This window comes from Balaenoptera ricei, chromosome 11, assembly GCF_028023285.1.
Source record: "Balaenoptera ricei isolate mBalRic1 chromosome 11, mBalRic1.hap2, whole genome shotgun sequence".
Lineage (NCBI taxonomy): Eukaryota > Metazoa > Chordata > Mammalia > Artiodactyla > Balaenopteridae > Balaenoptera > Balaenoptera ricei.
This window is the reverse complement of record NC_082649.1, coordinates 96,010,336-96,082,424: the sequence shown is the minus strand read 5'-3', so window position 1 is coordinate 96,082,424 and position 72,089 is coordinate 96,010,336.

Here is a 72,089-nt window from a genome sequence, read left to right as displayed (position 1 = left end):
CTTAGGCGAAGGAAGGAAACAAAACAGGAATTAGGAATCTCTCCACTTAAAAAAAATCCCAGCCAACTTCTTTACACATGTGTGTTGATTTGATTTGTTAAGCACAAAAATCCTAATTTAATAGACACTGAACAACTGTGTATATAAAGGAAACCCACACGCTCAAAAAGTACTGACTGGCTAAAAAAAAATACTTAATTATAAAATCAGAAGGAGAAGTGTTTTTAAAATGGAGACTCCAGCTGGCTGGCCAAGGACCAAATCCAGCTACCAACTTGTTTTGTTTCTGATGTGTACACCTTGCAGTGGGCGTATGAGGTCTGGAATTCCTTCTCCTGATATGGCCCTCTGTGTTTGTATTATGAATACAAACTCCTTGTGGCAAAGTAAACCATAATTTACAAGGGGTTCATTCATTCATTCCACAAGTATTTGATGTGCACCTACCAAAACTCAGACATCATTTTGAGAGTGAGGATATAGCAGGACACAAGTAAAAAGTCCCCAGCGGAAAGGGATTTACTTAAAGAAACAAATAACCTCAGGATAATTTCAGAAAGTGGGTTCATGCCTTGAGGATAATAAAATAGCATGAGAGAGAGAACAGGGGCATCAGAGAGAAATAGCCTCTCTAAGGGAAGGGACAGTTAGGCAGAGATGTGAGTGAGAAGGAGAAGCCATCCATTAAATACCTGGTGGAAGAACATATGCAAAGGTCCGGTGGCCAGAACTAGGTAGGTATTTGTGAGAACGGGAAGAATGCCAGTCTGGCTTCCTATGAGCAAGTGGGAGTGTGAAGGGAGGTGACAGAGAAAACAACAGGGGCAGATCCTCTAGGGTCCGCAGGCCATGGTAAGGAATTCTGATTCTGTTCCTGGTAATAAGAGTTATGAAGTGCAACAGGAAGCCAGTTGGAAGATGCTAAGCAGGACGGGGGTGGGGGGGTGGGGAGCACGACTGATTTCCTGTCACAAGATCCCCGTGGCTGCTGCATGAGGAACAGACTGTAGGAGCAAAAGGGGCTGCAAGGAAGGCCAGTCTGGAGACTCTTGCAATGGTACAAATGGCAAACGTCTGTGCCAAAAACTAGGGGGAGCAACAGAGCTGGAAGAAGTGAAACCTCAGGTAACTCACTAGATCTCTCTAAGCTTCACTTCCTCCAGGGTAAGTGGAAATGGCACAATACCCTACTGGTTGGATGGTGTGAGAAAGACATGAAATAATGTATCACAAATATTCACCACATTTCTCCACACGTGGTAAGGGCTCTATGAATACTGGTGATAAGTACGATCCTCCATTTAATTGGCATGTATTTATGAAGCACCTACTCTGTGCCATGCATGGTTCCAGGAGCTCAGACACAGCGGTGAATAAATTCCTTGCTCTCATGGTTGTTTGTCTTTTTTTACATTCTGGTAAAAGATGACTGACAATAAACAAATAAACATGCCAGGTGGTAATAAGAGTTATGAAGAAAAATCAAGCAGAGTAAAGGGATGGAGAGGGATGGGATGCTACTTTATACAGGGTGACCAGGGAAGCACTCTCTGATTACAGGGAAGTGTCCCTAAACATACGTTTTGTCCCAGGCCCATTTTGAAGTCAGGAAAGGGGAAATAAATAACTCAATCCCTGCACCTTAGTTTGGGCTCTTATTTTTTTGTAGAGGTTCACGTTAGTACAGCTTGTTAACAGTCAAAAGATAATTTCCATTTGGCAACACTCCAATGAATAAAACATTGCCAGGAAGAGAAAGCAGAACGTGATCCGCTGGAGGCTACACAAAGAGCATCAGAAATCATAGCCTCTGACCCTGGGCTGCCACCGCAATGAGAAGCAAAGAGCGCCCCTATTCCCAGGCACTTAGGAAAAGAAAGACGTTTCCATAAGTGAGTAACACACCCCTGATCTACTATTCCACTTCAGAAGCAACTGTGCTTTTTGACAATCAGCCAAAAATAAATTAAGAGGAAAAGGGACTCCCCTGGAACATCTCAAATTAAAAACCTCTTCATATTGAGGTCTTTCATGCCTCTGGCATCAGAAGGCTGGGAAGGTGGTGCTAATCTCAATTTGTTTTCACTGTTTACTCAGATTTATAAGAGTCTTCTGAGGCACCTGGGACATTGGCTTTCAAATCAATGCAGCAGGCATTTATTGATCTCCCACTACATAGCAGAATACCACAATAGAATATAACGCATATCCCAGTAAGCTGACAGTCAAGTAGGGAAGACAGTTAAATAAATAAAACATGACAATCAAGCAGGATCAAAGAAATAATGGAAGAATGTTTAAGGTAGAGGAAGGAAAGAAGAAAGAGGGTCATCGAGGAACGCTTCCCAGAAATGGCAAATGAACTGGGCTTTGCAAAACGCTAAGTGTGCAAAGTGGGTGAGAAAACCATGCCAGAGAGAGGCAACAGCATGAATGGAAACATAATTTTGAAACAGCATGCCACCTTCAAAGCAACTGTCAACAGAACTGAGGATCTCAGGACTGTAAAGTAAAAGCGGGCTCAAGCCAAGAGACCAAGTTCCAAAGTTAGGTAAGGGTCCGATCTTGAATCTGGTTGCACTGCTTTTCTTAAATGTATCAATGTGAAGAGAGTACTCATGGGCTGTCCATTTAAAAACAGTCATTTTTAAAATTCCATGAGTTAATTTTGTTCCTCACAGTCATTCACGCATTCATCTCCAACTTTAATAACATTACTTGTGGCCTGAGATCTACCCTGTTCCCTCAGGAGTCACACGTTAATGTTGGAAATTGAATTTATGGCTGCTGAAGGGTGACAGATTAATAGCACTATAAATTAATCTATTCACCCATATACAAAGAATAGGAAACCTACAAAGAGGCAGTTCAATGTAACACCGTTTATTATTAAGCCTTAAAACGTAAGCTCAGAGAAATGAGATGAAAGTTTATAAGCCGAGACCAAAGAGCAGGGGGCCTGAGGTGGCTGTGACCACAGGGAATACCATGGAGTATTTGTTTTCTAGAACCCTCTCAGGAAGACACTTCCCACCAGAAATTTCCTACTTCTAAAAAAATTACATTACATTATTATTGGATCAAATAGCGTTAAATTGTTTCATTGATATATAAAGGAAGCCATAATAAAATATGATTTATTCTAGTCTATTGTCAATAAATAATTAGATAATTGTGGTGATAGTAAATAAATACATAATAAGGAAGATGCAAGTCATTGAGAATTTCTCTTTCTTGCAAAGAAAAGTAAAGTGTAGCAGCGGGGGCGGGGGTATTTGAAAATTCCTTATTGGCTATAGCTTGATCAGTGTCATTGAATACATAGCATGTACGTCACCACTTCCATCCCACTCAGATGACAGATGTTGCTAATTCATTGGCATTTTTTCTTCCACAATCCTCAGCCCAGGTGCCCCAGGCTACCACTCTGCAGCTGGCAACCTCAGACAACCTACCTTTCTGACAAAACCAGGTTCTTCCCATTCACATCCATCTTCTATTCTCTCACCAGAGCTGTCTTCCTAAAAGTCAAAGCTAACTTAGAAGGACTAACCTAGAAGGATAAATCCCAATTTCTTGGTGTAGTCTAAATGGCCTTTCACAATTTGGACTCATATCCCCTCTGTTTCTGGCCTCACCCAAATTCCCTTCTGTTTTCCATACCCTAATTCAAGCTACCTACATCACTCCCCTGACACTCAAAGTTTTTATCTGGTAAAGGACTACTCATCCTGCCAAGTGCAAGCCAAGTGTCACCTCCCAGGTGAGCCCTTCCTGTAGGAGACATTTGCCACCAGCAATTCCTTCTGGTTCAGTATGCACCCTTTCCCCACTCACAGCATATACAGTTCAAGGCAGGCTATGGGAGAAGTCACATGACTTAAGCCTGGCCAATGAGAATGGCATCACCCTAGACACAGGGACTGATTCAAATATGGACATGTGACAGCAGCTGGGCCAGAGTACCATCTCCCCAGGACTCCTCCACGCTACTAGAATAGAGGCATGAATAAAGAATCTGATAAAAAGTCATCCTTCAGCTGTAGATGACCATTTTTGCCATCTTATGGGGAGAGCTTCCAGAAGAATAAAACTTTCACCAGGGAAGAAGTAGTCAGGACAAGGAGAATAAGAGGTATCTTCTTTGTGACAATATTTGAGATCCTGGATTTGTTTTTTCAGTTTGGTTTTGTTTTTTGCTTAAGGTTATGTTGAATTTTCATTTGTTAGAGAAAAGGATTTAAGTAATAATATTCCCCTAGTTCCTCCCAGAAAGAGTTAATGACTACATCCTCTGTGGGCCCATAGATCTCTGTTTAAAACTCCCGTAATTGGAATTATCATGTCCTATTATAATTTTTTTTTTTTTTTTTACACTCTGTGACAACTGCTAAGATGTGAGCAGCGGCTGCATCTTATTCATTTCTGGGACACCAGAGCCTGTCACAGAGTCAGTGTGGATGTGTGTTGAATGAATGAGCCAAAAACTAAAACCCCATCATGTATTTCCAGTCTCCTTTCCCTCTAGAATAACTGCAACATGCAAGACCCAAAGGGCTCCACATTTCCCTACCTCTTCAATCTCCTCCCCTAATTTCCAGTGAAAACAAAGGTAGTGATAGCTCCACGCTACTATGCAAGTCTCTCAAATCATGAACCATACATTCGGTGGAGTTAAAGACCACATCAGACCCTCTTCCATGGGGCTACATGTCAAAAAACATAATATTAAAATGCTATTTACTGTATGTAGGACCTGCAGGAAATTTAATGTTTTTAAATGTCAACTGTGGAAAATAAAATTCAATCCAATCTTTTTGACTGGTAGGGCCAAGAATATATTCAAAGTCTGGAAAGATAAATACCAAAATGTTTAAAGACTTATCTCAAAGTGATAGGGCATCAGGTGATGTATTTATTTTACTGTCTTCTTTATTTCTTGCTGTATTGCCTTTTTTATTTTATTTTAGAAGAACTATAAACTTACACTATAATAATGAAATTAAAAGTTCCCTTCATGTTAAAAATACATTAAAATGTCTCCTTTGGTCCAGTATAGGAGAGAATGGAGAAGCCCCATATCTTCAAATAAGGCAGAGAGACAGCTGTCACTTCAGCCTCATGCACCAACCCTTCCTCCTCAGACCCTGACATTTGGGGCAGAATCACAAATATTTCCTCCTATTTCTCAGCTCACTTGGTCCTGCAGATGCAACCCTTGATCTCTCCTTGAAGAAGACAGCACGCCCCCAACTCCAGTGACCTCAGCAACAGCACCACTAACCATATCTGCCATCCTAGGACTTTCACACTCAGTCGTTTAGAAAGAGTAAATATACAAGATACAGCCATATGGCAATCAAAATGAATTATATTTGCTATTAAAATTTCATGCGGTCGCTCAGGGACTGTGTGTCTTGAGGTTTCAGCCAAGAATAAATAGAATAAAAGTCAATCTCTCTTTCCCTCAGTGAACATTCCATTGCAGGTATCACCAGCTTCGGCAAGTAACTAAGAGACTAAATATCAAGTGCCAAACCCTGAAGAGCGTGTGTGAAAACACGCCAGGTCCCGTGCATCACTCTCATTGCAAGAATATATTGCAGGTAGGGTAGGAACAGTTATCAAAGAGGTTGACCATGACCTTGTCGCTCTAGGAGCACTCCTTAACTGTCCCCGATCCAATCGCTATCTGGGCTTCCACAGCTGCCCATTTCATGCCCACCCGAAATGAAGTTTTCCAAAATCTCTTTGCCCTAAGTTCAGCTGACATTTATCAAGCACCACTATTGTGCCAGGCACAAAATGATGTGCTTATGAAATGTTCAACAACTAGTTCTGGTTGAGGTGGAGCCCTGGTTTGTAGCATTTGCTAGTTTCCATAGTAAATTCCTCCACCATGACCAATTTCAAGCAATCAGTGTGACGTCACTAAACATGGAGTTCAGAGATGCTCAGTACCCGTCACTATATACTAGGTCCCTGCTACAGACAACAGAGATGTCAGTAACTTGAAGAGCATGGGTGACAGCACAAGGCAGAAAAATGACTAGGAAGTGGCGAGTTTGCAGTATTTATTTTCTTTGTCTTTTGGTGTAATGTATTTAATTACAGTTTTATGTAATTTAATGTTTAGTAATGGCTGTATTTTACAACCCACTCAAAATCTTCCTTAAAATTTAACCTTTGGCACTCACGCATCAGTAGAAGCCAGCTCCTGAGTGGCACTGGTGCCAGGCCTTGTGATTAGGTCTGGGAATACATGAATAAAATATAGTCTCTGTCCACGAGAAAACACTCAGTCCCATAATAGGCAGAGACATAAAGAAATCACAGCACAGTGAAAATTGCTAAGGGGTAGTCTCTACAAAACACCCAGAGCCCAAACAAGCCTGAAGGGAGAGTCAGGGGGGAAATTCAGAAAATGTTTTGCAAAAGATGCAGCATTTAGCTGAGTCCCAAAGCATTCTTAGAAGTGGAGAGAAAAGAATGCAGGCAGCAAGATAGAGACACTGGCATTCTGGTCCCAGGAGGCGGCACATGCAAGAGTTTAAACACATGAAAAAAGCCTGGTATTCTCTGTGGCTTTCAAGGCATTCAGAACACAGAGCTTGTGTGAAGGAGCAGTAAGAAATGAATGCTCAAGTTCTTCTCCCTTTACGTCAAAAACTCTCCTCCACATGAGAGTGGTCTTTAGGAACTCAAATCACATTGTTTTTAATAGCAGATTATTATACCAACGTCCACCAAGCATTTTAGTATTATGTGTCATTTAACATTCCATGGGAGACAGGGTGAGCTTCTTAAAATAAAAGATTGCACAAATGAGGGGCTTCCCTGGTGGTGCAGTGGTTAACAGTCCACCTGCCAACGCAGGGGGGCATGGGTTTGATCCCTGGTCTGGGAGGATCCCATGGGCCACGGAGCAACTGAGCTACTGTATAGCACAGGGAACTCTACTCAATACTCTGTAATGGCCTATATGGGAAAAGAATCTAAAAAAGAGTGGATATATGTATAACAGATTCACTTTGCTGTATACCTGAAACTACCACAATATTTTAAATCAACTATTCTCCAATAAAAATTAAAAAAAAAAAAAAAGGAAAAGGAAACAAACAAAAAAATGGAAGACAATGGCCCTTGACGGTCAACCCTCTTTGAAAATGGCCTCCACTGAAGAAAATGGCTTCATCCATGGTCACACCCCCTACCCAGGGAAGCTCACAGCCAATAGATGGTCAATAAGGGGCTGTAAAGTTCCTGGCCCCTTGTCTCGACTCAGGACAACTTTAAAGGGAGACCCCTGTAGGAGTGGGTAGGAATTTCTTGAGAATGAATCCTTCTACCCAGTCCTGCTTTCTTCTCCTCTCTTCCACAGGAGTTGATCCCAATAAATATCCTGCATGTTTCTCTCTTTCTCAGAGTCTTTTTCCCGGGAAATCCAACTTGCAACAAAAACTAACCAATGAAGTCTCAATTCCTTCCCTCATTAATGAAATTTTTTAAGTTCTGACCATGTGCCAGGCTCTCTGCAGGACACCAAAGTTTCACAAGTGAACAAAATAAATTACAACTAAGTACACAACCCTGGTTTCAGCAAGTCTAGTGGAAAAGATAAATATACATCAAATACTTATGCTGATGAATGTACAGAATGTACAATTACAAAAATAACTGCTCAGAAGGAAAAGAATACTCTCCAAGAGAGCAGGTCATCAAGGAGCAAACTGTGCTGGGTACTCAGGTGAGGGAAAGCAGTGCCAAGAATCATGAAGGGTCTGATATTTTTCCCCACGTCTAAGTTAAGAAGTTAGCCTGCCATAGTTTCGTGGATGCTGGTCCAAGGTCATGGACAAAGGACAATTTATTATTTGCGGCAAGAGCAAGAGCCAAAGGGTCAGCATATTTGCACCGTTTCCTGAAGCCCCACTGCCAACAGGGTGATGTGAAGAGGGTCAGGTGACAGCTGCCTAAGCGGTGGGTTGCACTTCAGGACAAGAGTGCTGAGCTTAGGGAACCCAGATCTCTTATAGTGGGCAATACACATACCTGCCCTTTGTTCAAGAGGGGGAATCTAGGGACTTCCCTGGCGGCACAGTGGTTAAGAATCCGCCTGTCAATGCAGAGGACACGGGTTCGATCCCTGGTCCGGGAAGATCCCACATGCCGCAGAGCAACTAAGCCCGTGCACCACAACTACTGAGCCTGCGTACCTAGAGCCCGTGCTCCGTGACAAGAGAAGCCACAGCAATGAGTAGCCCACGCACCACAATGAAGAGTAGCCCCTGCTTGACGCAACTAGAGAAAGCCCATGTGCAGCAATGAAGACCCAATGCAGCCAAAAATAAATAAATAAAAATTTTAAAATACTATAAAAAGAAATTAAAAATAAGAGGGGGAATCTCTCTCTTCCAAAGCTGTTCACTGTACAAATATCCTTGAAATGTTCATCTGGAACACTTAAGTGCAAGGCATAGACCTGTAGAAACATGCGGACACAAGAGAGAGCCATAGAGAATTGTCCTCCAGCAAGCAGGACATATAAATCTGCCTTTGTTAGACACCGTCACTCTAAGCTCTGTATTTCCCTAACTAAGGCTTATCAGAGGCACATTTATGAAGGATATTTGCCTTCTCTAAAATAGGATCTTGGGGGTTCTGGAGGTACTGTGTATTTCCTTTCGGTAGTGCATTGTTTTGTAGGCTCTTGGGACTTAGGATGTAGAGTATAAGGATCCCCTTTTTTTCTGTCTTAAAGGAGTTGTGTAACTTAGATTTTGTATGGGCAAATGCTGCATGTTAGGTGACGTATTTGCTTGTACTGGTATACTTGGACGTCCAGCAGTTGAAAGCATTCAGTTAAAACAGAAATGTTTACAACTTAATTTCTGGTGCTCTAGCTGTAGATGCCAAGGACCAGAAAACAGACTTAGCTATTCACCAAGGAATATAAATCCATGTGGGATATGATAGGAGGAGACTGAAAAAGGTACTCTTCGTGGGGACCCATTGCGGCACTGACATCATTTTCCAGAAATATTTATCCTTTGAATTGGGCATTTGAGAGAATATTCCCATTATGTGAGTGGACATGGTGAGGTCATAAAAGCTTCACAAATCTCTGAGACAGATAGATTCTCTGCTTTCTGTGTATCACTGTGGGGCCCCATAGCTACACATGGAATTAGGATAATATGAAATTTGTATTTAGAGCAAACATTTTGAAGTTATTCTAGCATATTTCTATTCCCTATGATGAAACGCATTCCTGGGTAATCTTTATAAAGATAATTTTTCCATTTTTCCCTCAATATACTCTATAGAATAATGTACTATGAAATATAGTACAAAATGCTTTAGAACAGTGTTTCTCAAAGGTGTCCCCCCTCCCTCCCCCCACCACCAGGAGTAGCTGTGTCATCTGGGACCTTGTTAGATGCAAACTTCCAGGTCCGACCTTCCACCTACTCAAGCAGAAACTCTGGGCTGGGGCCCAGTGATCTTCGTTTTAACAAACCTACGAGGGGAGTCTAAATACGTTCAATACAGAACCACCGCTACAGAATTAACTGAGGATGTTTCAGGGATGAACAGAACTGTTGAATCCAGGGTAAAGAAATACATCCTGTCAACATTCAGCCTTTTCACTTTAACTTTAATCTGAACCTTTCTTCCAAGAGCCATAAACGAAAATGGTTGACAAATTTTATTTTCTTTTGCAATTTAACAGCCTCAGCAATAAACCCAACTGCCTGAGTTATCTTTCTTATCAAAACAGAGCAGATTCTGGTCGGGGGTGATATACAGTGGCAACCTCAAGAGTCAAAGAAAATCAATATGCAAATCAATACATTTAACTCCAAGTCTCGTCTGTCAAGTCTTTCATATAAAATGGCTTCATTAGGAACTCAGTGAAATGCGAGAAGAGGCCTAACTCAATATCCCATGCCAAAGCTTTATCAATAATATACAATTTTCCAGACGACGACACAAGGAATCAATAGCAAAAGCTGTCCTGCCTTAGAAAACCGAAAGCTGAGCTATATTTAGAGACAATTTGGTAACTCAACCTACCGTGTGTCCACATGTAGGAGCTCACAAATGGATGAAAATGTTACTTCTATTTATACAGAACCCTTGTCATCAAAAGCCTGACTGATCTTTAAAAGCTGGCATAACTCTTACGATTATGCCATCCAGAGGAAACCACTGCAGTGGTTCTCAACACAGGCTACACATTAGAACCATCTTGAGAAGTGTTAAAAGGCCCCAGGATCAGGTCACACACCCAAGGCTAGTAGTTCTTAAATTTTAGCATGCATCAGAATCCACTGGAAGTCTTGTTAAAACACAGAAAACTATACCTTGAAAGCCACTGCCCCCAGACCAGTTAAATCACAATATTTGGAGCTGGAAACCCAACAACAGTATTTTCTAAATTTCTGAAGAGAATTCCAATGTGTACCCAGGGTAAAAAGCACCAGTCCACAGGCCAACTCAACCTGCCCATGTGTCCAAGGACAATTCTCCAGCATGGAATGTGTGTGAGAGGGGAGAGGAAGGAGAAATAAACAGAAACACCTAGGAAAAGGATTCATAAGCATGTGATGAAGGAGAGTTTCCCCAAAATGTCCAAAGTTCATTAACTTAAATAACAATGCATGTTTCAAAACATTTCTAACCACTGGAAACTGGAGAACTGGGGAAGGAGACTAACGCTGGTGGGGTGCGCGAAACATTATCTTACCCTGTGAGATACACCAGTCAGAAGAGGAGATCATCTCAGCAGATCTCACTGCCTACTGAGTGAGGCCATAGTTGTCACCTTATAGAGGTCACCACATGGGTATTGAGCCAGGAGAGCTGAGCAGAGTAAAGGTTATGAGTGTCTGAGTAACACTTACCTGTCTTAGGAAAGGGAACGGAAAGACTGCTGTAGCCTGAAGTCAAGGGACATTAAGTGAAGAAGATTCTAAGAAAGCAAAGAGAAGACAAAAATCAGATCTCCTGGGAAGTTTGAGAGCAAACTATTCGATTAATCAGATGAAGGTCTTTAGCTGTAAACACTTTTGCAGCTAAAGAAAGTGACCTTAATACATAGTTCATCTGGCCCAAGGGTCTGAAAGCACTTGTCAGAGATACAGTGACAAAACAATATAATGATGATGATAATAATAATAATATCTAAAACGTATTGAGCCTTTTTATGGGCCAGGCACAGTTCTAAACACTTTACATACATTAACTGACTGAATCTTCACAGTCTATAGAAGGGACAGTCTGAGGCCCAGGGAGACGAAGTAACTTGCCCAAGGTCACAGACCTCTTCAAGTTGGAGCCGTGATTTGCACCCAGCAGCCGGGCCCCACACTGTGTGCTCCGGAGCGCACCAGCCTCTCTTCCTTGCCCTGGAGCACCTGCAGAACCTACCCACACATCCCTAACATCAGCAGCAGTATCTCTCATTACTGACCATCAAGTTCGAGGGAAGTTCTTTAATTCTATCTGTCACGTTAAATACAAACTTTGAATACGTGAAGCCCCTAGTGTTCTCAGAAATCTCGTTTTTCTTTTCTAACCCCACGATGACAAACACTAAAGATGGCATGAAGGTACTACTGCTCCTTTCCTGTTCCTTAGCTCTACTGGAAAGAAACAACAAAAATAGAAAAAAAAAAAAAAAAAAGCATGCAAAAATCTCAAGTAATCATGCCCCTCCGCTACAGCATCTTTTTGTTTTCCTGAAAACAAAAGGCATTTGTGGCACATAAATTATTACAATCATTGAAATGATAAAAGAACTAAAATGCCTCCCTCCTGTGGGTGCCTATGAAAAAGGACTGCAAATCCTAAAGGGATTATGTAGTAGAAAACAATGGACAGGTGAACAAATAAACTTAGCTACAAAATAGAATAAAGTGGCCCAAATGAACAAGACCTCCTGCCCAGGAGTCTGAAAGGGGCCTCAGGGATAAATGGCGGTAGATTTCAACCAGAGGTCCCTGCCATACCATCTGCTAATGTTCACTCCAATAGCAGCTTATTGCAACACTCCTCTTAACCTATTAAATTATGAATATAAATTATACATTTATTTATCTGTTTATTGTCAGTCTCCCTCCTAGAATATAAACTCGATGAGATCAAGAACTCTGTCTTATTCCTCCCATACCCACCTTTTTTTTTAAATAACAGAACCTGGAACATAGTAGGTGCTTAATAAATATTTCTTAAATGCGTGGATCAAACTGCAAAAAAAAAAAGTAACACTAACATGCACTGCTGAGGAAGGAGCAGTAATACTAACCACTCACACTGCAGGTGTGTGGGTACGTTGGCATGAAGTTGGACACTGGGTGTGATGCGCTTTACAGATATTCCTTCCTACCCTTTACTCAACAACATACTTGTATGACTGTACCTGATAGAAAATATGAGATGCTATTAAATATTCATTTACAAAGAGGTACCCTGCATTTCTTACAAGGGTAAAAAACTTAAAACGACCTAAATGTCCAAAAAGAACATAGGAATAAAATAAATTATGGTACATGCACACAATGGAGCTTTTAATGACAGGGAAAATGTTCACAATATAACATAAATCAAAAGGAACAGAAAATAAAACTTCACATACACTACAATGCCAGATACGCAATCACATACCTAAGTCTAGAGAAAAGAGACTAGAAGGATATATACCATAATGTTCATGGTAGTTTTCTCTGGCTGTGAGATTGTTAATAAATTCTTTTTGTCTTCACGCATATTGACATTTTTCAAGCTTTCTAAAATTAATTTTAAAATATTAATTAAAAAAAAGAAAAAAGTAGACAATTTTATCTTAGTTCACAGGCAGCAAATAAATGATCACAACTAAGACAAAAGGCTAATTCATAAAATTTTCCCTTTACTTCTCCCCGACAAAAATATTCCTGTTTCAAGTTTATTCATTTTGAGCTCACAGAAATAAACACTTGACCCAATGGCTGAACACATCCAATTTTAGCACACCAATGGATATGATAAGCAGTGGTTTCCAAAGTTGTACTTTTCTGCAGCAGATTTCCTTTCAAATTAATCATTTAATGGAACAGAAGTATATAAAAGGGAAACATAACGGATCTATTCAAAGCTGGGGGTGGCTCCCCAAGTGTAGAGGCCACCAGAATTCCCTGTCCCTACGAGTACATCCTTGGGGACCTCTGAGCTCTCGGAAGATGACTCAGCAGCCACCATAATGGAAGCTCTGAAAATAAAAATCTTTCCACATAGATTCTCCAAAGCTCAAACTAGGGTCCTCTCCCACCCCCAGTGAATTATGCGTCAGCTCTTTCTGAGCGACAGGGTTTGTGCTTGTACATAAGAGCTACACAGTATCCTGCTGGGTCTGTGATCATAAGCCTCTTCAAACCTGTCCACTCTGACATTAAAGTTTCATGGCACCGAGGGAACATAAAGATACTCTAATTCCATACATCATTCTTTGGCGTTGGTTTAATATTTTGATTTAACACCTTGACTGTTGTGACCACAGCACACATGAGGGAAGGCAGCCCAGGCTGGTTGAATTTGCATTACACAGATGGCTGGGTTTAAGTTACTTGTTCTAAGACCCAACTCCAGGGCTTGCTCCCGTCCACACCAGGGCGGTGGTGTCTAAACCGTGTTCACTAGAATCCACTGTTTCCAGCAGGTGCCTGGAAACAAGTGCAGTGGAACTGGAGTGGGTTGGGGGGAATAATAAAAAGATCTACTCTGTCCCTCCTCCGTTTCAGTGACAGCAGCACTCTTATCTGTCTGGCACATTGGCATTTCACATACTATTTGATTTGAAAAAAAGGGCGCCACTGATAAAATTTGGAATTTGAAAATCACTACCTTAAAAAATGTCTATCCCTATGCACTACTGTCCACCAGAACTTGCCCCTTGGAGAGAAATAGAGGTAATCCTACAAGCTAGTAATGACCTCTGCTAACATTTGGGTGTATAATAGTCAAGATTATTTCCTTTGTATCTTTTCTAAAATATATAAATAGACCTTGAGGGCATTACATTAAGTGAAATACGCCACACAGAGAAAGAAAAACACCGTATGATCTCACTTATGCGTAGAATCTTCTAACAACAAACTCATAGAAGCAGAGAGTAGACTGGTGGATGCCAGGGACTAGGGGGTGGGGGAAATTGGGAGATGCTGGTCAAAAGGTACAAACTTTCAGTTATAAAATGAATACGTTCCTGGCATCTAATGTACAGCACGGTGACTATAGTTAACAATACAATACTGAATACTTGAAAGTTGCTAGGAGAGTAGAGCTTTCATGTTCTCACCATGACAACAACAAAATGGTAATCATGTGAGGTGAAGGATGTGTTAACTGACCTTAATATATACACATATCAAAATCACATTTTACACCTTAAACATGTACAATGTTTTCTGTCAATTCTATCTTAATAAAATGAAAAAATAGACACATCTATAATTTTTATAAGAATTTTTATAAAACCATATATATATATATATCCTTTATGTTTTGGTTTTCACTTATCTTAGGTATATTTTTATGCTATTAAATATAAATCCAGATCATTCTCAATGTACAGAATATCATTGTATGAGTCTATCGTAAATCTGCCTTCTCTTAAAATAATTTTCTAAACCTCTGAGCAGGCAGGCAAGGTATTTTGCTGGGTCAGGAAGAGAAAGCCCTTCCCAATACCTGGAATCATGGTTTACAGTTAGTTAACAGGTCTGTCTCCACAACAAGCTACCTCTGACAGCTGAGGAGTTACCAGTTCAATACAAAGCCTTATGCAGTCATCATGGACAGCCATTTCTGATCCACAGTCACTGACATAGCAACTTGAAAACCCCAGTCAAATGGTGAAATCTTCCATTGTCTCCTTAGGCACAGCTTGTTTGGACTATTCCTGTCAAATCCTGTGCTTCGTAAGACTGGATGGGCTGTTGGATGGGAACGGCCCTCAGCGCACATCAGTAGCGTGACGCCTCAACACGTACTCCTTGAGAATCCTCAAATCTCCGCCAAATCCTCCTCTCTGTCAAACTTTTCAATGTTGCTGCATCTACCTGGAGGGGCATCTCGATACAACGCAGGTGTTGAGAGGAGAACAGACCCTGACAAGGACTGCCTCACCAGTGGCATGTTTTCTGAGTCATGGTTTTTGAAGTTGCATTCAAAATGACAAGGAGCCAAGCCTAGACAAATAGCCCCCAGAAAGCCCTTGATCAGTACCTTTTTAAAGCACAATGTTCCCGGGAAGATTTCTCTGAGCATAAGACTCAAGCATCGGACTTTCCTGGTGGCACAGTGGTTAAGAATCCACCTGCCAATGCAGGGGACACGGGTTCGAGAAGATCCCACATGCCATAGAGCAACTAAGCCTGTGTGCCGCAACTACTAAGCTTGCGCTCTAGAGCCCACGAGCCACAACTACTGAGCCCATGTGCCACAACTACTGAAGCCCACGTGCCTAGAACCCATGCTCTACAACAAGAGAAGCCACCGCAATGAGAAACCTGCACACCACAACGAAGAGTAGCCCCTGCTCGCAGCAACTAGAGAAAGCCCACGCTCAGCAACGAAGACCCAAATGCAGCCAAAAATAAATTTAAAAAAAAAAGGCTCAGTCACCTTTGAAGGGATTGATTTAACAAATAGTGACTTTTGGGTGTTCTAAGTGAAAAGTTATCACAACACAAGGGCTGGAAGGGCTATGCCTCCACTACTCCCAGCCACCTCTAGTCACTGCAAATTCATTCATCCGTTCATCATACAAATCATGGCCCTCTCTTGCTTACAACCTTCCAATGACACCCCAGTAACATGCTTACCAAAGAGCAGGTACAAGAACTGTAGCACAGTAAAAGTATGGTTCATGAAACAGAGGAAGACTAGTGTTCCTGATGCAGAGAAAAGGAAAGGGTCAGAAATGAGAATGGAGAACTAGGCACCAGCCAGATCATATAGGTTACAGAAGAAGGTAAGGACACTAGTTTTATTTCAAGTGAGTCGGAAAACAACTGGGTGGTTTAATCCGGTGAGGGACATGACTGGACGTATCCTTAACGTCTGACTTTAACTTCTCCGTAGAGAATGGTTTGTAAGAAGGTGCCTTGTTTCTCACCTTTGGCTCACCTGATAGACCATAGAACTAAAAGAACACAGGTTGACTCCTGGCGGCCCAGGGGGCTTTGTCCCTCTCTTTGCCCTGGGGTAGCTGTCCTTTAAATATGCCCCATTCATTACCAAAGGGAATGAGTTCCAAAGTGGGATGACATCAGCACAAAATCAATGCCCTTTTTAGAGCAGCCAAGAATGTAACAAACCCGAAGAATGGAATGATCACGGACTTCACCACTCATGCATCCAAAAAGTAATTATAAAGCACCTGCTATGAAACAGGTATTATTACTCAGATGATAAGTAACACTAACTTGTGCATGTTGATATAGTTTATAGATCTTATTAAAGAAATAGCGTATGTTAAAGCCAATATAATGGCAATGGTGGTTTCTACTGATTTTCTAGCTCAATGGGTGCTATCAAAGAAACTGTGTATACTCTCACCAAGTCAGCAACACAGTTTTCTCTTCATGCCACCAACAGTTTGGTAAGCTTCAGTGAGGGGATTATTCTAGGATGAGTCAGATGGGAAACTGGGAAAAGTCTGGGCAGAAAAGAGGGTCACTTCCTATTAGATAAATGCAGCCTCATCACTGGTGATCAGGGATTCTCAAGAAGGACCGTTCTATGTACCCACACTTCCATGCAGCTTCCGGGTATTAACTGTGGAACATCACAACCCTTGGTCCCACTCCCTTGTTACTTCCCCTTCCCATATATCACATCACGCTCAGGAAGAGAAAACTTTGCCCAAAGAACTCACCAAAATGTTTCTGTCTCATTCTTATGCCAGCACCTTGTCAGAAGTCTGATGGTCATATCTCATGTACACATCTGCTCCTGTTTCTACAGAGGGTAATTCATTTCTGCTTGTGCGAGCACAGATTGCAAGGAGGTTCTCTGGTTCGAAATTAAGGAATCGAGTGAGAATGGGGTTATCAAAGAAACGCCCTTAGTATTTATCCTACCATAGTAAAATCCAAATCAAGGACAGCAATAAGGGAAGAAGGGCCTCTGTTGGTCTCAATCACTGGCATTTTTGTAACACAGAAGATCCAGTTGATAGAGATAAGAAAGGATTCTTCCACCGCTTTCCTTGGATGTAATTTAATCCCTATTCTTGACACCTTAAGCTCCTTGATCTAAGGCACCAGGCTCTACAGTGCCCTGTGCTGAATAAAAGTTTGCAGAATCCACTTTTCAGGTATCCACAGTCACCACTTACAAAATAACATTGCTCTGAGTTTGAAGGCAGGTGTCCAGCCATCTGATCAGAGGGCCAGGGTGCATGGCAGGGCCAAATGAATATAAATCACCCTGTTTGCTACTTCTCACTCACCATCTGTTATGACAAATGTGTTTTGCAGGCACAATACAGAATGACAGACAAGGCCCCTGCTCTCCAGGAGCTTACATTCCAGTGGGGAAAATACACAAAATTGAAACGAAGAGGCCAATGACCAAACATGAAATGAATAAACATAGAAACCTATGATTGAACATGAGGCATTTCATAAACTGCTATGAAGACAATAAAACAGTAAGAGGACATCCCCAACATGGCTGGGGAGGGGGCTGTAGATGCTACCTCAGGAAGAAGGGTGTCTTAGTTTCCTAGGGCTGCTGTAGCAAAGTACCAAAAACTTGGTGGTCTAAAACGACGCAGATTGGGCTTCCCTGGTGGCTCAGTGGTTAAGAATCCGCCTGCCAATTCAGGGAACATGGGTTCGAGCCCGGGTCCGGGAAGATCCCACATGCCGCGGAGCAACTAAGCCTGTGTGCCGCAACTACTGAGCCTGCGCTCTAGAGCCCGCGAGCCACAACTACTGAGTCTGCATGCCACAACTACTGAGCCCGTGCGCCTAGAGCCCATGCTCCACAAGAGAAGCCACCGCAATGAGAAGCCTGTGCACCACAACCAAGAGTAGCCCCCGCTTGCCCCAACTAGGGAAAGCTGGCACGCAGCAATCAACACCCAACGCAGCCAAAAATAAATAAAATAAATTTATAAAAAAAAAAAATAATGCAGATTTATTCTCACAGTTTTGGAGGCCAGAGGAGAGAAATCAAGGTGATGGTAGGGCCATGATCCTTCTATAGCCTCTAGGGGAGGATCTTTCCTTGCTTCTTCCAACTTTTGGCAGCCAAAGGTGTTCCTTGGCTTGAGGTTTCTATGGCAATATAACTCCAATATTTGCCTCCATCTTCACAAGGCCATCTTCCCTCTGTGTGTCTCTGTGCCCAAATTTCCCTTGTCTTATGAGGACACGAGTCACTGGATTAATACCAGCTCTAATGAGCTCATCCTAACTTGATTACATCTGCAAAGACCATAGAGGCATGCCTTGTTTTACTGTGCTTCTCTTTATCATGCTTTGCAGATACTACATTTTTTACAAATGGAAGGTTTGTGGCAAGCCTGCATTGTTAGATGATGGCTAGCACTTTTCAGCCATAAAGTATTTTTTAACTCAAGAATGTACACTGTTTTTTGGTCATAACACTATTGTACACTTAATAGACTACAGTATACTGTGAACATAATTTTATACACACTGGAAAACCAAAAAAATCATGGGACTTGTTTTACTGTGAAGCTTGCTTTATTTTGGTGGTCTGGAACCAAACTTGCCATTTTGCTGAGGTCTGCCTGTATTTCCAAATAAAGTTACATTCAAAGGTACTAGAGGTTAGGACTTCTACATTCCAATGGGGTGGTGGGGGGGCAGGATCACAATTCAACCCATAAGAAGCAGTCAGGAAAGGACTCTGAGTAAGTACCACCTGAGCCAAGCTCCACAGTAACGGACAGCAGCTGGCCCGGCAACAATTCAGGTGAAGAACCTTCTGAACGGAAGTGCACCTGGCCCCCACCTGGAGGAAGTTGCTTAGACGAGTTCTCCAGAAAGAGAAATACATATGAGGATGTCATAAGCCATTCGAAGCAAGAAATCAAAGGGATAAGAAAATAATCATGGAGCTTCCCTGGTGGCACAGTAGATAAGAATCTGCCTGCCAATGCAGGGGACACGGGTTTGAGCCCTGGTCCGGGAAGATCCCACATGCCGCGGAGCAACTAAGCCTGTGCGCCACAACTACTGAGCCTGCACTCTAGAGCCCGCGAGCCACAACTACTGAGCCCATGTGCCACAACTACTGAGCCCCGTATGCCTAGAGCCCGTGCTCTGCAACAAGAGAAGCCACTGCAATGAGAAGCCTGCACACCGCAACGAAGAGTAGCCCCCGCTCGCCGCAACTGAGAAAGCCCACGTGCAGCAACGAAGACCCAATGCAGCCAAAAATAAATTAATTAATTAAAAATAATAATAATAATCATGGACACAGGGAAAGCTGTCTTCACATTTCCCTGTGGTAGCATTACTTGTAATGGTAAAGCAGCAGGAATTCACATGAGTAACAGGGAATGGTAAAGGGAACTGAAACATCTATTCTACAGTTACCTAAGTTGATATTTGCGAAAAAGATGCAGAATAATGAGGAAACACTTATGATATGTTAAATTTAAAAATGGGACACATTTAATGTATTTTGATTAAATGATGTCAATACACACATACATATCAGACTACTAGACTATCAGAATTGTCATGACATGAAATCATTGTGGTTGTAAAGTTGTTGAGATTAGGAGTTTTATCCTCTTTAATTTCTGGATATTTGGGTTAATATTCCTTTTTATAATGAAAACATTTTGTAGGAAAAAAAGGCAGCATTTCAAAAAATTTGTAATGAAATATTTAAATATAACCATCATGTATGTACTACGAGATCTACCTAATCTCAGCATCTTTTTATATTTGTTTCAGATTTATTTCCCAAGAAATAAAGTATTATAGATATCACTGAAGCCCCCTGTGGAAAGAGGATGCTTTCAAACCAAGTATTCAAGGCAAAGAAAAATTTCTCATAATATTCTGAAAGCTATGTGGCTTTGTGAAATGAATGTAGTTGTCACCAGCTTTATGAAACAGAGAGGCAAAACTTCCACTGCAGTTGAAATTACTTCTCGAAGAGAAAAGCTACTGGTTCCTAGAACAAAATGGCTTTTACCCTACTATAAGAAAGCTTATATACTATTCCATTTCCCACATTTTAAAATGTATTATATGCCCACATAATGACTGGGCCGTGTCTACGTTTCTAAAACAAAGAGTAGAGGTTAATAAAAAGGGTTGGGGTGAGGCTGAAAAGACTTCCCAGCTCATAATCACATGTGTTGATCAACAGTCTTACCAACTGAAACATAAGATATGTGTCCAGGGGAATCTTCTTTGCATTTGGGAAAAACTGTGTAGTGAATAAACATCATTTAAAAACACCCCATTCTCTAAACAGGTTCATCAAAAATTTTAGTAAAAAAATAAATTACTCTCATCTGATGATACAATACAATACATCTAACCTAGAGAGGAAACGGACTTAAGAATCAGTTCTAAAGACTGTGAACGCCCAGTTATAAAATGAGAAAGGTGAAGTGGGTCCCCTTTCTGGTTTACCAAATCTAAGTACTTGTGTTCTGATGAAGTTAGCACTCAAGCAAAGCAAGCACATCCATTGTTTTTACCTACATATTTCTCTACGCATGGTTCAGGTGAGATTTTTATGCTATTTTGTACCTCCTGAAGCCAGTTTTATAAAACCAATAAGTCAAAATATTTGGATGTTTCAAAGCACATTAGAGAGAGGTACGCCACTAACTTCTTTTAGTATCCTTGGTTGGTCAGTATTTAGTGCCCCAGATTAATCAGTATTTAATTGAGTGACCTTCAGCAAGTCATAGGCTCTTTCCACCTCAGATAAAATTTGAAATTAGAGATGATCACACCTACTTAGCATATGGGGAGGATCAAGTAGTATACAGACCATGAAATGTCTTTGTAAACTGCAAAGTGTTATAGGAATAAAAATAATTTCTAAAGGTGGCAATGAGTATCAGGCAATGGGAAAACCCACCCAGCGATCTCCAAACACTTAAACTTCATTATAAGGCATTATACACTGGTAATGATATTGCCATTCACTTCTTAAGTTTTTATTTTCCAGAAAGTAAAGGTCTTACCATCTCTTTATCACTGTAGGATCAAACATCAAATAGTAGGAATCCAAATATCTATTCCTGACAGTCTTTCACTTGGCAGTATTCAAATTTTCTCAGTCCTTTAACCTTCTGGAAACCAGAAATTACTGATGAAAACTTTATCTATTCAACTCTCAACAGAGTTCCCCTTCAGGCATTTTTAGCCCAAAAGCCAAACCAATAGATCTTATTTTCAGAGGCAAAACTGTGTGAAGGTTGAACCAAGAAATATCTCTTTAAAATCGAATGCTTTTCCATGGACCTGACGTATGATTTTAAATTGTGGAAGATATACATTCAAAGGAGTCTTTTTTTCAAAGCAGCCACCTTATGCGGCTGCCCATTTGTTCCAATATGAATTATTCCGCTGAGTGCAATTTTGGAGTTTCTTTTTCTGAAATCAGAGTCATTTTTAAATGTATGCAACCTTAGGCACTTTACTTTTTCATCAAGTCATATCATCCTTCACATTCAACGGCTTGGTCAGGAGTGACTTGTGACTATGTCCAATAATCCAATTCACCTGCAAAGGAAGACAATTTGCCACCCTTGTCGGTGTTCAAAAGAATATGCTGCAGGCTCTAGACGTACTGCCCTAAGGGAAACCGCAAAAATATATTGCTCAGCGTCAGCATTAGAAAAAGTGATTACCTACTGCCATCACTGAAGAGAAGCCCACAATTGGATATACGAGCTCCAAATGCGTTTATTAAATATTGATCACAGAAACCATTCTAAAATCATGTTTTTGCAAATAACTTATGAGAAAATGCTTACAACAGACTAGTACCTGAAAAGAAAAACAGAATAGAAACCGTGTATTTGTTCTTTCAGATAACCATTATTTATTGAAGCCCTGTGCGCCAGGCACTGCTCTAGATGCTGAGGACCCAGCAGTGAGCACATTTATAATCATGTACCAACAAAGAGATTGATAAACAGCTCAAATTTGACACAGTATTCCAGGCTCTGTGTTAATAAGCACGGAAGTAATTTATCACTTGGTCTGTGTTACAACACTATAAGGAAGTACTATTTTACCAGTTGTACAGATAAGGAGATTGAGGCACAGATCAATTAAGAAACCAGACCAATTTAATAGAGGCAGAGGGGTAGAGCTAGACCTGGAATCTAGGTCTTTTCCTTCTTACCTAACTCTATGTTTCACTCTTTCGTACCCACATGACACACTGTTTCCCTATAACAAGTAAAATCTCCGGCACCCACTCCTCACAAATTTAAAATAATCCAGCAGACTTTTCCACCTAAGCAAAACTGGGGCACATCTGAGAACAGCAAGATCCAACCTTGACACCCAGAAATTATGTCAGTGTTAAATCCTCTAGTCCTTTCTGCAATAAAACTTTAACAAATCATCCCAGTCAACTCTGGCACTTACTCAAAATTCTGTCTTGTTTATTTAATTCCTTACACTGTGCTTCTCTCTGCCCACCAATTTTCCAATACAGTCCCAAAGCCCCAGTGATCTAAGACTCATTTGGGTATCCCTCACTAGTAAGCATCAGGTTTTCTCCATCTTTAGATAAATCATCATGCGGAAAACAGAAAACAAAAACCTGGGATTAAAGATGCAGATCTGGTACCATTTTGTGTCAGTCAAGGTAATGTGAGCTGCCATAGCAGATGAACCCTGAAACCTCAGTGACGGAACGTAATATTGATAGAGATTTATTTCCTTCCCACAGATAGCCCAATGTTGGTGTATCTGGCTTCCAACATGGTCCTGTATGTATCAGAACCACCTCTTTTTTATTTGTGCCCCACCTTCCTCTATTCCTTCAAGCCTTCTTCATTGAGATGGCAAACAAAGAGAGACCATGGAGAGAAGCCAAGCCTGCCTTTTTCTTTTTTTTTTTTTTTGGCCATGCCATGCAGCATGTGGGATCTTAGTTCCCAGACCGGGGATCGAACCAGTGCCCCCCCGCATTGGGAGCACAGAGTCTTAACCATTGGACCACCAGAGAAGTCCCAAGCCTGCTTCTTAATCTCTTCAGGAAGGGACACATCACTTCTACTCACATTCCATTGGCCAGAACTAATCTTACAGTCTTGCCTGCTGCACAAGGTGCTGAGAAATGCAGTCCTGGCTAGGAAACCACTTACCAGCTAAAAGGGGATCATGAATCTTTGGAACTCAGGTAATTTGTTGGCCACACATCCTAGCCAGATGGTATGGAAAATTACAGCAGCAAGATCTACAAACAATCCAACATGTAAAAGAGAGGAAAGAGCAAATAGCAGAATAAAGGCTGGAAAAATTAGGATCTGTAAGTAATACAAGTCTGAGGAATGGGCAAGAAAGAATGTCTGGACCACTTGGAAAGGTAACATCAAAAGAAAGTGAAAAAAAAGATTCTGAAGTGAAACTGTTTGAAAAGAGGGAAGAGCTGAGGTTATAACTGCTTCAATCAATAATATGACAAAGGAAACTCTTTCCATTTAAAGCAACGTCCTGTTTCCAAAAATTGCACACCACTTTACAGGCTGAGATATGGCACACATTTAATTGCTGTTTTTTTGGAAGCACTAACTCTCTTGATTGTGTTGTGAAAACAAAACTACTGAAAAAATTTTTTAAAAGCCCTCAAAGAAAAATTAATATTCATATACAGCTGTCCATTTGAAACCACGCAAGGTTGAAGTCAATAATTAGCATGGCCAGCAGAGTTCCAGCAAGTGGCCTTGTTTTGAGAGTATTTTCATACAAACCTTTCCCTCTTTAATAAATCCACTGGGCACATATAAGATGAAAACAGTGGGGTAGCTTAGCAAATCAGGTTCTCGTATGTAGAGAGTATATCATTCTGGGGACACCAACCATCTGAACTTGGGTTTTATCCAGTTAAATAAGGAGGATTCAAGTTATTTTTTAAACCCTCATACTACTTAGAGCAAAACTGGGCAAGGTTTTGTGAGTCACAAATCTCAGACTTTTAGGGATGAAGAACAGCTTTACCTGATTTGTCCTATTCCCTATTTTTTGGATGAGGAATGGAGGCTTAGAGATAGTATATGACTTGGCCAAATCACAAAAATAATTAATGGTGAAACCAGGTCTGGAACTTAGGTTTGTTGACCAAGGACCATCCCAAAAACCACCCCCCGTACTAACTAGCCTTGACTTACGATCACTCCAGCAAAAAGCTCCATGCACAGCAGCATCAGAGAGTCCTAAAATTCTGGGAAATCCAGCTTGAAAACGGACCCTTAGTGCAACCTTGAGACATACTGATCTCAACAGTCGACAGGCCAATGGGGATAGTGACAAGATACCAGGTAATGGGCCAAAACGTGGAAGAGAAAACTATGGGGCAGCTTCCGCCAGAGAAAAGTCAGGGCCTTAAGGAACACACAGACCTAGGGATGGCAAGTGTCAGCTAACTTCTGATGTGCACTGACTGTAGATTCTGGTCTAACTTTGTGCCTGCACTAAATGGACGCTGATTTTGTTCTAAGGCCTGGGATTCTTCCAGTTACTACTCTCTGGGAAAACGATCTCACTGTTTATAATTTGTGGCGTTCCTGTATTCAACCATCCGTTCCACAGGACTTTTCTGGATGCCTATTGAGAGCCAGTGGTCGGGTGTAAAAAAGCAAATGATGAACAACACACAGACTTTGCTTTTGAGAGGCTCACAGTGGATTGGAAGCAAGAGGCACAGAAAAATATCAGCATACTCTTTGATTTTCCTACATGCCCTCAGGTAGAAGTACAGGCCTTGACCAAGTTGCTCAATAGAAAGGCAATATTCAACATGCAGGACCACATGGGCTTAAATTCTACCAAGAATTTAAGACTCCAGTGGGTTTCCCTGGTTGCGCAGTGGTTAAGAATCCTCCTGCCAATACAGGGGACACGGGTTCGAGCCCTGGCCCGGGAAGATCCCACGTGCCACAGAGCAACTAAGCCCGTGCGCCACAACTACTGAGCCTGCATTCTAGAGCCCATCCTGTGCAACAAGTGAAGACACGACAATGAGAAGCCCGTGCGCTGCAACGAAGACTAGCCCCCACTTGCCTCAACTAGAGAAAGCCCATGTGCAGCAACAAAGACCCAACACAGCCAAAAATATAAACAAATAAATAAATAAGTTTATTAAAAAAAAAAAGAATTTAAGACTGGAAGACAGGAAAGTGCGTGGTGTATAAAGCTACCCACTCAGAGGCTGGTCTGTCCCTTAGCAGCACATGCATCATCTCAGAGCTTGTTACAAGGGCAGAACTTGCAGCCCAGCTCCAGATCTAGGGAATCGGGATCTACATTTTCACACAATCCCCAAGCGATGTATGTGTGTATTCAAGTCTGATGTGCTGAATGCTATACTGGAGGACCATACTGGAGTATTATGGCTGCAACTGAGTATGTCGTAAGAGGTGTCTTGCCAGCCAGGATTTTTTTTTTAAGTTGTGTTTATTGAGAAATTTTCATAAAGTAAAATTCATCCTTTTCAAATGTACAAGTTGATGGTTTTGACAAACATATATAGTCATGTAACCACCAGCACCACCAAAATATAAACCAGCTGTCCACGCGGGCTCACCCCCTCGCGCCGGGGGAGGCGGGCTCTGACGGCCCACGGAGCGGGAGCCGCCCTTCGAGCCCTCCTTGCCGACACTGGGCTCCAGTTCCTGCCTGGATTTACTCTTGGCAACGTGGTGGAAACGTATCTGGCTCAGAGCTATGACATGACCAAACCTGGCTAAGCAACTTGAAGAAATTAAACAGGACATGGAAGCCAAGAAGAAACCCCCTAGTTCAGGAGGCCGACTCCAGCACTGCCTCCTGGATAAACTGATTCTGCTGTTCTTGAGGGCCTCCCTTTACCATCTGAACCAAAAGCTTTTGTTTTCATCTCCGGCCTCAGCAGTCTGCTTCTTTGCTAGACCCTGCATTGCCTTACAGCACAAATGGGGCCACAAATTAAGAACAACCCTTACTTTTCCAACAACCTCACTTCTTCCCTTCCTCCTTCCAGCCACTAGGGAGGTCCTGAGAATGGAATTATGGTGCTAGATTAGTAAACATGACCTTTAATTAGTAGTCTCTTCCTTATTCTTTGGGATTTCTACTACCGTTTTCAGAAGAAAAATTGAGTTTTATATAGCTGATGAGATATAAATAATGCTGATTTCACAGTCTAGCAATTATATTGGGTGTTTAAACCTTTGGTACTAAATTATGTTGTTTCAAAGTAGTAATCAAAATGAAAATCTAGAAGCCAGTTTCTGGTGAATTATCCACTAATTTTATATTGTTGTCAGGAAGCTCCATAGTTGCTAATTTAACCAATAAATCAATTTGCTATTCATTAACCAAGAAACTCTGTTCTGAGAACCCTATCAGGAACTGGGGAATTTAAAAGTATTTAAAGTAATGGCCTTTGTACTCAGTAGAATTCGTAGTCTAGTATGCATGTTTTTTCTTAATGATGCATTTGATCTGGCTCTAGTCTCTCATAAGAATCATACTTATTTTATGGGGTTACTGGCACATTTGACATTACATGGTAGATAAATGAGAAGGTCTATAAAGGAAATTTTAGGTCTTTTTACATTTAAAAAAATGTATTTACATTATAACTTTATAGTGATTCTCATAAGAAGACTTTTTGTGTGTTTTTTTCTGCAATCATAAAATTACTCTTGTAATTTTTCAAGTGTATCATCAGTCCATAATTTTTTTTAATTGAAAAAAAGTTTAAATACCTAACTTTCCCCCTGGGTCAATACAAAGTGATTTGCGTTGGCCCCCAGCTCCTAGTTCCTCTCCCTGGAATCATGCACTCGCTACTTTCCTGCATCCTTTTGCGAAAGATTTTGTGCCTGAACAAACACATGTACCTGGGGACTTTTATACAAATGATAACAAACTATATACAGTGTTTTCCCCAGTGGAGGTCATTCCATATCAGTAGGTAAGGAACAAAGAACCTCTTTGCTATTTTGGCTACATAAGGTTCTACTGAATGAATATACCATAATGTATTTAATTTGCTCCTGAGGAACATTTAGGTTGTTTCCTATCTGTTGCTATTACAGTGATAACCCAAAACCTAATGTTATTATACATATCTGTGCAGGGAGACAAGCTAAAGTCCTGGAGGTGTAATTTGCACTAAATATAAATAAAGGCCCATTTCATTGGGTGTTTTGTTTCAGAGGGCTTGTTGGGCAGCTTCACTGATGACGCCATTTCTGAAGGCATTTTAGCAGAATTAGTAAACTGGAAGAATGGTTTAGAGACCATTTTTTCAGACAGTGATGCCACTGATACGAAATGTGATTATAAGATGAAGTGATTCTACTTCTCTTTGAAAACATGGATCTTTCACACTTGGAGAAAACTTTTGTCCCTGTCAGGTTGTACTGGTGCGTGAGACAGGTTAGGATCATATTATGGTTTGGCTTCTCCCCTGCAGTGTGACCAGGGGCAAGCAGCTTATTTTTCTGAAACTGTTGTGTTCTCTGTAAGATGTGGATGCAATACCTACCTCATAGGGCTTCCATGAGAAACAGGTGAAATAATGTATGTGATGTGTAGCACAGTGCTTTGCAAATTGTCCAATAAATAGTAGATATTAGTTCAAAAAAAAAAAAGTTGTCACCCCAAAATGTGTCTTTGTGCCTTTTTGCTGTCTATACCCTCCCCCTAACCCTAGTCCCTGGAAATCACTAATCTACTTTCTGCCCCTAGAGTTTTGTCTTTCTCAGAATGTCATATACATGGAATAAGACAGTACATAGCCTTTTCCATCTAGGTTCTGTTACATAGCATAATGCTTTTGAAATTCGTCCATTTTGTTGAAAATATCAGTAGTTTGTTCTTATTGCCAAGTAGTATCCAGTTGTAGGCATGTATCACCATTTGTTTAGCCATTCACCAGATGATGAACACCTGGAATGTTTCCATTTGGGGGCCAGTACAAATAGTAGTACAGGTCTTTGTGTGGACCTATATTTTCCCTTACCTTAAGAAAGGTACGAAACTAGGAATCAAATTCCTGGGTCATTTGGTAAATATACGTTTAACTTCATAAGAAATTGCCAAGAGAGTTCAAGATGGTAGCAGAGAAAGATCCTGAACCCATGGCCTCCCACAGACACAACAAATCTACAATTACCTATGTAATAAGTCCCTCTGAAAGGGACCTGAAAACTGGATGAACACAGCTTCCACAGAAAGCGTGAACAGACAGCATCAAGACGGGTAGGAGGGGCAAAAGATGGTCTCATCAAAGGAAAAACCACACCCCAGCAGAGGTGATCCACAATCAGGAGTGATCACCAAGGTATGAATCTTTTCCCTGAGAAGCGAGGGGTTTGAGCTCCACATCAGGAACTCTGACCCCTAGGATCCTGCAGAGGGATGAGCCCCCAACACACTTGTTTTTGAAAACCAATTAGGCTTTGAAAACCAGTGGGGAATATGCTCAGGAAAACTAAAGAACTGCAGGGAACAACAACAAAAAACCTCTTAAAGGGCCTGCGTGCAGATCACTTGGCCTGAAAACCAGTGTAAAAATACCACATATAAAAGTGAATGGACCATAGGTGAAAGGGACCCACTACTAATCTATCTATCCTTTAGAAATTCTTTCAAAAAATTGATGAGGAGGGAAGCCTTGCAAACACATTTTAGGAAGCCAGCATTACCCCAATAACAGAACCAGACAAAGACACCACACACACAAAAATGATCGGCCAACATCTTTGATGAACATAGATATAAAAATCCTCAACGAATACAGTTGACCCTTGAATAATACAGGTTTGAACTGCATGAGCCCTCTTATATGCAGATTTTTTTCAATAGTAAATACTACAGGACTACAAAATCCAAAGTTGCTTGAATTCATGCATGTGGAACCACAGATATGGAAGGCTAACTCTAACTTATACACCTATTTTTGACTGTGTTGACAGTCAGGGCTTCTAACCCTGCATTATTCAAGGCTCAACTGTATCAGCAAATTAAATCCAACAATAAAATCCAACAGTAAAGTGATCATCCCACAGTCAAGTGGGATTTATTCCAGGGATGCAAGGATGTTTCAACATTCATAAATCAATGTGATACACCACATTCACAAAAGGAAGGACAAAAATCACAGGATCTCCTCAATAGATGGAGAAAAAAGCATCTGACATTTTGAAGTCCTAACCACAACAATTAGGCAAGAACAAAAGGCATCCAAATTGGAAAAGGAGAAATAAAACCGTGACTATTGCAGATCACATGATACTATATAGAGAGAACCCTAAAGAGTCCACAAAAAGAACTGTTGGAATAAATGAATTCTTCTAAAAATTAAGACTAGACATACCATATGACCCCGCTATTCCACTTCTGGGTATTTCTCCAAAGAACACAAAAACACTAATTTGAAAAGATATATGCACCCCTAAGTTTACTGCAGCATTATTTATTGAATATAATAGCCAGGATATGGAAACAACTTAAGTATCCATTGCCAGATGAATGGATAAAGAAGATGCGGTAAATTATACACAGTGGAACAGTACTCAGCCACAGGAAAGAATGAAATCCTGCCATTTGCAACAACATGGATGGGCCCTGAAAGTACTATGCTAAGAGAAGTAAGTCAGACGGAGAAAGACAAATGCCGTATGATTTCAGATACGTGGAATCTAAAGAAACAAGTGAACAAACAAAATCAAACAAAAACAAACTCATAGATGAAGAGATAAGATTAGTGGTTACCAGAGGAGAAAGGGGTTGGGGGATGATTGAAATGGGTAAAGGGGATCAACAGTATGATGATGGATGGTACCTAGACTGGTAGTGGCGATCACTCTGCAGTGTACAGAGATGTCAAAGTATAACACTATACACCTGAAACTTCTTTAATTTTTAAAAGAAATTGCCAAAGCTTTCCAAATTAGCAGTAGGTGAGCTGCAGTTGATGAGGTAGGATTTTTAATGATGAGGATTTCATCAGCTGAACAAAGACATTAAGATGTGAAAAAACATGATGGTTTCAAGGAACAAGAGATATTTCAGTAGGGAAAGAGCATAGTGTGGCAACAGAGGAATGGCTGGAGATAACTAAGGAAAAGCACACTGTACAGACATCTCTGAACTGCTCTCAGCCCCACATCATCATGAGTTTAGAATGCTCAGGTTTGCGGATTACAACAGACATCAGGTTGTTTATTTTCATCTTGCAATATTTTTCCCATCACATAAGTTAAACGAGTAAGCACCAGTTCTCCAAGAGTGCGGCAAGGGGTCTACCCACACACACCTACCCTCATCTTTCGCTGCTCAGCTAGAATTATGGAGCACAGACATGCAAACTACTTATAATGAGGTCTTCTACCCTCAAAGGTCCATCCAGGAGGGGCAGGAACACATTGTGACTCGTCTTCTGATAAGCTCAAAACTTATCAGTTTTGATAAGTTCCTCTGTGAATATGGTTTAAAATAGAAGAAAATTTAAAATCTTTTTCTTCCTCAAAAAGCATTTCCCAGAGCTCCTCAGTCTCTGTAATATATACATATATACATGCTTAGCCTCTGGAAAATCAAAATGTCTTATGATGGCAAGGGAAATATTGGTCTCCAAGCTGTAAGCTGGGCTCATGTTGATATACGTTAGACTCTTTTTTCATTCTTTTCTTTTGTTGAGCATCATTTAGATTGTGCTGACTTGGACAGCACAGCAAAGCTCCACAGGATCTGGTAGGACATCACCTCTTCTCTCTTCTTCTCTTTTACAAAGATGAACGCCACATGCTGAGTCACTGCCACTTCCTTCAGAGTTTTCTCTCTGTACCGCATCGTATAGGCAGGGATGCCAGATAATTGTGGAGCCTTGTCATTTATCATGTGGCCACTTCTACAGCACCTCTTCCTCTGCAGATGGGACTGAATCTAAACTAATGACTTTGGGGAGGTTCTTATTTGAGATCTGGTGCCTCACTAGGGACAAGTGAGAACTAATCCCACCCATCTTCATATACACTTTAAGGAGTCCTCAGTTCCAAAGAATGAGCTGCTTCCTTCAATGATCATGAAATGGCAAACCCAATCATGTTCTGGTTATATCCTGTGATTTTCCTATAGGCCCTCAAGTAGAAGTACAGATCTTGACCAAGTTAATCAAGATAAAGGCAATATTCAACATCTGGGAACTATATGGGAAATCCAATTACTTCCCAAGGATATAAGATTCCAAAGTAAGAAAACACATGGTGTGGTATAAAGCCATTTACTCAATGGCTGCAGCACAAGCATTACACAGAAACTTGTTAGAAGTACAGAATATCCAGCTCTGCTCCAGATCTAGGGAAACATGATCTATCCAATACATTTTAACAAGGTCCTAAGTGATGTATGTGGACATTCAAGTTTGATACAGAACCTCAAACCTAGAGTCTAACAGCCATCTCAGATGTTTACAAATTTTACAATTATAGACCCACAACTTTGCAATTGTAGGACTCATTCTTCTCACCTGTCAAATGGGGATAATTATACCTATCATTATTGTAGTGAAATTAAATGAGATGTCAAAAGTGAAAGTGTATCCTACATGATAACGGGCATGAAATTATTAAACAATAGTGATGCCCTGGGCCTATGTGGTTCTCAGGGGATTGGTGTTATACAGGACGTGTCATGGCACTTTGCAATGTAAGATCCATTTTCAGTCCCACCTCCAAACAGGAAGTGACTCTTCCCACCCGAAAGAGAGTCTGAAATGAAAAGGAACAGAAATGAGAAGTGGAATAACAAGGCAAACAGAAGAAAGGAGAGGAGGGTATAAAAGACAAGACTGGGGAGAAGAGAAAATAAGAAAGTAGATGAGGGATGAAGGAATAAATAGGTCTTGGCCCTCTGGTTCCCAGGAATGTACTTTCTCACTCTTTTCCAGTGCCTTTTGGCTCAGGGAGTGAACTGAATTTTTTCTAGGTGTTTAGAGAACCTAGTGACCCCTAACATTCTCTTTAGACCATTTCTCTCTTGCAAGGGATAGTCATACCCATACAAAGTTCCAACAGAGATATTGCCCTAATCAGTTCTGTTCAAGGATGCCTTCAGCATTGTCCATTCACAAGAACACTTTAGAAAATGTCCAAGATGATAATGGTCAATATTTTATCATGAATGCTAGTTCCAAGACCACTGGTAGAAAATTCTAAAAGTATATTGGGAGAAGCACCAGAGTCACTGGGAGAAAATTCCAGAAGTGTATTAGGAGAAGAATGTTCAGCCTGAAACACCAACTATTTTCTCTGTTACAGACTAGTTATATAAACACTGGAGAGTGAGGTGGCCTCTCCAAATTGTAGCCTTCTAGTCTATGAAATGAGCAGAGTGGGCAATGTGTTGTCTTCAGCTCTTTCCTGGCTTCAGGATTATATGATTTCAACTGTGATGTACACCTGGCAATTTCCTAAGACTATATAGAGACTAGCATGGTGCTATATCCAAACAGAAAGGACCTCTGACAAAAATAAGGAAACAAGCATGGTTGGGAATAGATGGGAGGTGGGGGGGAAGAGGTTAGAGGGAGGTACCTGAGGATGGAGTTGACTGGTGTCCAGGAGGGTTCTGAGTTATCTAAACAGATGGGCATGAATATTACCAGCTAGGAACAATTCCTATTGCTTCCCACATGATGAGTGAGGGTTGGTGCCCCAGCTGTGCCAGCAGCTGTCTGCCATGAGGCTATATACCCAGCTAAACAGGAAATCTTTTCTGGAATTGATGAGCCATACTCCAGCAGCAGCCAGAGCTCTGAAGCCCCACATCAATCATCTCACCTCTCACACATTCCTTTCCTTGAGTTAGACAAACAAATGCAAGGGGGTCTGAACTTCACCAAGTCCTTTCCTCTCCAATTTGCATACTAGCACACTACCACTTGATCATAATACGGCCCTCTCTATGAGATATGCAATTTCCAGTTGACGAGTGTAGTATCTGAAATGAGGAAGTGTAGTAAACACTATTAATTCAAATCTGAGGGAATGACCTTAATCTTTGAATAAGAGAAGTATACCAGGGAACTAGAAATCTAGGTTCAGAGACTTTCAACATGGGAATACCCCTTGTGGATGCCCAATTTCAATCTCCATCATTTTACAAATGAAGAAAGAGGGATCAAGGTCACACCATGTATTGGTGGAAGGACTGACATTTGAATCCAGATTACATTACCAGCACTGTAGTTCTGCTTCTGCCACTCTCTTATTAAAATGCATTCCGCCTTCTCTTTGAAGACCAATTCTGGCAGTTATAGAAATTACGACTTTGGGAAAGTCACCTAACCTATCTCAGCCTCAGATTTCCTCATTTGCAACTGGAGATCATTACAGCTATATTAATGCAGGGTGAGAGTTAGTACAGGGAAACACTTCATGTAATTCCTGGCACAGAAGGGACCTTCAGGCAACTGGGGGAGAGGGAGGGAGTTTTAATATGACTGTACTTCTCTGCCACAAAGCTATTGATACCTTAGCATATTCTCCGCCGGTGGCTTTCCTCTAGTGTAACATTACTCAACTGTAATCACAATTTACAGGTACTGTTGCATGTTGGTATATTCATGGTGCTGTGCAATCTTCTTAGGTCTCATCTAAATAGATTTATGATATTTCACTGAGTGGCTTACACCCTAACTGAAAGCACCAGTACCCTACCGTTAGGTTGTTTCCCATTTTTTGCCTTTAGAAATTTATCTGCAACAAACTTTTTTATGCACCTTTTTATGGACTGGTTTTGCCCACATTTTGAGTCAGTTGCTCAGGCTCAATTCCCAAAAGTAATCACTTTGGTTTTTTGAATATAAATAACTCTCTGAAATTATATTTTACTGTAAGAAATAGTTAAGTCACCACAGTCATATACACAGAGCTGGGTTTATCAGATTCAGAATTCTTCCAGACACACACAAATACACATATGTGCTCAAAAGAAACAACATGCAAACCTCTTGGAGACAATAACAGAATATATTTGGATCGAAACTATTTTCAGAGGCATATTTAAGCACAAGGGAAGAACAGGACCTATAAAGAATTTGATAGCTTTGTGTTAAAGGAAAGAACGGTGCAGACAAATGCAATATGGCTCAGCAAAGGAACAAAATGTCTGAGGATCAGATTTACAGCGAAAGATCTAAAAGTAATACATATGTATAGCTTGAGTCCACCACAAGTAAAGAAGGGAACTCAAACAACCTCTAAGCTTGAAGTAAACAACAGAGCGTCAAGGAGACATTCATCCTGTTTTGCATTTCACCTATTTGCTTAAAAAAATTTAAAGAAGGTTCTATAACACATTTCCCTCTACTCCCCCTTGCTCACTCCATTAATATTAAACTTAATTATTTGGCTTAAGTAAGAAAGGAGGAGGAACAGGAGTCATTTTCCTCACTCATGAATGAATCATATCTACTCCTTCCACTCTGATCCCTTCCTCCCCTGTCAAATTATCAAAAAACAGGGAGCTGGTGAGAGAATGACCCGCAGTTATCATTTCGCTACAGAGTTTCACAATCTAACAAATATGGAATTACTGCTTCTTCCTCTTCTTTCTGATACTCCTTACAGCCTCTGATGTGGACTGGGGAACAGGTTGGCCTGTCTTATATCCCGAAGAGGAGACAATGTGAATGTGCCTGCCTTATGGAATGTGTCTTTTATACGACGTCTGGAAAACATATCAATATACGTATTATCATGCCATTTGAACCTGCTATGTAATCGGTACATAGAGCTTCAAAACACCAGTCAGTGACAACTTTTAAAAAGTGAGATTCAACAATGCCATCTGACTTGTGTAATTCAGAGAAAGATTATAAAACAGCAATCCAACACATTTTCATAGAAAGCACATCAAATAGCACCATTTGTAAGCAAAATCATAAAGGAAGGAAACAATTCAAGACAGCAACCGTGAAAAATAAAAAAAATACACAGACACAAATGTATCTGAAAAGGGCCCTAGTCAAATCTATTTTACTATTTATGAAGTGGATAAAGAAAATGAGAAATGATGTATGACTCAGGTCCCTAAGGCCATGATATTAAACTTTCTGTAACCCCAGAACCTTTTCTCCATACAAAATCTTACTTAGACATTGAATGTATAAAGCACGTCAGAGAGGCAGAGTGAAAGTCAGTGCATGAATTTTGGAGTTCCACAAACACAGGCTATGAGTTAACCCCACAGGATCCCCAAATGTTTGGGGAACATGGCTTGAAACCAGAGTCCTAATAGAAGCTGGAAAAGGGGTGAGTTTGAGGGTGGAAGTGGTGGCAGGGGAAGAAAGAGAATCTGGAGAAAGTACTTAAAATAGAAGGGACAGTTAAATGGAAGAAAAAACAGTAAGTAAAGAAAGAGAGAATTTAGAAAGGCCAGTGTGATTTAATGTCAACTCTCTGAATTCCTTGCACATAGAAGGTGCTTTTAGATTGCTCTGATTGTTAGAACAGAAAATGCTTTTTGAGATCCATGAAAAAATGGTGTCAGGTGATGGCACTGGGTCAGACAACTTAGAGCTAAAGCAATGGTAGGATAGAGCCACATTTCATGTACATCTCAGTTTTCATGAGAAAACAAAAACCCTCTGAAATAAATGCAATGCCGATTCCAAACTCCAAGTTCAAGGCAAGGCCTTCTAAACAATGAGCCAAACATATCCCAAGATACATTCAGGAACAAATGTTGAAACTATTATCCCTACAAAACAAGAAGCAGAGCCACCAGTGATAACACTCAGCCGTGCATGCAAGGCCCTTCACAATCATTTCCACAGGGTGGGAATTTTGAAGGTCCCTCCCCATACCTGCTCAGTCCCACTGCCCATACACCACTGAGCCACCCACATCCATCCTCCCTGACCATTTGAGAGCGCTAACTCTCTTTGCCTAAAACACATTTCTCACATCTGTTTTGCCCCTTTCATATACCATCAGGTATCAGATACAGCTGCTCCATCCTCAGAGGTGACAGCACACTTTGTCCCATTTGTCTCTACTATAGGGTTTTATCATAATATTGGATAATCATTTGGGTTTTTTCCCTCTTTCATTAGATAGGAAATTGTACAAATACAGAGATTGTACTTTATTCTTGGTATCAGCACACTGTCTGGCATACAGTGGTCACGAAAACTCTTGAAGAATGATTAAAAAACAACATCTATTGAGAGTTCGTTATATGTCGGGCACTGAGCCTATGTACTTTACAACAATTATCTCATTTTATACTCATCACAAGATATTTCTTCTTTTTATTGCCATTTTCCAGATGTGCAAACTACAATACGGAAGTATTAAATGCCTTGACCAGTTACATGGATTCACTATGCTAGGACTCAGCTAACCCTAACCTAAGCAGTCAAACTCCAGACTCTGAGCAATTAACCACTAAGCTGAATGAGTAACAAGCCAGAAAGCAAATCAAGGTAAGACAGGGCAAGGTTGGGCAATTTTGAATATACTTTAAACCCAAACATTTTAAGTCCAGCATAATGTTAAAATTCTCCCTTTAAATCTTACAGCACTTCTGCCCTTTCTCTTCCTGTCTAGCCATCATTTTTACCACTGTGCCTTACATAAACTTGATGCCTTAAGAAATTTTGAAATATGGGACTTCCCTAGTGGCACAGTGGTTAAGAATCCGCCTGCCAATGCAGGGGACACGGGTTCAGGCCCTGGTCCGGGAAGATCCCACATGCCGCGGAGCAACTAAGCCCGTGCGCCACAACTACTGAGCCTGCGCTCTAGAGCCCGTGAGCCGCAACTACTGAAGCCTGCATGCCTAGAGCCCGTGCTCTGCAACAAGAGAAGCCACCACAATGAGAAGCCCACGCACCACAACGAAGAGTAGCCCCCGCTCGCCGCAACTAGAGAAAGCCCGCACACAGCAGCAAAGACCCAACGCAGTCATAAATAAATTAATTAATTTTAAAAAAAAGGAAATGCTGAAATAAGCATAATGCTTCTTCTCAACTCAAGAGCTTGAATGTGTAACACTATAGGTGACTTTGCATCTATTTAGCCGATGGATGGACGGATGGATGAATGGATAGATGGATGGGTGGGTGGATAGACAGGTAGATGGGTAGGCGGGTGGGCGGAGAGCTGGGAGGGTGGATGGATAGGTGAATTAGTGGATGGATGGGTGGATGGATGATTAATGGATAACCTAGGGATCCCATCTCTGCCATTCCTCAAAATAAAAGGCCAAAGTTTTGGTAGAAGTAGCAAATGACACAGAAAAAAAAGAACAAAGGCTGGCTTTGATTCTCAGATCCAAATAACAATAACCTCTCTAAATATTATTTTCATTCTGGCTGTGATCTCAATGGCCATTCTGAGTTCAGAGTCCAAAACTGCATACATTCATGGGTGAGTCATTGAGTTCATGACCTGATGTGAGTCACTCTGCCTTGAGTGAAATGCTAGTTCTGATCCCTTCCCTTTGGAAAGAGTTCTGAAATTATGATGAAAGGTAAGGTGTACTTGAAAGGATACGTATCCAGCAACTCTTGGTGCCTGCCAAACATTTGCAATCAGCATAAACATAAGCTGCCTCTTCTCTGATTCAAAAAAACAAAGCGATTGTCAGGTATCAAAAGCAAACAGCAATAGATATCACAGGTCCTTTAGGTGAGGCATTCTTGCATGGAGCCAGCAGCAATTTTCAAGTGCCACTGCTCTTGGGTGTCCTTACCAATAGCTTCCAAGGATCTGTTCTTTCTTGGCATTTAAAAGAGAGGAAGCAGCAAACACACACACAAATAATTATTGAGCTTCTATAACTGACTGTGCTATGGGCTTTTGAGGATACAGTAGTCCATGAGGCAAGCATAATCTCTGTTCTTATGGAGCCTATTGTTGCATGAGAAATCAGCTATGAAGAGTCAGCAGCGTGATGGGTGCTCTAGTAAAGACATTTAGGGTGATATGTGGGTGACGTTACATTATGTAACCAGAGATCCCACATAAAGGCCAGGGAAGTCCCTGACTGGGGACGTGACCCTTAAGTTAAGGATAAATAGGTACCCACTGGCCAGAGAATGGTAGAGAGTGGTATTCCAGGGAAAGGTTACAAGATAGGCAAAAGTGCTAAAGCTGGAAAGAACAGAGCATATTTAGGACTCTGAAAGAAGTTCAGTGAGGCTAGAGCACAGAGAAAGTGGAAGAGAGGCAGGGAATTAGGCATCAAAGAAGGTTCATTGTTTATCAGCTGATCAGTATGAATGGACTGAGCTCGTACCATGTATAAATTCCTGTGCTGTACAGATTCAATGCAATCCCTATCAAACTACCACTGGCATTTTTCACAGAACTAGAACAAAAAATTTCACAATTTGTATGGAAACACAAAAGACCCCGAATAGCCAAAGCAATCTGGAGAACAAAAAATGGAGCTGGGGGAATCAGGCTCCCTAACTTCAGACTATATTACAAAGCTACAGTAATCAAGACAGTTTGCTACTGGCACAAAAACAGAAATATAGATCAATGGAACAGGATAGAAAGCCCAGAGATAAACCCACGTACATATGGTCACCTTATCTTTGATAAAGGAGGCAAGCATATGCAGTGGAGAAAAGACAGCCTCTTCAATAAGTGGTGCTGGGAAAATTGGACAGGTACATGTAAAAATATGAAATTAGAACACTCCCTGAAACCATGCACAAAAATAAACTCAAAATGGATTAAAGACCTAAGTGTAAGGCCAGACACTATCAAACTCTTAGAGGAAAACATAGGCAGAACACTCTATGACATACATCACAGCAAGATTCTTTTTGACCCAGCTCCTAGAGAAATGGAAATAAAAACACAAATAAACAAATGGGACCTAATGAAACTTAAAAGCTTTTGCACAGCAAAGGAAACCATAAACAAGACCAAAAGACAACCCTCAGAATGGGAGAAAATATTTGCAAATGAAGCAACTGACAAAGGATTAATCTCCAAGATTTACAAGCAGCTCATGCAGCTCAGTAACAAAAAAACGAACAACCCAATCCAAAAATGGGCAGAAGACCTAAATAGACATTTCTCCAAAGAAGATATACAGATGGCCTACAGACACATGAAAGAATCCTCAACATCATTAATCATTAGAGAAATGTAAATCAAAACTACAATGAGATATCATCTCACACCGGTCAGAATGGCCATCATCAAAAAATCTAGAAACAATAAATGCTGGAGAGGGTGTGGAGGAAAGGGAACACTCTTGCACTGTTGGTGGGAATGTAAATTGATACAGCCACTATGGAGAACAGTATGGAGTTTCCTTAAAAAACTAAAAATAGAACTACCATACGACCCAGCAATCCCACTACTGGGCATATACCCTGAGAAAACCATAGTTCAAAAAGAATCATGTACCAAAATGTTCATTGCAGCTCTGTTTACAATAGCCAGGACATGGAAGCAACCTAAGTGTCCCTCATCGGATGAATGGATAAAGAAGATGTGGCACATATATACAATGGAATATTACTCAGCCATAAAAAGAAATGAAATGGAGGTATTTGTAATGAGGTGGATGGAGTTAGAGTCTGTCATACAGAGTGAAGTAAGTCAGAAAGAGAAAAACAAATACAGTATGCTAACACATATATATGGAATCTAAGGGAAAAAAAAAAAAAAGGCCATGAAGAACCTAGTGGCAAGATGGGAATAAAGACACAGACCTACTAGAGAATGGACTTGAGGATATGGGGAGGGGGAGGGGTGAGATGTGACAGGGTGAGAGAGTGTCATGGACATATATACACTACCAAATGTAAACTAGATAGCTAGTGGGAAGCAGCCACAAAGCACAAGGAGATCAGCTCTGTGCTTTGTGACCACCTAGAGGGGTGGGATGGGGAGGGTGGGAGGGAGGGAGATGCAAGAGGGAAGAGATACGGGAACATATGTATATGTATAACTGATTCACTTTGTTATAAAGCAGAAACTAACACACCATTGTAAAGCAATTATACTTCAATAAAGATGTTTAAAAAAAAAAATTCCTGTGCTGTATCTTGGTATAGTGTTAGAGGAATGTGAAACGATGTATTAATTCAGTCTGACTTCGGGCTTTCTTCCTTACCTCCTTGATCAACCTGTCACTGACTCCCTGCTGATTCAGTATGTTTTGGGCCTATCCATGAACAATGTTCTTTTTCCAAAATGCTTCCATATCCTGGGATAAAAGGAGTCAATTTTCTATAGACATCAGACCTCTCTGTGCTGTCACAATTTTTATAGAAGCAGTATGCGTTCATAAAAACAAACAACAGAAGAAAACACCTTGAGGCATATCGTCTAACTTTATAGTATGATTATTAATTCCATATTTTCTCTATTTACCCTCATTTTTAGGCTCTGGGCGATAAAAAAATAACGTCTTATTTACAGAGTGCTTCACGTGTATAACATTTTTATATAGTATTTTTTTCTTTGATTTGAACCAGTCAACTTAGGGAGGCATTTTTATAGGTGGGGAAACAAATGTAACAAGGTCATATAATTTCCCCTAAGATCATGCTAGTAGAATAAAAAACAAGACTGGAACCTTCTCTCAGCCCCATATTCTTTCTTTTCATAAAGGTGTTACTCAAAATGTGATCCATACAACATCTACTGAAAGTACAGGTTGCAGAGTCTTGCCACATAGCTGTCACCTCAAACATCTCCAGAGCTTTCTAAATAATTCTTTGGGCACACTGAGAGTTTTCGGACACTGCTATTCACCAAAATCCATCAGAAGAATCTGTTTCAAATAATTGTCAGAACATATTTTTTAAAAAACCATTGCCCAAAATCCATAGTAGAATATGCCTAACAGCATTATACATAATCACCATAACCTGAAAACTATCCAAATGCCCATCAAGAATAAACATTGCTATATTCACATAATGGAATACCACACTACAATGAACATGAAAGCTCCATAAGAACACGTATTGTTAATAAATCTCACAAACATAACACTGTACAAAATAAATAAGACACAAAGTAGTACATACTTTTTTTTACTATATAAACTCTGATTCCAGGTTTATATAGTAAAAAACAGGCAAAACTGGCCCATGCTTTTGCAAGTCGGGTGGGTGGTTACCCTGGTGGCTGTGGGCATTTTGGGTAGCGGATGACCTGAAGGGGGGACAAGAGGGCTCTGAGCATGCTGGCAGTGTTCTGTTTCTTGATTTAGGGGCTGCTCACATGGGTACATTCAGTTTGGAGAAATCCATGCAGAAGCACACTTACGCAATGTGAACTTTTCTGCACGTGTATAACACTTCAGTGAAAATAAGTTTAAAATGTAATAGAAGCTGTAGTACATATATACAATGGAATACTACTCAGCCATAAAAAAGAATGAAATAGTGCCATTTGTAGCAACATGGATGGACTTAGAGATTATCAAAGTGAAGTAAGTCAGACAGAGAAAGATAAATACATGCTATCACTCATGTGGAATCTAATTTTTAAAAATGATACAAATGAACTTATTTACAAAACAGAAACAGACTCACAGATTTTGAAAACAAAGTTATGCTTACCAAAGGGCAAAGGTGAAGGGGGATAAATTAGGAGCTTGGGATTAACATGCACACACTACCATATATAAAATAACCAACAAGGACCTACTGTATAGTATGGGGTACTCTACTCGATATTATGTAATAACCTGTATGGGAAAAGAATCTGAAAAAGAAAGAATATATGTATATGTATAACTGAATCACTATGCTGTATACTTGAAAGTAACACGACATTGTAAATCAGTTATACTCCAATAAAATTTTTAGCGTAATAAATACCACTCTTAAGGTTAAAAGAAAAAAAACTAGAAATAAGTTTAAAACAAAAACTAGAAACAAGTTTACAACAAACACGGGGCTTGCCTCCTTCAAGACTGACCCCCACCTATGAGCCAGCACTACCGGCCCAGAATATGCCAGGCATCTATCTTCCTGATATGTCTGCCTCTATTCTTTCCCAGACAAGTCTCACCCTCATCCTAGCAATAGCTTCACTATACCTTATTATTTTTATTGGGTTTTCCGGTTATAAAAGCAAAATCTGTTCACTGAAAAAAATCAGAAGCTACAGCCAAGCATAAAAGCTGAAATCCTATACTACCAGTTCTCCCACCCCAAAAATAACCACTATATATGGGTGTTAGTTTATTTTCTTTCAAACTCTTTTCCTGTGCATACAAATGCACTTTTGACACATTTAGGATGCTCTTACTGATCATTTGATACCCTGATTTTTTCACTCAATGTTATATTGTATTTTCCAAATCATCACAAATACTTAAAATTATTATTTGGAGGGTTCATTATTTATCAACTGATATTGTGAGTCTACTGAACTCTCATCATGTGTAAACCCCTGCCTGAGCATTGTTTCAGAGTTAAAGACATAGGAAATCCAGACCATAACCTCAAAATTTTTTTAAAGATTGTGTATGACCTTTGGTAAAAAAAAAAAAAAAAAAAAAAATTCCTTAATCTCTCAGAACCTATTTCCTAACATCTATAAAATGGGGGTGATAATACCATTTCAACAGGGTATGAGAGAATTGAGACAATACACATGAAATGCTTAGCATTCAGTAGGTAAAAAGTAAATATTAGTTCCCTTAGAGAAGTGTGCATAGGGAAAAATTACTAATACTAGGAAATAGACATAAAACTGGACATTTACCAGGACAGGAGGGAATGTGAGAAGCAAGGATTTACTGTAAGGTGGACGCTTGCTGCTCCCAGTATGGTTCGTGGTCCAGTGGCGTCAGCATCACCTGGGAGCTTGTTAGACGTGTAGAACTTCCAGCCCTGCCCAGACCCGAGCCAGAATTTACATTTTAACAATATTCCTGGGTGACATGTATGCCAATTAAAGTTTGAGGAGCACTAAGGCTAGACAGGTTCTTGGTGATTGGCAAAAATCAGACACTCTAGGAGAAGATGGGGGCAAATGGCATTCCATGGGTGGGGAGAAGGGAAGAGGAGTCTCATAAGCGAAAATACTGAAATGTTCTTAGCAGGTACTTTACTTAAAGCAGTGGGTTGTTAGGTTGTTTGGGGGTACAGTGAAAGATGAAGCTGGACTTATCAACCAGGATCATATTATCCATGGTCTTGGATTCTAGGCAAAGAGGTTTTGCCCTTATCTCTCCTCTAGTCTAATGCCTCTACACCTTTCCCTCACAAGTTCCTTTTTTCAATATAGCTACAAGCCTATAAAAACACAAATTTTAAAGTGTGAGCCGCTGACCAGCTGGAGTGGAAACCTGGGAAGCTGGCTGGAAATATATATTCCTGCCTCCACTCCCCAACCTCTCTAAGGGTAGGGACCTATAACTGAAAGTTTGAGGACCACTATTATTATCCAGTGTCTCTCATAAGGACATACTCAATGTAGTAGCCACAGTAAAAAAAAAAAAAAAAAATTCTCTTTAGAACTCCATTCCCTAACTTTAAAACAATCACTAGGAATTCCATCCATATGCATTCCTTAAAAATAAAGATAGTTATCAATTTTCTCTGTATGCATAATACCAAGAGCAGCAACTGGTGTTCAACAAGCTTTTGTTGAATGGATAAATGCATGAATGAACCAATGACTAAGTCGTTGATTTCAGAGGTAACTGAAGTAAACAATGATGTATAGAAGTTACAGCTACATTTTCATAATAAAAGTAATGAATAATGAAATTAACTGTATTCATTTTCAGGAAGAATAACTCAAAATTACCTACAACTAACTTCTCTTAAAAAAAAAAAAAAAAGACTTGAAATTGATCAACATCCAACCAATGAAGATTTCTTACAAAATGAAACCTTTCCACTATGGATGAGAAAATATTGTTTTCGTTACAGTAAACAGTAGTTTGATTTGGAGCTTGGGGGATACTAGGAATTCCTCTGTAAAGCATGGTGTGCATCTGAATGAGATTTTAACCAGGTTTGGGGTCGGGGCTCAGGGCAGGACCGTCAGAGTTCATCAACATGCCACTCTCCTTACCGTTCCAGGAAAAAGCAAAGAATTATTGATGTTATCTGGAGTTTTCTCAAATAATCATCTCAGAAAATAACAAGTATGGAGCAGGTGAAAATTCAAAGAATTTGGTATGTGTTAGAGTAATGGACAAGATAAAGGAGAAAATATTTCTTCACATTAGCAATGATGAATTGCATAGAACAAGAGGGAATTCAAGTCACTGTATTGAAATAGCTCACTTCAGACGTTGATAATGGTTACTAACCAGTGTCAGCACCCCATTTAAGCAAACAGCAGCATGGGAGCCTACAACAGAGAAATAAATCTCTTGCAGTCTATGTCAGGATGCTTAGCTCTGCAAAGATGAGATGCAGCTCAAACTGCTTAAGCAAAAATGAAAATGAAACCAGAAAAGTTATTCACGCTTCTGAAAACTGCAGGTTTTTTTCAGGCTTTATGCAAAGCTTGACTTAAGCTTCAGACAATGTCAGCAAGCCCCAGGATCCCAGTCCTGTCCTACTGCCCTTCCCCATCTTGGCTTAACTCTCAGGCTCCAAATGGTACCAAGATGGCTTCCAGCAGCTTAAGACCACCAAAGCTTCGAAGGTTCAAATCTAGTAAGAAATGAGTTTTTCCTCCCAATAATGCCGGAATTCACTTTAATTACACCACTCTGCCCATCTTGAACTACCTACCTAGGCTAGAGTAGGGTGAAATCACACTGATTGGCTGGACCTGGGTCATGTGTTCACATCTGGATGAACCAGTGTAAGCAAGGGGATTCAGTGCCCTCAGAGGGCAGGCTCACATCTTCCATCTCTGGCCTCTGGAGTGGAGCCCCACCTAACAGTCAGGGACTTAAAGCAGGGATGAAAAGAGTCCCCCAAAGGAAACTTGAGGTTTCCTGATCAGAGGAGGAGGAAACAGATTCTGGGCCGGCAAAGAGAGCAAACATACCCTAAAATGGTATTCAGGCAACAGCTTTTATAGGCCATATTTGACACCAGCCGTTATCCCAAGGCATTGTATTTGGCAGTCACGGTAGAAGGATGAGACATACCAACAGAGCAGTCGTCTTTCGTGGAATAACAGAGCATCATTCTCTGCTGCTTAAAATGCATGAATGGCCAAGACAAACTGAAACATGTCCATGGGTCTTACAAGCTTGAAGACTTGGCCTCTGTTTCTCTTATCATTCTCCATGTGCCTACTCTACAGTCTACGACACTCAACTATCTTTTCCTGGGAAGCACTCCAATCTCTTCTGTTCTAGGCTTATGCAAATGCTGCTTTTCTGCCTGACTCACATCTGCCATCCATTCTGTCTGCTCCAAATCCCTCACACACCTCACCCCTTCACTGGGATAACTGTTACCTATTACTCTGTTCTTCTCTTCAAGGAAGCCTAGGTCTATGTCCACGTCTGCTATCTTCTCTCACAGTATCCAGTGCTTCACCTTTAATACCTCTGATCCCATTTAATAGAAAATATTTAATTCATAGGCAGAACACTCTATGACATACATCACAGCAAGATCCTTTTTGACCCAGCTCCTAGAGAAATGGAAATAAAAACACAAATAAACAAATGGGACCTAATGAAACTTAAAAGCTTTTGCACAGCAAAGGAAACCATAAACAAGACCAAAAGACAACCCTCAGAATGGGAGAAAATATTTGCAAATGAAGCAACTGACAAAGGATTAATCTCCAAGATTTACAAGCAGCTCATGCAGCTCAGTAACAAAAAAACAAACAACCCAATCCAAAAATGGGCAGAAGACCTAAATAGACATTTCTCCAAAGAAGATATACAGATGGCCAACAGACACATGAAAGAATGCTCAACATCATTAATCATTAGAGAAATGCAAATCAAAACTACAATGAGGTATCATCTCACACCGGTCAGAATGGCCATCATCAAAAAATCTACAAACAAGAAATGCTGGAGAGGGTGTGGAGAAAAGGGAACACTCTTGCACTGTTGGTGGGAATGTAAATTGATACAGCCACTATGGAGAACAGTATGGAGGTTCCTTAAAAAACTAAAAATAGAACTACCATACGACCCAGCAATCCCACTACTGGGCATATACCTTGAGAAAACCATAATTCAAAAAGAGTCATGCACCAAAATGTTCATTGCAGCTCTATTTACAATAGCCAGGACATGGAAGCAACCTAAGTGTCCATCATCGGATGAATGGATAAAGAAGATGTGGCACATATATACAATGGAATATTACTCAGCCATAAAAAGAAATGAAATGGAGGTATTTGTAATGAGGTGGATGGAGTTAGAGTCTGTCATACAGAGTGAAGTAAGTCAGAAAGAGAAAAACAAATACAGTATGCTAACACATATATACGGAATCTAAGGGGGAAAAAAAAGGTCATGAAGAACCTAGTGGCAAGATGGGAATAAAGACACAGACCTACTAAAGAATGGACATGAGGATATGGGGAGGGGGAGGGGTGAGATGTGACAGGGTGAGAGAGTGTCATGGACATATATACACTACCAAATGTAAAATAGATAGCTAGTGGGAAGCAGCCACATAGCACAGGGAGATCAGCTCGGTGCTTTGTGACCGCCTGGGGGGGTGGGAGGGAGGGAGATGCGGGAGGGAGGAGATATGGGAACGTGTGTATATGTGTAGCTGATTCACTTTGTTATAAAGCAGAAACTAACACACCATTGTGAAGCAATTATACTTCAATAAAGATGTTTAAAAAAAAAAAAAAAGAAAATATTTAATTGTCTCTTGCCAAACAGTACCATAAGCTCAATCAAGACAGGAATACTGTCCTCCTTCCTTTTTTTTTTTTTTTTTTTTCCTCTCCAGAGGAAAATAAAGCTCCAGAGAAAAGTATTAAGTGCTCAGAAAATATTCATAAATGGATGGATGGATGGGTGGGTGGATACATAGATGGATCAAAGTTTAAAAGTAGTAATATGGGGACTTCCCTGGTGGCGCAGTGGATAAGAATCTGCCTGCCAATGCAAGGGACAAGGGTTCGAGCCCTGGTCCAGGATGGGAAGATCCCACATGCCACGGAGCAAGTAAGCCCATGTGCCACAACTACTGAGCCTGTGCTCTAGACCCCGCAAGCCACAACTACTGAAGCCCGTGCACCTAGAGCCCATGATCTGCAACAAGAGAAGCCACCACAATACGAAGCCCACGCACCACAACGAAGAGCAGCCCTTGCTCGCCGCAACTAGAGAAATCCCACGCGCAGCAACGAAGACCCAACGCAGCCAAATATAAATAAATAAATTTATTTTAAAAAATAGTAATGTGAAAACATATACTAAAATATTCTAGCTCTACTTACAGATAAATATGCATATATAATATTTATATGTAAATTACATATTTCCTGCATTAGATATTTATTGTAGGTCAACACTGTGCCTGGTATGGTTTGAGGCACTGGAGATACATCAGGAAAAACAGACAAAAACAGTGTAAAGACAGACAGTAAACATCATAAATAAGTAAAGGATCTAACATGTTAGAAGGTAGTAAGTTCTTTAGAAACATCCATCAATTTAAGGAGGTTGAGGAATGCTGGGTTAGCAGAATACAGCTTTTAACAGGGCGGGCACAGTAAAGGTCATTGAGGAGGTAACATCTGAGCAAAGACATGAAGGGGGAGGGCGGAGCCATGCAAATGTCTAGGAAGAGGGCTCCAAGCAGAGGTATAGGCAGTGCAAGGGCCCTGAGGTGAGAGCAGGCCTGGCTCAATACAGACTTGTACTGACCCGAATCACAAACATTTTATTACTAAGAAAAACAAAAACTACTTTTGCCTAATTGCCAAAAGATCATTTTTACCTATGTTTAATTATTTAATGTGGATATACCACAGATATGCTGGAACCTTTTACCATGGTAGGCTGACTTTGTAACACAAGAGCTTTTTCCAATCAGCCAAAAACTTGAGAAAATAGGAAACAGAAAAAAACAAAAACATTTTCAGCCAGTGTGTACTGACTTAAAAATGTTCATTTACATTAACTCTATTCACCTGAGAATTTAATGGGCATGCCTTAATTATTCAAAGAGGCAAATGCCTATTAAAATGTGGGAAAATCATGTAATGGCTATGATGAGTTTCTTTTTATTACTGTTTTAATAACCGCAAACTTCAGTGGGCACCAACAATTATATTACTATTAATGCCTATTTTATTCATTAGAAGTTGAGAAACATCCAAACAGCTAGCTTGAATATTTTGTTTTACCCTTGGGAATGATAAGCTTTCACATTTGCCTTCTTCCCATCTGGTTTGCTTCAATAGAATGATAAAGAAAAGAGTATAACGAATTTAATTACGTGAGCCATGTTTCTAAGACCAATACTCTGGTAATGAGGACAAGTTCAGACTCATATTCCCAAACTTGCTTAAGAGTTAGTTACAGAATAAGCCTCTTCCTTTATTCTAAACTTCCTGAAATGGGTCCAGTGATTCTGAGCAAAGATATCTCTTACAAAGATTGAAATAATATGTCAAACAGCAACAAAAACAATAATAATAAGCTCATATTTATTGATGCTTACTCTGTTCCAGGTACTGTCAATTATTTCCTCTAAGCTTCGCAACATTCCTGGTAAAGGATGTACTATTATTACTCCCACTAGACAGGTAAATAAACCCTGGAAGTTACTCTCTAGGTGGTGGGAGCCATGTGGCACCAAGTGATCCCACTCTCTTGGCCATTATGGATTAAATTTGGGTGAGTACCTGATCAAAGCAGAACTGACCAAGACTGACCCTCCCAGGAGAGATGAGTTAATTAGTGTCTGCAGCTGGCTGGAACCTCCTATGACCTGGAGACACAGAAGCAGAGGAGAGCTCTCTGCTATGAGAACAGAATGAAGCAACGATAGGAGAGAGTGTGGAGAAGAGATGCCTTTTTGGTACCTGTTTCCATTCTTTCCTGACCTCCACCCCTCGGCTCAGGATCTGTACACCATATGGCTTAGGCTATCTGGGGAGGATTTCTACTGTTTGCACATAAGCACGTTCATTAGTGTGGACTTGAATTCATCTGAGAATTTAATGGGAATGCCTTAATCGGGAGCCTTAACACATCCCACCAAACACCAATGCTGAGAAAGAAAGGTAAGGACCAGACAGGTCAGAGGCAACAAGTTAAAAATGAGTATATTACCAGGAGTATTTTTTCACACAATCTCTCATATCCAAGTCATTACTCAGCATTAACTCTGCATTCTATGGAAATGGCATCAGCACTCTAAGTAATAATAACCCCTTGAAATCTGATATGCAAGGCATTATGCTGTTTAAACAGCTTTTCCCAAATCTAACACCAAAAAAAGGGCTTTCAATTTTCACACACAAATATTTTTTAGTACTGGCCATGCACAAGCACTCTTCATTAGTTTTGCTTTCATTGTATGCTGTAGTTTTCCTCTATTAACACCTATCACAACTATAATCAAGTAATTGAATACGATTCATTTATTTCTCATCTGTCTCCCTGCTAGACGGTTAATTCCATGTGGGTAGACTAAGTATGTCTAGAGCAATAGCTGGTATAAAGTAGATTCTCAGAAAATTTTTAACCAATTAATTAGTCCTCTTTCTTCCCCTTATCCCCATTTACAGGAGCTCAGAGACTGTAAGAAACCTGCAAGTGCTCTAGTACATAGAAAAATGATGTAGAAATCCAGCTCTTCCTACTCTGAAGTGCATTATTTTTCCACTACACTTTCATTATCCCCCCAGAAATGCCCACATTGTTTTTAACTACATAAAATGCCCATTGTCAATGGCTGTAACGTTTCAATAGCCATTTAATGATGTTAAACTTACATAATATTCTTGGTAAAAAACAAAGAGCAGCAATGTAGAATAGTCACATTTATTTTCACCTCCAAAATAAAATTCCATATGTTATTGCCTAAAGATGTACAGCAAGAATTAGATATGTTACAAACCACCTTTACTGCACAGGTTATCTTGAAGCATCTTTTAAAATCCTTTTTTAATGCAGGAATAGTTAAGGACATATTAAAACTAGTTTCTAAATATGCCTCAAAGCAAGGCCAACAGGTAGAAATGAATGGGGGTATTTTTCTTCAAATCTCACTTTGCTAGACACTCAGCCTCTCCTCTCAAGTTCTGGTATTTTAGGTTGGTTTTGGAGCCTAATGGGGTAGATAAAGGAAATGGGAAAATTGAAAGGACTAGGAGAGAGTTGATGGTAGAAAATTTTTAAGTAAGGGAAATATCCTAACAGATCTTGCCTGACCTGCCGGTGTTCAAAGTCTGGCAACCTACAAGACAGACAGAAATCTGATCTGGGCTAGTACCTTCTGTTTTAAAAATTAAATATATACCTAATATTTACACATAGCTGATCTGACATAAAATTTTTGATTTCTTACTTCATTTCAAAAATTCTGAGTCCTCTTTAGATGGGACTCTTCCTCTCCAATTTGCCCTATTCCTTACCATCCACTCCTTTTTTCCAGACTTCACTCATTTATATAACTAGCTGGACCATGTATAATTTGATTTTGGCCTCTCCAGTCTGAATTGACAATTCTCTCCCCATATTCTGAAAACTCCAGCCACACTGACTTTCTTTCATTCAATTAACTCATTAAGCTTCTTCAAATCTGTATCAGTCAATGTTTTGTAAGAAAACAGAAGCCATTCTAATTATTTTAAGCATATAAGAATTTAGTACGGCAATTAGAAACATAAACTTTTAAAGGCTAGGGAGCAAAGATTAGGGAAATGGCTGCCAACATTTAAGAAATCAGAAAGTGAAAGAATCACAAGAAACCACCCATCCTGATTATCAGCTACAGAGTTGGTGATTCTCAGGAGAACATTGGGAATCTGCTGGCCCATCTCTCATCTGTAGTCTGATCACACTTATGCCCTGTGCACAGTAACTGCCAGAGAATGATGGCTTCTCCTTCTCTTCTGTATTTCAGATCTCACACAGCACCTCTCACTGTTGAAGTCTGTCAAGAAAGGAATCCTGCTGGCAAGGAAGTCTGGGGAAAGACGTTTCCAGGCTTCTGGTCTTTGTTCTTCAAGAGAACACCAAGACCACCAGGGACGAAGCTGAGTATAAAAAAGAATTTCCAGCACACTATCACCAGGCCTTTGTAAGTATGCTTCCTTTGCTAGAATGCTCTCCCCACCCCATCCTCAAATCAGGTTAACTTTGTAAGAAAGAACTTCTGGAATGGCTGAGGAAGGACCTCAAAAAGTCCACTCCTCAATAAAATCAAAGAGAACAGTGGAGGAAATGATCAAAACCAGCATTTTCAGAACTTTGGAAATTAACCAAAGGCTGTTAACAATCCAAGGTAAATTTATCCTCCCAAAAAGTAGCTCAATCTCAGCTTTTAAAAAATGTGAACTTTGAGGTTTCATAATTTGCCCTACCCACTTGCCCCTCTCTACATTTTCATCTTAGCATTGAAAACTAACAGCCTCACAATTATGGTAGCCATGAAAACCAGCAGCCTAGTAGCCACTAGAGGAGAAAAAAACATGTTTGAAGTTTCCTTAAAAGCCTATTCCTGGAAAACTGTCATTATTTGACTTATCTAACAACAACTTGTAAACCCTCATTCACAGCACTTGTCTTTATTTGACCTAAAACTCAGAGCTTGCTCAGTACAGCCTTTTCTCTAGGATATTTGTCAAAAAAAAATCACTGGCAATTATTTAACACAGCATCTGCCTGACAAGGTAATAATAGTTGGGAAAAAAATAAGAAATTGACCAAAAAGTTTAAAAGAAAGTGGTGGGCAATGGGATGTCCATGAGAGGCTTTGAAAAGCTCTACAATATACCTGGAAATTTAAAAGGCTACATGCATGTGCAAGGCTGTACACATGACCAGGAAAAGCTTGAGGAGGCCTCATCTTTCTTTCTCTGTCTAATCATTAGCTGACCATTAAGTCAACCAAGAGACTTCAGTGGCCACGAATGTAAAGCATACAGACTTAACGTAATTTTTTCAGGAAAGTCACTAAATAAAGAGCAAGAGTAAACCCTAGGGAGAGAAGGTATCTGATTTCCAGAGTTGCCACATTATTTACAATGACCAGTTTCCAACAAAATTTACAAGGCATGCAAAGTAACAGGAAAGTTATAGCCTTACACAGAGGGAAAAGGCACTCCATAGAAAATGCCTCTGAGGTAACTCAGATTTGGATTTACTAGCTGAAGACTTCAACCATTTCAAATACTTTCAAAGAACTAAAGAAAAGTATGAGAACTGTGTCTCACCAAAGAGAGAATAACAATAAGAGATAGAAATTTTAAGAAAATAGAAATCCTGAAATTAATATGTGCAACAAGAGGGGTTCAACAGCAGATGCAAAATAGCAGAATAAATAAATAAAATATAAAATAGAACAATTGAGATTATAGGTTCTGAGGAACATTAAAAAAATGAAGAAAAATTAACAAAGCCTCAGAGACCTGTGGGACACCGTCAAGCTTAACAACATATGTACAAGGGGACTACTAGAGAGAGAGAGAAGAGAGAGACAGGAGAAGAATATTTAAAGAAGTAACAGCTGAAATTCTCTGAAATTCATGAAAAAACAATCTACATATCCAGAAGCTTAAAAAAGTTCCAACTATCTTAAACATAGGAGTCCAGACAGTAAGAGATACATTAATATATTAAGTCCACACATTAAGAGATCCACACCTGGAAGCATCATAATCAAACTAGAAAGACAAAATTTTGAAAAAAGAGAGAAACAGCTCGTCCCACAAAAGGGATGTTAAATATTTAATGAACAGCTGATTTCTAATCAGAAACCATGAAAACCAGAGGATACTGAGATGACATCTTCAAAATGCTGAAAGAAAAATACTGTCAACCAAGAATTCTGTATTTAGCAAAACTATCCTTCAAACATGAAGGAGAACAGGAGTGTCAGCAGCATTAATGGTCAAATAAGATGTCCCCTACTTGTAACCTCCTCTCAACAACATATGTCATCCACCCACAGACAAAAATGCCTTGAGAAAGCTATGGTAAGCAGCACCATATGCCAAGGGACCGGGTGGAATCTCAGCCATTGCGCACTGGGTAATAAGCATAGAGAATCTGGTCCTAGATTTAGACCCTGAAGTGACCCATGAACTGGCTCCAGCCCCCCTCAGCTGTGTCCAGGAGAGCCCCTGGAGAACACTGACTGAGACAATCACCTGTGGATGAGACGGAGTCTTTGTGGAACTCCAGGAGTCCAGAAGGGAAGTTCCAACACACCACTGGAGCAAAAAAAAAATCCAAGATTGGATGCATTGGAGAGGGTAAGAGGAACAGTTTGACTTTACCCACATCACCTATCCACCAAGGCAGCACAACTCAGTACCAAGGGAGCTCTCCACTGGGGAAAAGTGAGAACTTGTGAGTGAGCACCCCGCTTCCCCAACTGTGCAGGGCATTGCCAAAGAGGCCCGTTTCTCTCTCACTCCATCCAGAGTACTGAGTTGTAAGCTACGTGATCAGGGGTTGGTAAGCAGCTAGAAGAACAAGAGTCAGAGTGTTTAAAAAAAAAAAAAAAAAAAAGGATCTGGATTCTACTAAAGGCATCACACACTCTGCTGGGAGGCTTGCCCATGACCCACTGGGACACCATGACCACCTGTTTGTGCCCTTAAACTACATTTCCCCAATTCTCCCACCCCACGGTTCCAGGTAACCACCATTCTACTGTTTTTAAGACTTCAGCTATTTTAGATTCCACATGTGAGTAGTATCATACAGTATTTGTCTTTCTCTGTCTGACTTATCTCACTTAACACAATGCCCTCAAGGTCCATCTATGTTGTCCATTCTGCAAATGGCAGAATTTCCTTCTTTCTTATGGCTGAGTAATGGAACTGAACTACTTCATTGAAGAGTGTCCTTCAACTCAAATACTCTGTAGTTTTATGATCCTAAATTTTCCAAACACATCTATCAGACCTCTGTCATCAACAGAAGATGAAGAAGATTATGATTTGAGATATGGGCCTGAAAGATCTTCATGGATATAAAGTAGGGTTATTGAACCATTTATAAATCAGCATGGGTATGAGAATTATACACTTTTTATTCACTTTAATTCATCAAGTATTTATTGGGCATCTACTTTATTATACGTGCTGTTTTAGGCACCAAGTTTAGGATAGAGATCAAAAATATATGGACCGGGCTTCCCTGGTGGCGCAGTGGTTGAGAATCTGCCTGCCGATGCAGGGGACACGGGTTCGAGCCCTGGTCTGGGAAGATCCCACATGCCGCGGAGCAACTAGGCCCGTGAGCCACAACTACTGAGCCTGCGCGTCTGGAGCCTGTGCTCCGCAACAAGAGAGGCCGCGATAATGAGAGGCCCACGCACCGCGATGAAGAGTGGCGCCCACTTGCCACAACTAGAGAAAGCCCTCGCACAGAAACGAAGACCCAACACAGCCATAAGTAAATAAAAAAATAAAATAAATAAACCCAAAGTTAAAAAAAAAAAATATATATATATGGACCAAGGGATATAGTGTGCAAAACAAGCACAACTTAACTCATATTCCATAAATGCAGTAATGCTTTTGTGCCCGTGCTGTGCTGAGGATTGTGCAGAACATAAGTGAAGATAATAATACAGCTCGGTCCTCTCAGTGCTTACCCTTTACAAAGTAAAATGTTTAAAAACCAGCACAAACAGGTATCCTCTAAAGCACAAGATTATGTGACAGAAGAATGGCTTCCAAGAGTTGATTTGCACACCAGTGGGCAGCTTTAAAAGATAACCAATCTGCAAATTACATACTGATTCAGTAGTTTTAGAATGGATCCTAGGCACCTAAATTTTTTAAAAATGGTCTTTAGGTAATCCGGATGCATAGCAGATAAATACATTTTAAGGAAGGACAGATTTTAAAAGACTTTCATGGGCTGGAGAAATCAGAACTGGTTTGTCATGCCGTAACTTACACTGGTCTTTGATTGGTAGAATCTACTATTAACAGGCAAGAAAGGGGAGAAGGAGTTCCAGGTGATGGAAACACCCTGGACAAATGTTATGAGGCTGCTGGAAAGGATTTTTTTTTAGTATGAGTGCTGATACTGATCTAGAGAAGAAGGAGGTACAAGATTTATGGCTGGTATTTTACCATTTGTTTTTTATTCATTTATTCTTTCATTACTATCTTCTTTAGTGTTAAACAGATATCTTCTAGTATACCACTTTAATGTCCTTTTAACTTCTTTACTATCTTTTATATATAAAGTAATATTCTTAGTTACGCCGTAAGGATTATAATTAACATCTTGTAAAAATCTACCTTGGCTTAATACCAACTTAATGACAAAAGTAGACAAAACTTTACTCCTATATAACTTGTTCTCCCTTCTTCTTTGTGCTAGAATTGTCACACAAATTAATTTCTATATGTATAAGCCCATTACCACAGCTTGATATTGTTGCTTCATGCAGTTGTATTTTAAGTCAGAAGACAAGAGATTAAAAACCGTAATTATGGGGTTTCCCTGGCGGCGCAGTGGTTGAGAATCTGCCTGCCAATGCAGGGGACACGGGTTCGAGCCCTGGTCTGGGAAGATCCCACATGCCACGGAGCAACTAGGCCCGTGAGCCACAATTACTGAGGCTGCACATCTGGAGCCTGTGCTCCGCAACAAGAGAGGCCGCGATAATGAGAGGCCCACGCACCACGATGAAGAGTGGCCCCCACTTGCCGCAACTACAGAAAGCCCTCTCACAGAAACGAAGACCCAACACAGCCATAAATAAATAAATAAATAAATAAACCCAAAGTTAAAAAAAAAAAACTGTAATTATACTGTGTTTTTATTTACCTATGTGTTTATTTTATTGGAGATCTTTATTTCTTCACATGGATTTGAGTTACTATCTAGTGTCCTTTCATTTCAGCATGAAGAACTCCCTTTAGCATTTTTGCAGCACAAAAAAAAATGATAATAATGACAAAATAGTGTGATAATATTGTGATATAAATGTACCAAATCAACATGTTGCATACCTTAAATTCATAAAATGTTATGTCAATTACACTTCAAAAGGAAACAAGAGTTCTCTCTCTCTAACAGAGTGCAGATTAACATTAAGAGGCTAAGTGACTTATCCAAGATCACACACTCAATTACAAGCAAACCTGGGGTTCAGACTAGAGCTACCACATCATACACTGCTGGATACTCCTGCTCTCACAGACATTGGGTCAATGTTTCTCCTTAATTGTCCATCTATACAGTCAACCCATGGCTGTTTTGAGGAAAAAAACAAAGGTTTATGCAGCTGCCTTGCTCTTTGGGTATACTTTACAAGGAGTAAATGGGATTTATAAATTTACTAACTTAACAAGAAAGCTAATCTATTCAGCCGGCCTTCTCATCTCCTTTCCCCATAGCTCATCTCAACCCAGATGCCTTACTTCATATTTCTTGAACCACAAACAGAAATGCTGTTCAAAGTGACACCCCCTGAAAAAAGATTCAAAGAACCAGACCATTTATAATCCTTTCTAAAGGATATGACTTTTATTTTGTTTTTGCTCCTGTCATTGGTATAATCTTACTCATTTCCTGCACTTTTGGATGCCTAAAGACTCTACACAAATACTTAGAAATGTAGTTATTACCCCTATAATTTATCAGTAGATTTATTTCAGAAGGGACTAATTACTGCAATTTCCCTATAGTTCCAATTGCCTTTTGACCTTTTGGCAATATGATGCTCCTAGTGTACTTGGTTAACAACGACAGCAAAAACCAAAAAACCCTAAATGAACTTTGAGGTTAGACACGTACCATTTTTATTTTGAAATAAATTTAGACTTGCAGGAAAGTTGTAAAACACTGCAGAATCGCCATCGATTCCCCACTCAGCTTCACATCATGTAAACAGCTTACATAACCATAGTACAATTGTCAGATCCAAGATATTAATATCGATATACTACTATGAACTAAAAAGATCTCATTTGAATTTCACCAGTTTTTTCCAATAATGTCCTTTTTTTGTGTCAGAATGCTATCAGGACCCCTCATTATGTTTCTATTCCTCCATGGGCTTCCAAGCCTGTAAGAGTTTCTGAGTCTTTCCCTTGTTTTTCATGATCTCAATGCTTTCAAAAAGTGTTGATCAGGTATTTTGTCAAATGTTCCTCAGTTTGGGTCTGTCTGATGTTTTCTCATGACTGGGCTGAATTTATGAATACCACAAAACACTGAATGTTGCTGTGTCCTTCTCAGTGCATTATATCAAGGTATTGAAGACACTGATATGTCTTGTAACAGGTGGTGTTTACCTTAAGCACTTGGTTAAAGTTGGTATCTCGCTGATTTTTTCATTGTAAATTTCACATATTTCCCTAAGTATCTTGAGGGAGATACTTTAAGACTCCAGAAATCCTATTCTCCTCAAAATTTCCCACACTAATTTTAGCATCTGTCAGTGTATCCTGTCTGTAAAAATTATTTTTGTAATATTGTCTAAAGGTGATCTTCTATTTCCTTCTTTTCTTCTACATGATAGGAATTCTACTGTAAATGAAAAGCTATCCTTTCTCCTCTATTTACACATTTAACCAATTACTTATTCATAAAAGTATGAATTTGGAAATATTAATTTCATTCTATAATTTCATTCCAGTATTACGATAATTTTCTGTGCAAACTGTTTCAGCTTTAACCAGTGGGAGCTCCTTCAGCTTTTTCCTCAGTTCTTTTGACAAGTTCCCATCTTCTTTTGAGCATTTCCTTACTTCCTGTCACCACATAATACTTGTTTTGTATTTTTCCTACCTCAACCACAGAATAAAATATTTATTCAAGGAGCCCTGGCTCTTCTTATATTAAGAATGATATTTAGAAACCACCATCTGAGCACTAGGTGTGTTCATTGCTACTGGGGTGCTACTGCTTCTAGGCTTTCTCAAAGGGCAGACAGCTAGGAAATTCATGTATGTAAACTAACCAGCATAGTAATACTCATCTATATTTCTGTATCTATCTGTAAAACTAACCAAAACCATGAGTTTATAATGCTACCTCATGTTCCAATTCTAAAGTACACATTAAGTAGTTGTGGAAATGCTAACCAATACCCCTGGAAGAAACAGAACTGCTAACTAGATTATAGCATATATGTACAGTCTTTCTGTCTGTAGCTTTACAGTAACCAGTTGAGACATTTTACACACTTAATTGTGTTAATTCTTTTTATTTCCAGCCCATTTATGTTACTGATTTGTGATATGGATTCACTTGTTAGTGGTTATTCCATTTTGGGTTCCTCCTACATACTGGTTGGTTGTAATTGTTAACTTGGGGGGGGGGGGGGGGAATGTGAAGTGTATATGAAACAATATACTTCTAGAGTCATAACTGTATAAAAGTTTATACTCAGAAAATAAATGGACAAATGACTTAAATAGACATTTTTCTGAAGTGGATATATAAATGGCCAATAAGCACATGAAACTGATGAGTATCACTAATCGGAAGATAAATGCAACTCAAAAATACAATGAGAGAGCATTTCACACCAATTAGGATGGCTAGCAAAAACAAAAAGAAAGGAAACAAATATTTGCAAGGATGTGGACAGATTGGAACCTCTGTGCACTGTTGGTAGGAAAGTAAAATGGTGTAGTCACTATGGAAAACAATATGGCAATTCCTCAAAAAAATTAAAAGTATTCTGTGATCCAGTAATTCCACTTGTGGGTATAAACCTAAACTAATTAAAAGCAGACACTCAAAGAGATTTTTGTACACCCCTGTTCATAGCAGAAGTATTCACAAGAGCCAAAAGATGAAAGAAATATAAGTGTCCATTGGCAGATGAATTTTAAAGCATATAGTTATACAATTGATTATTATTCTGCCTTTTAAAAGGAAGGACATCCTATCACATGTGAATACATGGGTGCACCTTGAGGACACTGTGCTAAGTGAAATAAGTTCATCACAAAAAGACATACTATATGATTTCATTTATATGTAGTACCTAGGGGAAGTTAAATTCATAGAGTTAGAAAATAGAACCACCATGGTTCAAGGGCATGAGAGAGAAGGAATGGGGAGTTATAGTTTAAAGAATCTCAGTTTTGCAAGATGAAAACAGTTCTGGAGATTGGTTGTATAACAACACGAATGTACTTACAATAGAACTGTACACTTAAGTTTTACCATCTTAACCCTTATGTGTGTTTTACAATAATTAAAAAATTTCAATTAAAATAGAAAGATATATTCAAAAAGTATCATTCCCTCCTCATCCTTGCTTCCACCATTTCCATTTATTCCTCCCTTCTACTTCTTTTCCCACCCACTTCCTTGTAGGTAACCTCTCTCTTTAGTTTCTGATTTAATATCCTCCCTGCATTTCTTTTGCTCAAATGCATGTGTATTTTCTCATATTTCCTTCTTTCATATATGGAGTAGTATATATAAGTTATAATCTTGTTGTTTATAGGCTTTATTTTCTCAGTTAATACTGTGCCCTGGAAATCACTCCGTATCAGTTCATAGAAGTCTTTCTCATCTTTGTTTACAGGTGCAAAGTACTCTTTTGTGTACATGTACCAGTGTTTCTTCAATGAGTCTCTTATGTATGAGCACTTAGGCTGTTCATAATATTATGCACTTACATGTAATACTACAGTGAAAAACCCTGTGCTTATGTATTTTCATGTTGTTAGAGATATATCTTCAGAGTAAATTCCTAAAGTTAGGATTTAGGGGTTGAAAGGTAACTGCATATGCAGATAGGCATTGCCAATTTTCCCTCCAGAAAAGATGTACCAACCTGACTTCTCACCAGCAATGCATGGAAAGTGCCTGCTTTTCCCACAATCTCACCAACAGAATGTGACGTCATATTTTCCCACTTCTGTCAGTTTCATAAGTAAGAAGTGCTGTCTCAGTATTCTTGTTTTGATTTGCATTTTTCTAATTATGAGAGAATTTAAAATTTGAGTACCATTTAAAGTTTTTTTGTTTGAGGACCATTTTATTCTCTTTTTTATTTAATTGCTTACATCTTTTTCAGATTTTTCTATTAAGTGTTTACTCCTTTGCCACTAAATTTTTAAGAGTTCTTTATGTATTAGAGACATCATTCTACAGCTTATGCTGCAAATATTTTCTCCCAGTTTTTCAGTTGTCCTTTTACTTTGTTTACGTTGGTTTTTTGGTTTTTTTTTGCAGCAAAAACTTTTTTATGTAGTCAGTTCTTTTATTGCCTCTGAATTTTGAGTTATAATTAGCACAACAAAAGAAACTATCAACAAAAGGAAAAGGCAACTTACAGAATGGGAGGAAATGTTTGCAAACCATATGTGGATAAGCAGTTAATATCCAAAATATATAAAGAACCCACACAACTCAATAACAAAAAAAAAAAAATCTAAGTTTTAAAATGAGCAGAGGACCTGAACAGAAATTTTTCCAAAAAAGACATCCAAATAGACAACCGGTACATGAAAAGATGCTCAACATCATTAATCATCAGGAAACACAAATTAAAACCACAATGAGATATCACCTCACATCTGTTAGAAGGGCTATCATCAAGAAGACAAGAGAAAGCAAATGCTGCAAGAATGTAGAGAAAAATGCAACCATTGTACACTGGTGCTGGGAAAGTAAATTGGTTAACCACTATGGAAAACAGTATTTAGCTTCCTCAAAAAAATTAAAAATAGAACTACCATATGATCTAACAATTCCGTTTCTGAGTACATACCAAAAGGAAATGAGAACAGGATATTGAAGAGATATATGCACTCCCGTGTTTACTGAAGTATTATTCACTATAGCCGAGACATGGAAACAACCTAAGTGCCCAAAGTGCCCATCAATGGATGAATGGATAAAGAAGATTTATATATATACACACACACAGACATACACACACACATATACACATACACACACATACATACTTATACATACAATGGAGTATCAGTCATGAGAAAGAAGGACAGCTGACCTTTGTGACAACAAGAATGGCCCTTGAGGACATTACGCTAAATGAGGTAAGTTAGACAAATACTACATGATATCACTCCTATGTGGAATCTAAAAAAGTCAAACTTGTAAAAACAGACAGTAAAATGGTGGTTACCAGGGGACAGAGGAGGAGGGATAGGACAGATGTTGTATAAGTGTACAAACTTGCAATGAGTAGTAATAAATCCTAGAGATCTAATGCACAATAAAGTGAAAATAGACAACAACACTGGATCATAATCAAACGTGCTAAGAGACTAGATCTTAATTATTCCAGCCAGTAAAAAGAAATGATAATTATGACTTGACAGAGGTGCTTATATATCATTATAATTATCATTATAATGGCAATCATTACAATACATTAAGTGTACAAAGTTAACATATTGTACATCTTAATATATGTCAAATATATTTCAATTTTTTAAAAAAGAAAGTCTTTTCCTACACTAAGATTAAAGAAGAATTCCCCTATATTTCCTTCTAATACTTATATAGTTTAATTTTTTACATTTAGGTTCCTCATCTATTTGCAGTTTATTCTTGGATATTACGGGAGATATGATTCTAACTTTCTCCATTTTCCAAATAGCTACCCAGTTGTTCCAGACCCATTTACTCAATGATCTATCTTTATGCTATTGATTTAAGAGGCCACTCTTGTCATAAGTTTCCATGTGCATTTGGGTATAATTCTGGAGTTTCTGTTCTATTACATAAGTCCATCCATGTGCTAATAACATGCTGTCTTAATTATCAGTGCATTAGGGTATGTTTTTCTAATAGTCTTCACTATTTGTGCGTGTTTGCTTTTCTATGTGAACTTTAGTAGCAACTTGTCTGAATCCATAAAATAGTTGGTATTTTTATCGAGAATGTTTTGTACCCTTAACTTTGAATAGTATATTTAAGAGATCCTGAGAAACTGTGGGTATGATCCCTAAAACTTGAGCTCTCAAAGGAAAAATGGCTAAATGGCAAAAGACATTTAAAAATATATTTTGACAATAGAATTAAAAATTGTCCATTCAGCATGATAAGGGGTAAAAATCAAAAAAAAACTAAAGTGGTTTTTAGGGGACCCACTCTGGAGGTTAACTTCTTTTTAATGTACATGTACTTTTAATGTCATCAAGACTTATTCTTTCTCCGTAGAATTGTTTTTTGAATATATCTCCTATTTTTGTATCCACTGTTACCACCCTAATTCAGCCATTCTGCTTTTGTCTCTCGCACTCTGGCAGCAAAAGTCTTAAGTGTCAGATGATCTTCAAAAAGCATTGGTAGTTATCTGTCTAAAAACTTACATCTCATTTTATGACATCACAACTTAAAACCCCACGAAAATTCCCTGCTGCCTTCAGGAAAATTTCTGCCTTATTAAGTGTAGTGTTCAAGGCCTTTTATGACCTTACTCTGCTCAGTTTTTTAGGTTTATCTTCTCCATCCTCTTTCACCTGTGTTACACTGCTCATCAACAATCTCCATAACTTTGCCTTAAATGCCCTTAACACTCTTCTCCCATTGAAATTTCCTACATATCCTTTAGGACTCAACTCAAATGGCAGACTTGCTGGGATGTGACTCTGGCTTCCCTCTGTGACACGTACATATTTACACTGCACACTGATCAACACTGTAGGTGAATCCCTAGAGAGCAGGTGCCTGTAGAACTCACCCAGCCTTCAGTACAGGACTCAGCACATAGTACAGTCCCCACAGCTTAGACAAATCGACAAAGGGGGCTAGTGTGGAAGATAACACAAAATTAACATCAAATAACCATGGTCTACTAGAGTGTCATGAAAGAAAATAAGGCAGAATTTCCCCTGCATGTGTAGAGCAAGAACAGCAGGACATGGCTATGCTTCTTGCTTGGAGCCCTAGTAGAAATGATGGTAGGTGTCAATCCAGGAGTAGAACATATCAGTTCCTCTCTTGCTCACATCTTCTTTACCACAGAGAATAAGGTCACTGTTGTTCTTTATTCTCTGTTAGTGCAAATTGGAAAAGTGTCATAATAAATATTATATACACTATATAATATGTATATTTTTAAATATAATTACATATTTTATTTAATACATTAGTATACAGTGTGTAATATAATTACGTATGAGTTTAAGTATTATCTGTCTATATTGTATATAATAGATATGTAGAGTACATGTTATTAGCATAAATATACTAACCGAGGGGAGGCTACATCATGAATGACACTCTCTAGAGTTGTGCACAGAGCATCCTTCCCAACCACACACAGTGGCTCTAAGAGCAAATTCTCATCTATCCAATAAAGATAACATAATTATAGCTAAGAGGGACTAGAAGCCTGAGACAGCTGAGGGGGACGTCTGTGTCTCGGAAGGCTAGGAGAGCAAGACTCACAGCCAAGGAACATACGTTCAGGTTTTGGCAAGAGTTTGCAGTTGTTACACAGGTGTGCTATTAGTAATCCCCGAACATGTGGAATGGGAAAGCTTCCAGGAGAAAGAATGGAGCAGAGGATTTTTTAAAGAGAGACCATTGCCTAGATGTTGGTTGTCTGCAAAAATTCCATAAGAGTTTGTTTCTTTTTTGTTATATTCACTAGTTTATTTCTTAGACTCCACATTTAAGTGTCAACATATAGTATGTGGTTACTAGTGGGGAGTGGTAAGTGAAGGAGGGACAAGACAGGGGTAGGGTATTCAGAGGAACAAACTATATAAAATAAATAAGTTATAATGATGTATCATACAGCACAGGGAATATAGCTAATATTTTACAATAACTATAAATGGAGTATAACCTTTAAAAATTGTGAATGTTGTACACCTGAAACTTATATAATATCATACAACTATACTTCACTTAGAAAAATAAATTTAAACAATTCCATTAGAAATATTTTTAAATGTTTTGAGAGCATTTAAAATTATAGTACCCCTCTCTAGAACATGGCTCCCCTAAAATCAAATCAAGCTGAACTAGCCTCATAGTCTTTGTAATAGATGGTTACCCTACCATGCTCCTTTTCATTTTCACATGCAACTGATGTCTACTGAGAGACCAGAGAAATGGCTTAGACAGATCCGGATTTAAGCCAGCTTTTTTACAATCTATTGTGTTAAGTTTCAACCTAAGAAGAAGGAATGTGGACTAGTTAAGGGTAGAACTACGTAAGGTTATTTTTTGTAAGTGAGGTCTCTTTAGGTACTGTATGCAAAGTGTCAGTGTTGCAAGACGTGTTATTGAGTAGAAAAAATAAAAACAATGTTAAACCAGTATGTATGATGTCAGTGGTGTGTGAGAGAGGGAAGTATGATTTTATCTGCTTATATATACATTAAAAACATCTCTGGAAGCACGTAAAAGAATGTACTACCTTTGTTTGAGGATAATGAATAAGGGGCCGAAGGGGGACAGAGGGGAGAGAGAATCTTTTTGCTGTGTGACACTTCATAATTTTTATTCTAAAAACTCATGTGAGTGTATTACTCACTCAAAATAAATACAAATGAACAAATATACACATCTACAACTAGGCAGATTTACAGCTCATTTAGAAAAATTATTGTAAAACTACTGAGGGCTCAATACCTTCCCAGAGGGAAGACTCTAATGATAATCTCCTCTACCAAAAGATCCTCACCCAACACTGAGAAAAAATCATGTGGAAAGTGACGCAGTCTCAACCAAGTAAAAACCCTCAGTCAGCTAAGCAAGATGAGAAAGTTCTAGAGCTCTGCTGTTCAACACTGTACTTATAATCAACAAGACTGTAACGTATATTGAAAATTCTGTTAGAGGGTAGATCTCACATTAAGTGTTCTTACCACCAAAAAACAAATTTAACTTAGATAGATAACCAACCTGATCCATTCTGTACTTCTTTGTATGGACCAAGAAGCAAAAGGTTAGTAGCTAAATTCCAAGGAAGTCATTAGTTGGAGAGTAAAATGAGAAAGTAACATGACCCTGTGGATTAATAGAAGTGACCAGAACCCAAATATGCTAAAAAGTAGTCCAAGTCCAAAAGAAATTACATGAACAATTTAAGCATACTCATGTGAGCTGGCAGCTTTTAAAATATCTGATGATTATGAATATGCAACTCACCAAACTTTATTATTGGTTTGGTTTTATTATCAGCAGTCTCATGTTAATTATATGAAGGTTTCGTAACTCAGCTTTCATGTGCTTTCTATCTGCAGTTCTCACCTAGCTCTACCTTGCTTCAGAAAGTCTGTACTTTGTTCTTTTTGTTGCCAGTTAATCATATTAGAATAGATCTATTAAGTAAACATACTTCTAGACTTTAGGATCATTTACTGTCTGGGGAAGCAGGAACTTTCGTGTATGATGTGTTAAGGTGTAAGCCACGGAATTAAGTGTTGAGGGCAAAGTATATATGTCTCCCCATATACTATGGCATATGAAATCTAGGAATTTCAGAGTTTGCAGTGGGCAGCATGGGGTGCTGAGGAATCTGTCATGGGCCATTTGCAATAACAAAGAGAAAAACTGTGTGGACAAGTTCCCTGCAAAGGCTGATCCAGAAACCTTTCCTCCTGTCCCTTTTGTTTTTGTCAATTACCATGATGGTGAAGGAACCAACCACTGGAGAGACACCCGGGAAAGTTCTCTTAGAAAATCCTTGTGCACACTTCTCTTTCTGCATCAGGAATGGACCCGAGCATTAATTCCTTCATTCCTAGGGAATGTATGGAGTCATGATACTAATAAATTCTAAGATATTCTGCCTCATAGGGTCTCTGTCATATTTTTAGTTACCCCCAGGAACCAAAATCTTCTAAAAGTCATCACTGCTACAGTAATAGTCTGAGTATGAAGATATATTACACCTGATGCTATAACTGCCTTTCTAAAGATCTCAGCAACATCATGAGTTAGAGGGATTACTTGCTACTCAAGACAATTTTACTATAAATTCACAGAATTTTACTGTGATATTAAAAAAATGACCCCTTGAACTAACCTCACTTATATGGATCTTGATATCCCAGAAATTATTAAAGCATGTATACTTGGTCCCCAATTTTTTGTTTCTGAAATATGAGGAAAAGGTATCCCAGCCACACTCTTCCTAGCTCAGGATCACATAGCTCAGGATACATGTATTCCCTGAGGATGCATACCACTGGAAGCACTTTTGTCAGCTCAACATGTGCACGCGTGCGCGTGCACACACACACACACACACACACACAACATCCACACAAAAATTTACAACAGGGAGAGAGAAAAGTAAAGGAAATTATTTACTTCTCTTTTACTTTGAAGCGTTGTAATTACATTTACACTGAATGTACTGATGAAAGAAAGTCAAAGATAACATGAATTCCCAAACCCATTATATATAAGTCAGAACCGCATGATCTCTAATAAGGTATAGAACCATATGTAACAGCTCAACGGATCACTGCCATGCACGAGTCTAACAGTGCTGACCACCTGGAGCAGCTCCATGAGTAAACGGCAGACCCTCTTCTGTGAAGATTTGTTGGTGAAGGTGGGGGTCCTTAGAGTCGTGGAAGCACTCTGTCCCTTTGAGATCAGAAGCTCCATAAAGTGTTGGGGACTGGTCTACCTTTATAGAAACCCAGCTCCTCTTGATATGACACAAAGGGAACTCTAATATAATATTGAATAGAAGCGGTAAGAGGAGAGGGCAGACAGCAGAAGCAAGAAGAACTACAATCCTGCAGCCTGTGGAACAAAAACCACATTCACAGGAAGACAGACAAGATGAAAAGGCAGAGGGCTATGTACCAGATGAAGGAACAAGACAAAACCCCAGAAAAAGAACTAAATGAAGTGGAGATAGGCAACCTTCCAGAAAAAGAATTCAGAATAATGATAGTGAAGATGATCCAGGACTTCGGAAAGAGAATGGAAGCAAAGATCGAGAAGATGCAAGAAATGTTTAACAAAGACCTAGAAGAATTAAAGAACAAACAAACAGAGATGAACAATACAATAACTGAAATGAAAACTACACTAGAAGGAATCAATAGCAGAATAACTGAGGCAGAAGAACGGATAAGTGACCTGGAAGACAGAACGGTGGAATTCACTGCTGTGGAACAAAATAAAGAAAAAAGAATGAAAAGAAATGAAGACAGCCTAAGAGACCTCTGGGACAACATTAATGCAACAACATTCGCATTATAGGGGCCCCAGAAGGAGAAGAGAGAGAGAAAGGACCCGAGAAAATATTTTAAGAGATTATAGTCAAAAACTTCCCTAACATGGGAAAGGAAATAGCCAACCAAGTCCAGGAAGTGCAGAGTCCCATACAGGATAAACCCAAGGAGAAACACGCCAAGACACATAGCAATCAAATTGGCAAAAATCAAAGAAAGAAAAATTATTGAAAGCAGCAAGGGAAAAACAACAAATAACATACAAGGGAACTCCCATAAGGTTAACAGCTGATTTCTCAGCAGAAACTCTACAAGCCAGAAGGGAGTAGCATGATACACTTAAAGTGATGAAAGGGAAGAACCTACAACCAAGATTACTCTACACGGCAAGGATCTCATTCAGATTCGATGGAGAAATCAAAAGCTTTATAGACAAGCAAAAGCTAAGAGAATTCAGCACCACCAAACCTGCTTTACAACAAATGCTAAAGGAACTTCTCTAAGTGGGAAACACAAGAGAAGAAAAGGACCTGCAAAAACAAACTCAAAACAATTAAGAAAATGGTCATAGGGACATACATATCAATAATTACCTTAAACGTGAATGGATTAAATGCTCCAACCAAAAGACACTGGCTTGCTGAATGGGTACAAAAACAAGATTCATATATATGCTGTCTACAAGCGACCCACTTCAGACCTAGGGACACATACAGACTGAAAGTGAAGGGATGGAAAAAGATATTCCATGGAAGTGGAAATCAAAAGAAAGCTGGAGTAGCAATACTCATATCAGATAAAATAGACTTTAAAATAAAGAATGTTATGAGAGACAAGGAAAGACACTACATAATGATCAAGGGATCAATCCAAGAAGAAGATATAACAATTATAAATATATATGCACCCAACATAGGAGCACCTCAATACATAAGGCAACTGTTAACAGCTCTAAAAGAGGAAATCGACAGTAACACAATAACAGTGGGGGACTTTAACACCTCACTTACACCAATTGACAGATCATCCAAAATGAAAATAAATAAGGAAACACAAGCTTCAAATGACACAATAGACAAGATAGATTTAATTGATATTTATAGGACATTCCATCCAAAAACCACAGATTACACTTTCTTCTCAAGTGCGCACGGAACATTCTCCAGGATAGATCACATCTTGGGTCACAAATCAAGCCTCAGTAAATTTAAGAAAACTGAAATCATATCAAGCATCTTCTCTGACCACAGCGCTATGGGATTAGAAATCAATTACAGGGAAAAAAACATAAAAAACACAAACACATGGAGGCTAAACAATACATTACTGAATAACCAAGAGATCACGGAAGAAATCAAAGAGGAAATCAAAAAATCCCTAGAGACAAATGACAATGAAAACATGATGATCCAAAACCTATGGGATGCAGCAAAAGCAGTTCTAACAGGGAAGTTTATAGGTATACAAGCTTACCTCAAGAAACAAGAAAAATCTCAAATAAACAATCTAACCTTACACCTAAAGGAACTAGAGAAAGAAGAACAAACAAAACCCAAAGTTAGCAGAAGGAAAGAAATCATAAAGATCAGAGCAGAAATAAATGAAATAGAAACAAAGAAAACAATAGCAAAGATCAATAAAACTAAAAGCTGGTTCTTTGAGAAGATAAACAAAATTGATAAACCATTAGCCAGACTCATCAAGAAAAAGAGGGAGAGAACTCAAATCAATAAAATTAGAAATGAAAAAGGAGAAGTTACAACAGACACTGCAGAAATACAAAGCATCCTAAGAGACTACTGCAAGCAATTCTATGCCAATAAAATGGACAACCTGGAAGAAATGGACAAATTCTTAGAAAGGTATGACCTTCCAAGACTGAACCAGGAAGAAATAGAAAATATGAACAGACCAATCACAAGTAATGAAATTGAAACTGTGATTAAAAATCTTCCAGCAAACAAAAGTCCAGGACCAGATGGCTTCACAGGTGAATTCTGTCAAACATTTAGAGAAGAGCTACCACCCATCCTTCTCAAACTCTTCCAAAAAATTGCGGAGGAAGGAACACTCCCAAACTCATTCTATGAGGCCACCATCACCCTGATACCAAAACCAGACAAAGACACTACAAAAAAAGAAAATTACAGACCAATATCACTGATGAATATAGATGCAAAAATCCTCAACAAAATACCAGCAAACAGAATCCAACAACATATTAAAAGGATTATATACCATGACCAAGTGGGATTTATCCCATGGATGCAAGGATTCTTCAATATACACAAATCAATCAATGTGATACACCATATTAACAAATTGACGAAGAAAAGCCATATGATCATCTCACTAGATGCAGAAAAAGCTTTTGACACAATTCAACACCGATTTATGATAAAAACTCTCCAGAAAGTGGGCATAGAGGGAACCTACCTCAACATAATAAAGGCCATATATGACAAACCCACAGCCAACATCATTCTCAATGGTGAAAAACTGAAAGCATTTCCTCTAAGATCAGGAACAAGACAAGGATGTCCACTTTCGCCACTATTATTCAACATGGTTTTGGAAGTCCTAGCCATGGCAATCAGAGAAGAAAAAGAAATAAAAGAATACAAATTGGAAAAGAAGAAGTAAAATTGTCACTGTTTGCAGATGACATGATACTATACATAAAGAATCCTAAAGATGCCACCAGAAAACTACTAGAGCTAATCAATGAATTTGGTAAAGTTGCAAGATACAAAATTAATACACAGAAATCTCTTGCATTCCTATACACTAATGATGAAAAATCTGAAAGAGAAAGTAAGGAAACACTCCCATTTACCATTGCAACAAAAAGAATAAAATACCTAGGAATAAACCTACCTAGGGAGACAAAAGACCTGTATGCAGAAAACTATAAGACACTCATGAAAGAAATTAAAGATGATACCAACAGATGGAGAGATATACCATGTTGTTGGACTGGAAGCATCAATATTGTGAAAATGTCTATACTACCCAAAGCAATCTACAGATTCAATGCAATCCCTATCAAATTACCAATGGCATTTTTTATGGAACTAGAACAAAAAATCTTAAAATTTGTATGGAGACAGAAAAGACCCCAAATAGCCAAAGCAGTCTTGAGGGAAAAAAATGGAGCTAGAGGAATCAGACTCCCTGACTTCAGACTATACTACAAAGCTACAGTCATCAAGACAATATGGTACTGGCACAAAAACAGAAATATAGATCAATGGAACAGGATAGAAAGCCCAGAGATAAACCCACACACCTATGGTCAGCTAATCTATGATAAAGGAGGGAAGGATATACAATGGAGAAAAGACAGTCTCTTCAATAAGCGGTGCTGGGAAAACTGGACAGCTACATGTAAAAGAATGAAATTAGAACGCTCCCTAACACCATACACAAAAATAAACTCAAAATTGATTAGAGACCTAAATGTAAGAGCAGTCACTATAAAACTCTTAGAGGAAAACATAGGAAGAACACTGTTTGACATAAATCACAGCAAGATCTTTTTTGATCCACCGCCTAGAGTAATGGAAATAAAAACAAAAATAAACAAATGGGACCTAATGAAACTTCAAAGCTTTTGCATAGCAAAGGAAACCATAAACAAGACAAAAAGACAACCCTCAGAATGGGAGAAAATATTTGCATATGAATCAACGGATAAAGGATTAATCTCCAAAATATATAAACAGCTCATGCAGCTCAATATTTAAAAAATGCACAACCCAATCCAAAACTGGGCAGAAGACCTAAAGAGACATTTCTCCAAAGAAGACATACAGATGGGCAAGAGGCACATGAAAAGCTGCTCAACATCACTAATTATTAGAGAAATGTAAATCAAAGCTACAATGAGGTATCACCTCACACCAGTTAGAATGGGCATCATCAGAAAATCTACAAACAACAAATGCTGGAGAGGGTGTGGAGAAAAGGGAACCCTCTTGCACTGTTGGTGGGAATGTAAATTGATACAGCCACTATGGAGAACAGTATGGAAGTTCCTTAAAAAACTAAAAATAGAATTACCATATCATCCAGCAATCCCACTACTGGGAGTATACCCAGAGAAAACCATCATTCAAAAACACACATGCATCCCAATGTTCATTGCAGCACTATTTACAATAGCCAGGTCATGGAAGCAACCTAAATGCCCATCGACAGACGAATGGATAAAGAAGATGCAGTACACATATACAATGGAATATTACTCAGCCATAAAAAGGAACGAAATTGGGTCATTTGTTGAGATGTGGATGGATCTAGAGACTGTCATACAGAGTGAAGTAAGTCAGAAAGAGAAAAACAAATATCGTATATTAATGCATATATGTGGAACCTAGAAAAATGGTACAGATGAACCGGTTTGCAGGGCAGAAATTGAGACACAGATGTAAAGAACAAACGTATGGACACCAAGGGGGGAAAGCGGCGGGGGGTTGGGGGTGGTGGTGTGCTGAATTGGGCGATTGGGATTGACATGTATACACTGATGTGTATAAAACTGATGACTAATAAGAACCTGCTCTATAAAAAAATAAATTTAAAAAAATAAAAAATA